The sequence below is a fragment of the Grampus griseus genome (assembly GCF_964374135.1).
Source record: "Grampus griseus genome assembly, chromosome: 3".
In the NCBI taxonomy this organism is placed as follows: domain Eukaryota; kingdom Metazoa; phylum Chordata; class Mammalia; order Artiodactyla; family Delphinidae; genus Grampus; species Grampus griseus.
In genome coordinates this window covers 99,827,424-99,899,512 of record NC_139019.1, presented here as the reverse complement: position 1 = coordinate 99,899,512, position 72,089 = coordinate 99,827,424, and the positions used below count along the sequence as shown (strand labels likewise).

General features: G+C 35.3%; 1 protein-coding gene across 1 annotated transcript; it reads right to left on the bottom strand.

Annotated features, from left to right (window-relative positions):
• Nucleotides 1-13,302: 13,302 nt before the first annotated feature.
• SRFBP1 (serum response factor binding protein 1) lies at nt 13,303-65,682 on the bottom strand. The gene is made up of 8 exons (XM_082651572.1): nt 65,610-65,682; nt 55,246-55,334; nt 54,093-54,165; nt 29,771-29,842; nt 20,177-20,258; nt 18,455-19,166; nt 17,160-17,197; nt 13,303-14,014 (listed from the first exon to the last, which is right to left on the bottom strand). Exons 1-8 carry the CDS (start codon nt 65,643-65,645, stop codon nt 13,830-13,832), a joined length of 1,287 nt encoding a protein of 428 aa, XP_082507698.1. The 5' UTR covers nt 65,646-65,682; the 3' UTR covers nt 13,303-13,829.
• Nucleotides 65,683-72,089: the final 6,407 nt, after the last annotated feature.

The window sequence follows — 72,089 nt, the reverse complement described above, 5'->3', positions numbered from 1 at the left end:
CTAGAAAAAATGTATAAAACATAAATACACAAAATAAAACAAAAGACTGAACTCGCCCAAATTTGTAGAGGTAATTTTAAAAATCAAGAGATTACACTGTTTAGCTCTGCAAATAAAATATATATCATGGATGAAATGGTTACTTTTTTTTTTTTTGGGCCACACTGTGTGGTTTGCAGATCTTAGTTCCCCAGACAGAGATCAAAGCCGGGGCCCTGCAGTGACAGCATCGAGTCGTAACCACTGGACCGCCAGGTAATTCCTGAAAAAGTTACTTTTTAAGAAAAATACAAAATTGAGTTCAGGTGAAAATCTAAATAGATAAATTAATATAGAAAAAATAGAGAAATACACTAGGCAGAAATTTTTTTTTAGAATTATTCCACTAAATCTTTAAAGAACAAAAGAGAAAAATCACACAGCAATTTTCAAAAATGCTTAAAAGTTATGTGTTAAAACTCAATATCCATTCTTGATTTTAAAAAAGTATGTTTTAATAAGAGGAAAAGATCATAACTTCATAAAACATATCTTTCTAAATCTAAAAGTCAACTTCATGCTTAAGTGAAAGCACTAAACGCATTTCCATTAATGTCAGGAATAGACAAAGAGGTCCACTTTCAGTGTTATTATTTTATGTTGTATTGGAGGTACTAGCCATTCTACTTAGGTAAGAGAAATAGAGTTACAAAAATTAGGAGCAAGTAAAATGATCATTATCTGAAGAAGGTATAATTCTGAACCTGGTAAGATGGAGGAAAAACAGTGGAGTAACTATTAAAAAAACAGTGAGAGTTTTGTAAGGTAGCTGAGAAAGTTTTAGCCTTATATATACCAACAATAACCAGTCAGGAGGTTAAAAATTAGATATCATTTAAAACATGAACAAAATCAAATACCTTATTTGGAAAAAAAAATCAAAGTCAAAAGACAAATGACAAAATGGAAATTCTTTGCAAATCATGGTAGGCACAGGGCTTATTTCAGTAAAATATGAAGAACTCCTACAAACCAGTAGCAAAAAGACTAAGAACCCCAAATAAATATGGTCAAAAAATAGGTCATAGAAAATGAAAATACAAATGGCTGTGTTAATTGTTCTCATTTTAAATTAATTACAGTAAACTTCAAATGAGCTTCTAATGCTGCCTAGTAATCATACTGTTTCTTATTTCAGTTATTCTCATACTTTTTCTCCAGCATTAATTCCTACTTTCTCCTCTATAATCAAACATTACCTTCTCTCCCATTCTCATTGTCCACTGCTACCATTCAAGTCCAAGCCATTCTATCTCTTACCTGGATTATTCTAATAGCCTCCTAACTGGCAGCTTCAGGTATTCAACTATATGAGTCATTGGTATGCTGAAAAAACTTGTATATATCCATGATTAGTTATTCAATAATAATATTTATTCAAATATTTATAGAATATGTATTTTAAAAGCAAATATTTAACTGAGCACTACCATGCACTTCTATGAATGTCAGAGAAGAAAAACCAAGCAAAGAGGAAGGAATAATCAGTAGGTTTCTAAGGGAAATCAGAGAAGCTCTCCCTAATAAGCTGACATTTGAGAAGAATCCTGCAAAACTGAGGGAGGGAGACTTGCAGATATCAAAGTGGAGATGATAAATTCAAGCACTAAAGTAAGAAAATTCTAAGCATTAGTAATGCAATTATAGAACTCACTAAAGTAAGAAAATTCTAAGCATTGATAAGGCAATTATAGCATTACAGGCCTTAAAAATTTGATAGGGCTTGCAAACCTCTCCTTTATCACAGGTGGTACCTATGATTTAAAAACAAAACAAAAACAAAATCAGAACTAATTCACACCTATTTTAGACCTGAGTTAAATTGGTTGTTGTTGGTATATGTGAAGACTATGAACTCCCATCCATAATAGAGAGAGCTAAGCTAAACACTGAATATTCATACCATGTTTAGTTTAAAAATAAACACAAATAATCCTCCTCCATTCATTGACCCTCTAAGTTTTGGCTGTCTTTACTGAAAAACATCCTTTCAATTATACCCTGAAAACAGCATGGAGAATGACTTTCTTTCAAAACAAGTTTCCCCTTGAGGAGAAACACATGTTCAAAGTACAAACAACATTCCAGTATTCAACTTAAGGCTACTTAATTTCTGCACGATGATGTCATACTTAGACTACTGAACTTGCTCCTGTTTATATCATTTCTTCTACAGTTCTATATTTTAGGCCCATCCATGGAAGCAGACACATCATTTTATACAACTAGAGAACAACAATAAGAACATGTTTGAAACACAAATACCTCCCAGGTTACAAAAATATTCTAAGAGTAATCAAAATTAATATCCCAAGACAATTTTTTAAAATAAAACTTAGACGCTGATCTTAAAATTTGTTTCTAAAGAAAAGACAAAAGACTTGCCAAGAAAATTCTGAGAAGAACAATTATGAGTAAACAGGGCTACTGGGTATCTAAGGAAAATACAAAGCTATAATAATTTAAAATGTAATATCTGATCAGAGAAACAGATAAGCAGAAAAGAAAGAGAGCCTAGGAACAATGCTGTGCTTATATGGTGACATTTCAAATCAGTAGAGAAGGGACGACCCAACTACTCAAAAATAGCATTAAAACCATATTCATTTCAGAAAAATTAGAAGAGTTAGATCCCAACAACATATCATACACTTATTAGAATAATTCTTAGCTGCAGTAACAGATAACACCCTAAATCTCAGTGACATAACCAAATACTTATTTCTTACTCATGTGAAGTTCAACAGGTGGCTTGGTAGGGTTGTGGGGATCTGTTCCATGCCACCACGCAGGAACCCTGGCTGACAGAAATTTCACCATCTTCAAAATCTGTCTTGCAAGGTTGCCCAAGATGTTAACATCTAGCTGGAAAACATCTAGCCGGAAAACAAAGAAAAGAAATGTGGAGATTGCCTGGAAAGTTCTGTGCGGCATGTGAAAATCATGTAATCACTTTTACCCATATTCGGTTACCAAAGTAAAAGAAGAAATAGATTAAGTCTTTTTAGCCAATTTCTAACATAGTATGTCCTTCTGGTTACCAGGTGCCCTATCACATAGAGCACATTCCCTCCTTCCCTAAGTGAGACAAGCCAAAATTCCATCCAGTTATTACAAACAGCTCAATGTCCAGGATCTCTGAATAATGCACGGTTCTTTCCACCAGTTCTGGATATGGACACTTGAGGTTCCAGTGACACTTGCACCAGCAACAGATGTTATAGAAATCTCTCCACTGCCAGCAGACCCAATTTATCGTGGTGAAGCATGGACAGGACATTTGTAATAAAAACTGCCATCTGGTAAGGGAACATGGGAGACACACGGAAGGCGATGGTCTACAGCAGTTATGACTTCCTTCTGGCAGGTGTTTTGAGGTCCCTCTTATCTGGCAGTGGGACATTTTCCTGATTTCAGTTTTTCTGTCTGGAAGGAACTACTTATTCAATATTCTTAAAAGCTCTGGATCTACCTTTTTGGTCCATTATTGTATTTGATACAAATGATGGGGATCTTGCCCTCACTGGGGGCCTTCACAGGTTTTGCAACCCATCTCTTTCCTGAGCAAGTTTGGGAGCCCTAAAATACTAGTAATAGAACATTTGAAGGCTATTGAAATCCAGTCTGCAATTTCTTCAGCATTACAAAAAAGCAGACTACTGTTTTTGAGGGAAAGGTATCTATTCAGTCACATATGCTGACAGCACCCCCAAAGTTCTTTCCTAAATATAATTCTCACGCCTGCCTTATTTTTTCCCTCACTTGCCAACATAGCTTAAAGTCATCATGTTTAGGAGGAAATGCCACATCCTTAGAACTGTGTGGAGCCAAAAGTCTTAGTGGGCATTTGTCCATAATCTCTTATTATTTGGGGCTAGAAGCCATGGCTTTTCCATCCTTTTACTTTTTTTTTTCCTGCTTTCAAACTAACAAGTTTTTGCTACATCCATTTCTTGTTTTTTGTATCACCTTGATAAATGCAGATAGTAACAATCAACATTCACTACCAACATTCTTCAGCCTCTCCGTACTATGTCAGTAAGCATGTGGTCCACCTTCCAAGTAATTGTAAATGACCATTTAAAAAATTGTTTTGTTACTGCATGCAGAAATCTCCAGTTTTATAGCCCTGGATATCAGTTTCCATCTTGACTGTAAGGTGGACCAATGCCAAGAATTTTGGATTTTTGTTACAGTAGCATCCTTCTTCTAGCAACAATTTCTGCATCAGAGTAATACCTTGTACTATCAACAAACAAAAAGCCCAAATTCTCAGTGGTTTTACACAATAGATGCTTGTTTGATAACTTAAGTCCAGTCGGCTTAAGTGGAGGAAAAGGTGGATAACTATGGTTTTCACAGTTATTGACGTTCCCACATTGATGGTTCTTTCTTCATCTTGAAAACAGGGTCCTCTACTGTCTCCCTGGGAATTGACACCCAGCTGAGGGACAAAAGAATGGTGGAGGAGAGAAGAGGATTTCATGGGCCAGACCTGGAAGTGGTTTACATAATTTTCACCCATATTCCAATAAGTAATTCTTGTCACATGATCCCGACCTAACTTCAGGAGAGGCTGAGAAATGCAGATTCATTGTAACTAACTGGTTTGATTAAGCAGTTTGCCAACTGGGGTAAATTCCAGAAAGATTAAGGCCTAAAGGTAAACATAAACCTATACAAGTACTAGAGGAAAATATAGTAGAATTATTTAGGGATGTCAAGTACTCAAAAGGGTATGGGAGTTCCATGGGCCTACACTGGGCACTCAGGTGAAAGATGGCGGACAGAACAAAGATAAGAGAAAACTTTCCTTGATGGTGCAGGCCTGAAAGAGGAGGTTACTGTTACAGGAAGGACACAAATACCCACTGGGATCCTTCTTCCCTACTAAGAAAAAAGCCTTAAGCCAGGGTAAGGTCATCAAACAATTAGCCAGGACACAGGTATAAAGACTCACTGTGGCTTGGAAGTGTAAAAGGGAAAACAAAAAACAAAAACAACTCTGTATCCCTGGGAAAGGTCAAGAAGCTATCCTTCACCTAGATCTCCTAACTTGGGAAGGAGCAAGAAACTCTCTCAAACAAGATTCACCACGGATGCAATGAAAGTTTAGCTGCCACAAGGAAGAGGGGCAGGATCTCTGTTCAGAAAGCCACAATACCAAGATCCAGTCATAATGTTTAAGTATGAAAACCACAGAAAAAATTTTAAAGTATGAAAACTACAGAAAAAATATTTAAATATCAAGAGCTCAAATAATTCCTTCCATGAGTCCTTTTTTGAGGAATGTACTAGAAAATGAACTTCATCCAAACAAAACATAACTGAGAAAACTTCAGCAATTTAGCTTTAATATACTTAACTGCAAATCTAAGGCTAAAACTAAGGTGGGGATAAGGGTAGAATAATGTTATATAATAATGTTCAATGTTACATGTTGTACGTTCCAATGAAGTTAAATTAATGCAATTAAAAATTGGAAGGGAATGCAGATGGAAAAAAAATCTGGCAATTTTTAACTACATATATTTACCTTCTGACATAACAGTGTTACCTCTAGGAACTGACCCCAAAGGCATACCTCCAACAATATGAAAATACATACCGCTGGTTCATATTTTGTTTGAAACACTGTTTGTAGCTGTAAAATATGAAGAATAATCTATAGGCTCCTACATAGATGAGTGGTTGAATAAATTGATAGACCTACGCAATGAGGTACAATGTCATTTTTTATTTATTTATATTCTGTAATGGCTTAAACAACAAAAATTTATTATCTAATAGTTTAGACCCATGTAGTTCTGACACGGGTCTCACTGGGCTAAAATCGGGGTGTCAGCAGGGCTGTGCTCCTCTCTAGAGGCTCTCTGGGAGGATCCTTTTTGTGGGTTGTTCAGGTTGTTGGCAGAATTCAGTTTCTTGAAGGGGTAGGCTTGAGATACCTATTTTCTTACTGGATGTAAACTGAAGGCTTCTAGAGGCCACCTGCATTCCTTGGCTTGTGATCCTTTTTCTCTATCTTCGAAGCCAGCAATAGCGGGTGCAGTCCCTCTCACACATTTTTTTTTGTTTTTAATTGAAGCACAGTTGACTTACAACATTAGTTTCAGGTGTACAACATAGTGAATTGATATTTTTATAGATTATACTCCATATAAAGTTATAAAATTGGCTATATTCCTTATGCTGTATATTACATCCTATAACTTTTTTATACCTAGTAGTTTGTACCTCTTAATTCCCTCCCCTCAAGCCTCTCCCTTCTGGTAAGTACTAGTTTGTTCTCTTTATCTGTATCTATTTCTGTTTTGTTATATTCATTCGTTTTAAACAAGAAAGATCTCTCTTGACAGATTTGTAGTGATTTTCAGAATACATTTTTAAATGAAGAAAGCAAAGATCATAAAAGTATCTAGGAAATGTCAATTTTTATGTAAGAAAGAAGGGGAAATAAGAATATATACATGTTTGTTAATCTGTGCAAAGAGCAACACAGGAAGAATACACCAAGGACAAATGAGATTGACTATCTACATGGGGTGGGTGGGATTGGGGTGGAAAGGAAAGAAACAATTGGAAGGGCAGAGTTGCCACTTCTCTGAGTATACTGTTTTGTGCTGCTCTATCATATGGAACAATGTTAACGTTTCACATACATAAAGAAAAAATAAATCAAATTACCAAGGATGGAGAAAAAAATGCTTCAAATTAAATATCATCATAAACATATGAATTAAAATGCATTTCAGGGCTTCCCTGGTGGCGCAGTGGTTGAGAGTCCGCCTGCCGATGCAGGGGAAACGGGTTCGTGCCCCGGTCTGGGAGGATCCCACATGCCGCGGAGCGGCTGGGCCCGTGAGCCATGGCCGCTGGGCCTGCGCGTCCGGAGCCTGTGCTCCGCAACGGGAGAGGCCACAGCGGTGAGAGGCCCGCGTACCGCAAAAAAAAAAAAAAAAAATGCATTTCAAATGAAGTACTATATGGAAGGAGAGGGGAAAAAAAAAGAAACACTAATCCAGGTAACTTTTTATTATTATTTAAAAAACTGAGATACAATTCACATACAATAATGTGCATCCTTATGAAGTGCACAATTCAGTGGATTTTTATATTCACAAAGTTGTGCAACCAAACTACAATCCAATTCCAGAACACATTCAATCCTAAAAGAAATGCCACAGCCATTAGCAGTCATTCACTATTCCTCCTTCCCCCAGCCCTCAGCAATCATTAACCTGCTTTTGATCTCAATGGATTTACATATTCTAGACATTTCATATAAATGGAACCCTGTTTTGTGTTTGGCTTCTTTCTTAGCATGATGTTTTCAAAGTTCATCCATATCACAATATGTATCAATACTTCATTCCTTTTTATGGCTGAATAATATTCCATTGCATGTACATACCACTTTTATTTATCTAGTCATCAGTTGATGGATATTTGGGTTCTTTCTTCTTTTTACCTATTATGAATAATGCTCCTATGAAATTCATATTCAGGTTTTTTTTTAACAAGTTTTCAATTGTCTTGCAGGTATACAGCTATGATTGGAAATATGGGGTCATATGAGACTCCCATTATGCCTATGTTGGTACATTTGATGGTATCCCCACAAGTCTTTGAAATTTTCGTTATTTTTTTTCCCTCTAACTGGATAATCTCAATTGATCAATTGTTAGGTTTACCCAATCTTTCTTCTGTCTGCTCAAATGTACTGTTGAACCCATCTGTTGAAAGTTTTGTTTCACAGTAATGTACTTTTCAACTCCTAAACTTCTTTTTCTTTCTTCTTTATAATTTTTATCTCATTACTGATATTCTCGATTTGATGAGACACTGTTCTCAAACTTTCTCTTAGTTTTTTAGATATGGCTTCCTTTTGTTCTTTGAACACATTTAAAATAGCTTATTTAAAGTTTTTGTCAAATATATCCAAACTTTGGACCTGCTTGGGACAGTTTCTATTGATTGCTTCCCCACCCTGTATATGAGCCACAATTTATTTCTGTGTATGTCTTACAACATTCTGTTGAAAACTAGACATTTTAAATAATATAATGTTGCAACTCCAAAATCAGATATTCTCTTCTCCTCAGGGCTTGTTGTTGTTGCTATTTTTTGTTGTTGTCTAGTGACTTTTTTGAACTATTTTTGTGAAGTCTGTATTCTTTGCTGTATATGGCTACTAAAGTCTCTGCTTCATTAGCTTAGTGGTACACTAATAACTGGACAAAGATTTCCTTAATGCTTGCAATTGATACTTCTCTCATTTTGCTGAGAGTCTGTATGTGTGTTGGGGTACAGCTTCAACTCTTGGCCAGGAAGTTGACAATTCCACATCAGCCTTCACTTCCTGCTTATGCAGAGCCCCCAAAGTCAACCAGAAGTGAGAGTTTAGGGCCTTCTCGGCACTTTCCTGAACATGCACATAGCCCTGTCATTCATGTGACTTTTCCTTAATTCCAGGAAATTTGTCAAAACTTATCAAATTCCCTAAAGATACTGAATTTTCCAGATTTCCTTTTAATTTGATTAACTTCTTGTTTTCCCCAACTGTTATTCACTGCCTCAGGCAGCTGTGATGTTAACAATTGCCTCTAATTGATTTCCAAAAGTGATCTGAGGAAAAATGCTTTTCACACTGGGCAAGCTCTTAGTCAAGTTAGATAAAGACAGAATTGCCATGGGGTCTTCCAGTGAACTACCATACTGGCCAAATAGTGATAATTCTCGGGGAATGTGTCTTTGAATAAGCTCCAACCCTGTTCTGGCCCCTCCAGTGTCTGCCAGGCTGCAGGTTTTCATCATTACTGTGGGTTGTTGATTTTCAAGACACCATGGATTTGGGGAGTGGGGGATGAAAATAGGACAAGTTAGCATGTCACAAAGATACTGTTCTTACCAAGATTCAGCCATTTTTAATAAATAACATTCCCTGGATTGCTGTAAACTTTTGGTTAATTCCACAGTTCTGAAAACACTGATTCTGACAATATGGACAGTTTTCTCATTGTTTTTAATGGAGAAAAAGAATTTCTGGATGTTCTTACTCAGCCATTTTTGCTGACATTATCCCAGGTAACTTGCAAACTTAGTTTTGAGACCATATGCCCTCAGGCTAAAGAAAAAAGAACTCTAAACATAAATTAAAGTTTGGTTAGTAGACTTGTATTTTGCAAAGGCATCAGTCAGCAACTCTGAAGTTAACTTCTGCGTACTCTGGGGTTGAGAAAATAAGTAAATATATTGTGGAAAGTAAGAAACCACCTTCCTCACTATTACAGAAAGGATTTACATGCCAAAAGGACAGAGGAGACAGCTTGAGGGGGCTTCCACTAACCAAATTAAGGATAATTTGAGCATGAAAATAAAGAACTTGTATTTCCCATCACTATAAGATAACAGGGATTAGATTTGTTCTTCTATATTAAACAACTAGAAAACTGGACAAAGTGGATGAAACAAAGGTTTCAGACAATGGACAAAAAGCAGTACAGGATATTAATACCTGAGAGAAAGAACTCAAATGAGTTGAGTGCTATAAGTACACCAGTTCACTGTTTGAGGAGTTTCCAAATTACAGTGCAGGGGGAAGGAAATCCAAAATAGCCCAATGGCCTTTCTGAAGAGACAGTTCAAAGTTTAGATAGGTTAATGTGACTAGAATTTGTGAGGTAAAATAATAGAGGGGAGGGCTTCCATGGTGGCGCAGTGGTTGAGAGTCCGCCTGCCAACGCAGGGGACGCGGGTTCGTGCCCTGGTCCGGGAAGATCCCACATGCCGCAGAGCAGCTGGGCCTGTGAGCCATGGCCGCTGAGGCTGCGCGTCCGGAGCCTGTGTTCTGCAACGGGAGAGGCCACGGCAGTGAGAGGCCCATGTACCACAAAAAAAAAAAAAAAAATAGAGAAGGAGATGCACAGAAGAGGTAAAAGTGCTCTGTACAATGGTCCCCTCAAGTTAACTGTATTATACTGATCTGTGCAATGTATATAAAGAATCTAACAAGGCCAGGGGGAAAAAGTCACTAGAAAAGAGTTAGTGGAAACATCCTAGGAGCTAACACAGGTCCAGGTACAGTTTGTGTTCTCACCAGACACAACAGAAAAATTTCCTAACAAAGAATTAGGCAGAGTTCTTAGAATTGTAATGCCTCAGTAGTGGCGCCAAATGAGTCCTAGACCAAGATTTCACAACCTTAGTACTACTGAAATTCTGGGCACAAGAATTCTTTGTTGTATATATTGTAGAATATTGAGCAGCATCTCTGGCCTATATCCACTAGATGCAACATCCTTCTCCCCAGCTGTGACACTGAAAATATCTCTAGACATTGCCAAATATACTTTGTGGGTAAAAACTGTCCCAAGTTGGGAACTGCTCCAGACAAGATCATTAAAACAGCTATGAATGTTCTGTATGTTCCAGGAAGCAGAGAAAAACATGGACATGATACAAAGACAAGTGGAATATTACAGCAAAATCAATAACAATGTACTATACGGTTAAATGTAGAAGCAAAAAGTATATAAACAATAGCACAAAAGCTGGGGGGAAAAACTGAAGTGTACTGTAGTAAGGTACTTGGACCATATGTAAAGTGGTATAAATACTACCCGAGGTCACACTGTGATAAATTAAACATGTACACTACAGTAAACTTCATAAGCCAATAATAGATAAAATGAAGTAATAAAAAATACCTTATTAATAAAAAATAAATAGAAAAGTAGAAAAAAGAGGTCTCCATGAGATAATACTGAAATACATTTAAAAACTCAATAAACAGGAGAAAATGGAAGACTCTTCCTTATTCTAAAAAGCCATCTAAAAAGTGTAGAAAAAAGATGAAATAAAAAAAAATCATCATTTACAGTTACTATAGCAATAGTTGTTTCAGGTGAGAATTATGAATGAATGTTAAAACTAGTGCATGAAAGTTTCAGGACAGAATTAAACATAGTCTCAAAGTATCTCCTCACAAGATAATTATTAATTATAAACAGAAAAACAGTAACTTTGCAGTGGAGAAACCTTATAGATACCACTTGAAACAAGTAAGCAAAGTTAATACTACCACTAGTGGGCCAGCCATATCAACATCGTCACCTAACTCCAGATATGATGCACTAGGACAAATACAACATTCCTTCTCTAACACTCCTGCCAAAAGTGCAGAGCTTGAATTTGATAATGGAAATATTAGACAAACCCAAATAAAGGGACACTGCAAAATAGATCTGTACTTTTGAAAAATGTCAATGTCATGAAATCCTCTGACTGAGGTACTGTTCTCAACCAAAGAGAGATGACAAGTGAATGTAATGTGACAACTGTATGTAAGGCATGATGTTGCACTTTCTGTTGCTGTAAAAAGACCCTGGGAAATTGGCAAAATCTGAATATTTGATAATTGGAGTGTGGTAATACAAAAGAATAGAGAATGACTTTGTTTTTAAAGAGAATATAAAGGGGAGAGAGAACAAAGATGGAAATGATAAAAGGGTGAGAGGTAGAGAGTTGTTTTTAAAGAGAGAATATAAAGGGGAGAGAGAAAAAGATGGAAATGATAAAAGGGTGAGAGGTAGAGAGTAGGTAGAGAGGGAGAGAGGGATGAAGTGAAGAAAAGAGACAAGAGAGAAAGGAAGAAAGATAAAAGGAAGAAGAGAAAGGGGAAAAGGAAGGAAAAAAGGAGAGGAGAGAAAGGAGGATGACAGGCAAGGATAAAGTAAATACAGGAAAATGTTAATATTTGGGAAATTTGGGTGAAGGATATTGTGTAGTAAAGGACCTGGCCTTGCCCAAAGAGAGAAAGTGCCTTTGGCTTCAGCTTCGTGGATACACTCTATGTCATACCTGATAGAAGTGTCTTTGTTTAGGGCAGGAGCTGGCTGCACTAAAAAAGACCTACCATGTAATTTAGGATGGGGACTTCGGTATTCTTAATCCATCTGCAACAATCACGCTGGCAGTCAACTGATCACGTCTTCATATCGAAGCCACAATAAAAATTCAGGACACTAAAGCTCAAGTGAGTTTCTCTGATTGCCAATACTCTGTGCATATTGATGCCACGATGGTAATGCAACCTGAGGACAATAGAAACTTTGCTTTTAGAACCCTCACAGACTTTGCCCTAAGCATCCTCTTCCTTTGGCTGGTTATAATCTGTACCCTTTCCCTGTAATAAACTATAACTGGGAATATAATAGGTTTCAGTGAGTTCTGCAAGCAAATTTTTGAACCTGAGTGTATTTGGCGAACCCTCCCCTGCAATCTCCAAACCTGCAGCAGGTGTCAGAAGTTGAGAGTGGTCTTGTATGGGTTCTTTCTTCTAACTTTGTAGGCAAACCGTAATTCCTTGAAGTTGGGGTTAGATGTCTTGGGCTGACAGACAGTGCTCTCAACCTCACAGTTTGGATAAATCTAGGTAGGGATAGAGACATTATTTTTTAACTTTTCCTGTAGTAATTCTTTATAATTAAAATTTCAATTGAAATTAATTTCAATTTGACATAATTGGAATTATGTAAAAATAAAAATTTAAAAAAGGAGAAAAAAACAAATTTTGCATTTAATACAGCAAAAATAATTTTCTTTCTCTATGATCTCTTGAATTCTATTGCTCTAGTTATCTAAATTCTTAAGCTCTTGAAAAAGATAAAAATGACTTTCCAGAGCTTCTGAATTCCTGTTAACCAGAAGGTTTTTTTCTGTCATTAACAGCACTAATGCATAGAAAACAGAATTTAGTTAGTGTTACTTAGTTAACCAAGAACCTTAATTTCTCAGAGCAGCAAAAAGTGAAATATTTGAAGGGATTTTTAAAATCCTGTTTTCCTTTTAAATAACAGTACTATGAAGTATAAAACAGTCCCTTCTTCAGTGAGTTATCTCATAACCTCTGCTCAGCTATCAATACAAATCCTCCTTCAATCACATCTCCTTCAGAATTTGTTCTTACAAATTCCAATCTATGATTCCTCAAAAACTGTTTCTATAAGAACACATGGGAGAGAGCAAGCAAGGGAACCTGTTGTTGGTTCTCACTGCCCCCTCCTGCTGCAGGGACCCCAATAAAGCCCTGCCTGAAAAAAAAATAAGAACACATGGTCAAGATATTACACATTCTTGATTTGACAGAAATTTTATATGCAGTAAAATACAAAATGCATTTTTGGTTGTGTTGCTACATTTAAACATGAATGTTGTTCAACTAAGTGAAGCATAATTCAGAAATCCAAAATTTTCCTGGGAACCTGTTTTAAAACACTTAAAAACTAAAAAATTACAAATAATTAAAACTATAACAAAAGTTAATATTTACTTATATAACTTATTATCTGTATACCCATAATAAAAGTTACCACCTTAGTTTTGCTAAGAGCAATTTTCAGCAAAAATCATCTATTTTAGATAGCTACAATTTCCTCATATTTTTCCATTATTATTTTAAAAGTAAAGAAACAGAGCTAAACTAGTGAAATATACTTCATGATTAGCACAAATGAGAAAATCTGGGACAGCCAATATCTCAATATTCTTTTATAGAGGGAATAGTCTTGACATATTTAAAATTAATTTAAGTATGCACTTTATTTGTGGAAGCTTAAACATAACTTGAACACACTTAAAAAAAAAAAGACAAAACCAAACTCATTTCTATAACCCATTCAAAGAGACTTATTCAAATACATATTTAAATAATGGGCTGGTTAAAAAAAAAAGGTTAAAAAAAGAAAAACAAATTTTCGATAGAGAAGTTCACAAAAAAATAGTACTAATCAATCCTCAAAGGTAATTTTTTTCCCCTGAAACACAGCAATTTTGGATTGCTGTTCTTTTCGCCTCCGGCTTGCTTCCCATGAAGGATGAAGAGGCAGCTGTGATTTCTGTTTTGTATTTTCAGGTCCTCTTCGTGCACTCTTATTAAACTGATTATTGATCTGAGGTTCAATTTGCTGAAAATCTGGAGGAGAAAGCAAAATTAATGAAAACTAAGTCTATACATAAATAGCATAGAAAACAAATACATTTTATCTTCTCAAATCAGTGTTTAAGGAAGAAATTTAATTTTACTTAAATGGAATACCTCAGTCCAGACAACATATAAGGCAAAAAAATTTAAAAAGGAAGGACATTTTGTATTTTTAAAGGAATATGATTCATTATCATATGACACCTGTGTGTGGAGCAATGTAGCCAGAAAATTCACATGTTTTAACTAAAATATTGAATCCAACAGTGTTGATGGGTGAGCTTTTTAAAGGGCTGTTAACTGATTCCACTCCCTTGTTATTGAACAAAAAGTTATGATTGCAAGGTAAACTGCCGTATCTGCTCAAATTTAAGACTAAGTTCTTTTTTAACCATAAAGTTATCCACCAGATATGAGGGTGGCAACTTGTATTCTAGTCCTTACAACCTCTTTTATTATGAGAAACTTCAATTATATTATTTTGAACAAAGTACTAGGAGACTTGCTAGCCTGAAAAGACTGAATCAATGCATATTTATAGAATCAGAAAGAAAAAGAGAGGCAAAAAATTTAATACAGATTTATTAATCAGTCCTAGGGGTGTATAATTTCTCCACTGCAAGTTAGCCATCATTGTCAGAAGCCTTTTAAAGATCTTAAAAAAGCAAATGTCATAATGTTATACAAGCAAGTGTACAGTTGGGATAACATTTCCAAAACATCACTGCACACAGATTCAAAATGTCCCATACTTGTACAAATCACATGTGCTCTAGAAATCTATAATACTCAAAGAATGCCTCTAGTGATAAAGAGTGATGAATTTAAATGTTAAATGAAACTGTTTCATGTAAACTAACATTTGAATAAGGCACTATTTATAAACTGATATATATTTTACATAATTATGTAAAGCATATTTGCATGAGCAAACAAATGAATAAATTAAGTATTATAAATTTATAAACTAAAAACAAAAACATGTTTTACTTGGGTTTCCTCATCGGGAAAATGTGGGAGTGTCTTAAATTTCTAGTTATTCTGTATTTGTGAATATAAGGCCATGTATTTGTCAAACCTAGTATTTTAATACAGCCATTAAAATAACATAAAAATTTGGCATGGGCTTTGCAGTTCAGTGGAGGGTAGTAAGGAAACGGATACCTGAGGCTGAAAAGTGAGCATCCTATGTATATGTTAAGGAAAAGATAAAACTGTTGCCAGTGAAAACTTGGGAAGTAGGCTACATGCCTATGGAATTGCAGCACAAGGGTAAGTGGCTGGAAAGAATAAAAAGATTAGTGTACCGATGGCTCTTTGGCAAAGTATTACACAAAAAAAGAGAAAAGTTCAGGAAAGAACCGGCCAGCTCACAAGCAGAATCAAAAGGGAAGAGAGGGTTCAGATATCTGGGACCTTAAGGTTTAGAAAAGCCTTTGGACTCCTAACAGTAAGAGATAACACTGAGAAAGATTTTAAGCAGTAAAGGTCCAAAGAGATTTAGCTCTGGAGCAGAGATAAGAGTAAAGGTATGGCCGTCTCAACCAAACCTGAGAATCTGAATGCAACAGACACTGAATGATTGGGACAGTGATTGGCGGAGGGAGGGGGTGGGGAACGACCCACTAACATAAATAAGGCAAGTTTGAAAAATAGCTCTAGGAAAGAATTTTTGGTGTGGTGGCTAGCTCATTGATGGACTGACTGGAAATAAAGAGGTCAGAAATCCAGGAAGTTTTGGAGGGAATTTTTATTGTGAAAGAAATCACAAACCTAGGCTGGAAAAAACCTGACTGTTAAGACTTTAAACCATCTTCACGATCATATATTTTTACTAATCACTTGGGGCAACTCCCAAGAAGATCATACTAACTGTCTACTTCAGCTGTGGCCACGGAACAAAGACCCTCCCAAGAACACAGTCAGAGACCATGGAGAACAGTAGATAAGAAAATTCCTCATAGATTCTTCACAATCTTTGCTCAGGTAGTAGACATGTTGCACACCTCCCATGTTTCCCTAAACTGAGAGTTTTTATTGTGGTTACCTTGTTCCTGCTCTGCCACTAAATATCCGGTCTGAGTTGTGGGCAGGCAGTCTGTCTTTTTAGTGCACAGGTCACCAAATTTTGAGCAGTCACATCATGAGATCTGATGGAAAGCACTGCATCATTACTCAGGGATTCTAGGCTTTCAATTGGATACAATGACTGGATGGGACTTTGGGTTGGCTTTCTCAGGAAGGAAGCACATAGTGTGCTCTGTGTGTTGAGAAATTACCAGAGAAAATTACCAGTGAAATTACCATCTGATGATCAAAAGGATGGTCAGCAGCAGACAGTTATGTGTTCAAGAAATTCCACTTTCTTTTTCCACCTAGCCGCATAGTTAGACTGCATTTCTTAGCTCCCTTTTGCCTAGGATGGGGTCATGTAACTAAATTCTGGCTAATGAAATGTGAGCAGAACTGATCCTTAACACTTTCAGGCCTGGCCCATGAAAACTTCTTACAAAATTCTCCATGTACTCTATTCCCTTTTGTTGGTCAAATGGAGAATACCTGGGAACAGGAGTAGAAAGGAGGCAAAAGATGGAAGGAGCCTGATCCTTGAATGACTATGTGAAACACAGCCCCTGTGCTGATTCATAGTAGACTGTAATGTAAGAAATAAATTTTTATTATTTTAAATCAGTTTGAGAGTTTGGGATTATGTAGAGAAGTCAGACCACCCAAATATATTAAATTGATTTGTTACAAATTAATCTGAAAATCTGGTTTCACTCTTAACCCTGGAAGTAACATACTTATTACTGAATGTTTAATGGCATGGCGTTGACTAAGATGGAACTTACATAGCAATTTACTTAAAGAATATGTTGATTAGTTCAAGATAAATTAAATAGACCCAATATTTCCTGATAACTTTTATCTAACATATTTCCTATTGGCAGGACATAGAGGGTAAAAAAAAAAATTTAAATTTAAAAATTATTCTGATAATTATAAGATGCTCTATTTCCATTTCTGTGGGTACATAATTGATTCAGGCCACTAAGCAACCAGAATTTTTCATCTTTCCTCTTTGGCAAAGCATTGCTCAACTGCATATGGAAGTCAGGCAGTCATTAATACATACCTGGGGTTTTGTTTCTTGGAGCCTGTTCTCTGTAATTTCTAAAAGAAGAAAAACACCATTAGGACATTTAAAAGATAAACAAATCCTCTGACTTTAAGAAGATAACATAATAAAAATGTTGATAAAACTCATTAAATAAAACTATCATACTCCTTTACCCCCCCAGAAATGAATAAAAAAATTATGAAAACCCCATGTTTTAGCTACATCAAAGGTTTGTTAGACCCCAATATTACTATAGAAAAATGTAGGAATTTTCCCCTCACGACCTGTATAGGGATTTCTGGCCATAAAATATCCCGTCTTGGTTACCTTGTACCTTTGAGAACTATCTAGACAAAGAATTTCAAAAACCTTACAGGGGGAATGAGTCACATATAACAATCACATATAACTAAGATTAACATTTTTTTGGGAGAGGGAAGGGATAGTGGTGCTTAATTTTCAAGTGAGGGAAAAACTGTAGCTTTTTTAGGCACAGTTGGGAGATATATGAAATAATGTAATAATTTTCAAGGCTCCAAAGATGGTTTGTGTGTCTTTTCCATACTCTGACTTTTTTGGAAAATTTCAACATCACATTTTTCTATTCTACTAAAAATTATGCCTGACCTATAAATTATAGAAAAAGTTTACTGAAGAAAATAGCTATTCATGATTTTTATTCTATAATGTGAAGATATCCCCTACCAGATTAGAATTACAAATGAAATTAAACTTATTGATTTATAACAAAACAGCTGTGAAAAGTAGTGATTAACAGAAGGGATAAGGATGACAGCATCACCAAATATAAAGCAGTCTGGAGAAACTCAGTGTTAGGGCAAGCAGCCTTATCTACTGAAACAGAAAAACATAAAACAATTGAGTTTTACAATAATGCCCTGGGTCAACAAGAGAAAAAAAAGAAAAAACACATTCTTTTCAGAAAGTTCTGTTTAAAAAGTGAGATATGTAAGAAATTTTCAAAAGTTTTCACCAAAAGCTAACTCAAAGTTTCAAAACTTTGATAATCAAAGGAATAAACTTAAATTAGCTAGACAATTAAATTAGACAAATTTATCTATATTGTCTCATTTTCTGATGAGGTTGGAAAAATGTAGCATTATCATATGTGTATTTGTATATATTATCCAATATAAAGTTGGAGAGGGCCAAGTCTAAACACAGGATGTATTGTACAAACTAGAATTATGTATGTGAGATAGTATCTCAATGTTAGGATGTGTGGTTATTTCATATCTTTCGAAAAATTAAGAACTAATAATTCTTTCAGGATGAAAAAATACCCTTACCTTCCAGAGCTTTTAGATCCAGATAAAGAATGGAAAAACACTGATTCAAACTTCCTTGCTTCTGTACGTGGCTTGTTTTTATCACTTCTCATATCCTGATGGGTTTCAAGTATATCTTCTTCAGGCAACAATTTTTTGGGGGGGTTTTGTTCCTTAACTGAAAAATGACAACTACTTTCCTTCTTCCGTGTCCGTTTGACTTTCCCAATGAAGAAGTCATCACCACTATCACTATCCTCAGACATGGAAGACTGTTGGTAAAACCTTTCTTCTGTGCTATCATCAAAATATTCCTTCTCTTCTTCATGTAATTCTTCTCCATCACTGTTAACACCAAGTGAGCTACTGGACTCTTTCTCTTTTTTGGTTTGACTAAATGTTTTCATTTTGGGGTCAGTAGGTATCTTCTGGGGTTCAGAGGGTACTGCAGAATCTTTTTCAGAAGGCCTTGATAGAGAATTTGGAATGTCCACTGTTTTGGGTCCATGCTCCATCTTGGCTATTTTTTCTTTTGAATTATTTATTGGTTTCTTTGCCAATATTTTGGCTTCTTTCTCTTCTTGCTCACTGATAATAGTTCCTTCATGCTGTAACTTACTGGCATCGTCATTTGAACACATAGTGTCCTTGGAATGATTTTCTTCTGAAGCATTCTTTGATGACTTAACTTCAACAACATTTTGTCTTGCATCTTTAAAGGCTTTGACAGCAGCTGCAAGAGAAACAGGATATGACTTGTTTCAGCATTGAAACAAATAATACAAAACGTTACTGTTTTAGTACAGTATTACAAAACGTTACTGTTTTAGTACAGTATTTCTTAAATTATTTGGAAATACTTAAGAGAATGATTGGAATTTACATTACATATATATAATGGGTATGAATTTACAAAAAAATCTATTGACTTTTACAAAACCAAACATATACAAAATGCTCAGAGGTATCCATTTTAAATATCTAAAATTAAAAGAAAATTTATTCCTTCATGTATGGATGTTAAGAAGAACAGTAAAAACTTCACTAAATACAAATAAAAAGACTAAAATGACAACTTTAATTTCTGTAATAATAATAATGTATTAATACAATTGTAAATACCATAAATTGTGCTTTCAGACATAAAAATAAGTATCTTCTAATCTGTGACAGAAACATTTAATTCTTTTAATACATTTTTTTCATGGTACGCGGGCCTCTCACTGTTGTGGCCTCTCCCGTTGAGGAGCACAGGCTCCAGACGCGCAGGTTCAGCGGCCATGGCCCACGGGCCCGGCCGCTCCGCGGCATGTGGGATCCTCCCGGACCGGGGCACGAACCCGTGTCCCCTGCATCGGCAGGTGGACTCTCAACCACTGCGCCACCAGGGAAGCCCCTTTCAATACATTTTAAAATGTACATACATAAATAGAAATTATGTGACTAAGTGGCAACATCATATGAATTATACCAATATTTAGAAAATCAATTGTATTCAATATTATCATGAATATATATTTTAGAAATTTAGGAAATAGGAATTTAGAAAAAATAAAAAATTTTTTCAGACAGCAGATAACTTCCATATTTTCAGGTAGCTTCCCACATTTGGAAATATTTGAAAGAGACATTTATAATATAAAAGATCCTCAAAAGGAGAAAAGCACCCTAAAAGTAAATAAATGAATGGCTGTTTATTCAAATCATGTACCATAAACGGCTTAAAAGTCATTTAATTCATACCTTTTAGCACATCTATTTTTTTCTTCAGAAGAGGGTGCACTGCTAGTCTGGCAACTGCTCTTTCAGTTGCAGTAGAATCAGGCTGCAAATTGAAATAACAAGCACATGCGAATAAAAACTATGTAACACTACTAAGAAGTGAATAAAATGCAATCCATTGTAATTTTTAAAAGTTAAGAGTTAGGGAACAGGAATCTGTTAATATTCTACTTAGACAACTCACCTGTAATCCATGCTAAAGATAACACAGTGACAAAAATACTACTGTTCTTAACAGTTAAAATTATCATGTAATCAATGAATAAATATTCTTTGGGTACTTAATATCTTCCCAGAATTGTGGTAGGCATCGTGTGTGATATTAAAAAAAAAAGTAATATAGCTCCTGTATTCAAAGAGTTTAAAAGATCTAGTTAAGAAGACTAAAATAATATGAAAGAATCAAGTAACATATCAGTACTAAGCTGGGTGATATAATCCATGACTACTATAATGCTTGAAGTTCCATTTACTAGAGACCTAAAAATTATCAAATGCTATATATTTTTATTTGGAATGACTAGTACATTACTGTATTCTCACAACCTTCCACCAGTGCCTGGCTTATAGCCAACACTTTATAGATGTTTGATGATGACTGAATGGGACTATATACATATATATACATATATATATATATACATATACATATATATATACACATACATACATTAGTATTTATACATTTAGAAAATTCATAATTCAGACTAACTGCTTTAAATATCACCTGTAGGCTGAAAACTTCCAAATTTCTACCTCAAGCTCTAACTTGAGTTCCAGACTCACATATCCAACCACCTACTTGACATGTTAAAAGAGAATGCTGTGACTTTCTTCTTAAACCTACTTCTGCTATAGTCTTTCCCATCTTATTGTAGGTAATTTTAATTTTTCTGGTTGCTCAGGCCTAAAACTCAAATGATTCTTCCATTACATTTCTCCTTTCTTCACAGCTCACAATAAATCCTTCAGCAAATCCTGTGGTTTCATCTGCAAAATCTATCCAGAACCAGTCACTTACACCATTTCTACTTACTACCTTTGACCAAATCACCAATACCTCTCACCTGGACCAATGTAATAAGCTCACACCTGGTCATTCTCCATTGCCTCTTGTTCTCTCACAGTCAATTTCCATATAGCAGTCACAGCAAGCTTTTAAACAAAACCAGATCATGCTATTTCCCTATCTGTTCTTTTTAAAGCTTTACTGCCTTCTGATGCTTAGGCTCTTCCTTTGCAAGCTCTTCTCTACTTGGAATACTCTACTCCCAAATACACACGGGCTGATCATCTCATTGTATTCAGGTCTCTGCTCAAATGTTATCTGAACTAAAACACTTTCCATCACTATTTACTTCACATCACTCAACACAGCACGCCAGTGCAGATATTTTCATATCTGTGAGGCAGGGACTTATGTCTTCCACATTCCTGTAGACCTAGTGCCTAGGACAATAACTGATAATAGTTGGCATTCAATAAATATTCCATGAAGCAAGTAAAAATTTCACTAGTGTGTGAAAGTAGAGTTATCAGCTTTAAACATCTTTACCCTTCATTGTTAACAGCCCAATAAGGCCTTTTCCTTCCCAGTAATAAACACTTATGAGTACCTAAGTAAAAGCAAGATGATAACAGTTTGAAATCTATTGTTTGGAGAACTTATCTAGGTAGAGTCCCTCAGAGAACAACTCCTTTAAATTAGACCTGGTGCAAATCCTGTGCCAGGATGACTTGCTGCCTAATTACCTTCTGTCCTGGGTCACATGGTATCCTCCCCGAATTTTATATCCAACCAGAAACTGAGAATGTGATCCTACTTGGAAACAAGGTCACTGCAGATATAATTAATTAATTAATTATTTGCTAGCTGTATTTAATTAATTCATATCTGTTCTTGATGGTCTGTTACTGACTTGCAAATCTGAGTAGCTCATGATTTGGGGAGTAGAAAAAATATTCTAATGGGGAAAAAACAGTGCAAATGGAAAAACTGTTAATGACATACACATTAGTAATATGCTTTATAAATACTCAGGGTTTAAATTTTCATTCTTTAAGGCGAATAAAAGATGTTATACATGTACATGCATACCTTGTTTTATTGTGCTTTGTTTTATTGCACTTCACAGATATTATGTTTTTTTTACAAAATGAACGTTTGTAGCAACCCTGTGTCTATCAAGTCTATTGGCACCATTCTTCCAATAGCATTTGCTCACTTTGTGTCTCTGTATCACATTTTGGTAATTCCTGCAATATTTCAACTTTTTCATTATTATTATATTTGTTATGGCAATCTGTGACCACTGATCTTTGATGTTACTACTGTAATTGTTTGGGATGCCAAAAACCATGCTAATATAAGAAAACAAACAACTGATGTTCTGACTGCTCCACTGAACACTGAGATGTTCCCCTGTCTCTCTCTCTCTTTGGGCCTTCCTATTCCCTGAGACGAAACAATATTGAAATTAGGCCAGTTAATAACCCTACAATGGCCTGTAAGTATTCATGTGAATGGAAGAGTCACATGTCTCTAACTTTAAATCAAAAGCTAGAAAGGACTAAGCTTAGTGGGGAAGGTATGCTGAAAGCCAAGACAGGCTGAATGCTAGGCCTTTTGCCCCAGACAGTTAGCCAAGATGTAAATGCAAAGGAAAAGTTCTTGAAGGAAACTAAAAGGGCTACTCCAGTGAACACACAAATGATTAGAAAGCAAAACAGCCTCACTGCTGATAACACAGAAAGCTTTAGTGGTCTAGATAGAAGATTAAACCAAGCCACAACATTTCCTTAAACCAAAACCTAATCCAGAGCAAGACCCTAACTCTCTTCAGCTCTTTGAAGGCTGAAACAGGTGAGGAAGCTGCAGAAGGAAAGCTAGCAGAGTTTGGTTCATGAGGTTTAAGGACAGAAGCTGTCTCCACAACATCAAAGTGCAAGGTAAAGAAGCAAGTGCTGATGTAGAAGCTGTAGCATATTATCCAGAAGATTTGGCTACGATAAACAATGCAGGTGGCCACACTAAACAACAGATTTTCAACGTAGAAACAGCCTTTTTCGGAAGAAGATGCCTTTTATAGCTAGAAAGGAGAAGTTAATGCCTGTTTTCAAAGGACAGGCTGACAACTCTTGTTAGAAGCCAACGCAGCTGGTGACTGAAGCTAAAACCAGTGTTCATTTACCACTCCGAAAATCCTAGGGCCCTTGAGAATTATGCTAAATCTACTCTGCCCAGGCTCTCTAAATGGAACAGTAAAGTCTGGAGACAGCCCATCTGTTTATTACAGGGCTTAATGAATTGAATATTTTAAGCTCATTGTTGAGACTTACTGCTCAGAGAAAAAGATTCCTTTCAAAATATTACTGCTCATTGACAATGCACCTGGTCATCAGGGCTCTGATGGAGGGGTATGACGAGATTCATGTTGTTCTCATGCCTCCTATCACAACACACATTCTGCAGCCCCATGGATCGAAGAGTCGTTTCACCTTTCAAGTCTTCTTTAAGAAATACACTTCATAAGGCTATAGTTGCCATAGCTAGCGATTCCTCCTATGGAACTAGGCAAAGTAAGTTGAAAACCTTCTGGAAAGGATTCACCATTCTACATGCCATTAAAAACATTCATGATTCATGGGAAAAGGTCAAAATAGCAGCAGTAACAGGAGTTTGGAAGAAGTTGATTCTAACCCTCATGAATGACTTTGAGAGGTTCAAGACTTCAGTGAAGGAAGTAACTGCAGATGTGGTGAAACCACCAAGAGAACTAGAATTGGAAGTGAAGATGTGACTGAATTGTTGCAATCTCATGATAAAAGTTGAATATATGGGGATTGCTTCTTATGGATGAGCAAAGAAAGTGGTTCCTGAGATGGAATCTACTCCTGGTGCAGATGCTGTGAAGACTGCTGAAATGACCACAAAGGACTTAGAATATTATATAAACTTAGTTGATAAAACAGCAGCAGTGTTTGAGAGGACTGACACCAATTTTGAAAGAAGTTCTATTGTGGGTAAAATGCTATCAAACAGCACTGCCTGCTACAGAGAAATTGTTTCTGAAAGGAAGAGGCAATCGATGCAGCACACTTCACTGTTGTCTTATTTTAAGAAATCACCACAGCCACCCAAACTTCAGCAACCACCACCCTGATCAGTCAGCAGCCATCAACTTCAAGGCAAAACCCTCCAGCAGCAAAAAGAATACAACTTGCTGAAGACTCATGATGGTTAGCACTTCTTGGCAATGAAGTATTTTTAAATTAAGGTACGTATATTTTTTTAGACATAATGCTATTGCACACTTAATAGTCTACAGTACAGTGTAAACATAACTTTTATATGCACTGAGAAACCAAAAATTTGTCACTTGCTTTATTGCGGTTATTTGATTTACTGAGGTGGTCTGAAATTGAGCCCCCGTTATCTCTGAGGTATGCCTGTAGTTCTTAAAATGTTTGATTTGGAAAAAGTTTTAGTTAAAAATACCAAATTTTATAAATTACAGCAATCATTTAAATAAATGTTTAAATTTCTCTAATAAAAATTTGTCAAATTTAACACTTTAAACCTTTCTTTAATTTTATTAAGAAAGCAATTAGAAATCATTCATTTAATTTTTTAAGTTCAAATTTTAACAAGAGGTTAGAGGTAAAGGGAATATAGACCAAAGATTTTATCTAACAATTAGACTAACAGTATTGACTTGATTTCAAGACCACTTAGCCAGTTAGGAACAAGCTAGAATTCAAAGTCAGGTTTCTGAATTCAGTCTAGTATTCTCAACAAGTTTTCTTCTAAACTATTCAAGATAACTTTCCCTCATTTTGTGACCCAACTCCAAGCCTCCCTCAAATCTTTTTGTAAAGAAATTAAATATAAACATAAGAAAAGAGGCTTGTTAATCAAGAGGGCTCAGGTTTTTACCGTTGGCAGTGTTTTGGGTCTCTGCTGCAATGCGAGATGTCTACATTTTGCTTAAGCCACTGAGCTTAAGTGTAGGAACTCACAAGAGTCAGTACAACAGTCCCTATCATGAGGGACTTCAAATTCTTTATCCTTGGGCTTCCCTGGTGGCACAGTGGTTGAGAGTCCACCTGCCGATGCAGGGGACACGGGTTCGTGCCCCGGTCCAGGAAGATCCCACATGCCACGGAGCGGCTGGGCCCGTGAGCCATGGCCGCTGAGCCTGCACGTCCGGAGCCTGTGCTCCGCAACGGGAGAGGCCACAGCAATGAGAGGCCAGCGTAAAAAAATTCTTTATCCTTCCTTACTTCTTTCCTGTCCATCTTCCTTCCTCACTTAGTTTCTCCCTCTTTATATTTACAGATATTTATATTTACATAAATATGCATTATGTGAAGGCACAGTCTTACACATAAGGACACAAACACCATCTTTTGAGGTTCATGATCTTGCACTAATTTAAAAGGTTACAACAAATGCACAAATAACTAACCCAAGGTAGAATGTGATAAACTTCATAGGAGAGACTGAAAATGTGGAGGTTTATAAAAGAATTCAAATACAGCCATACTTCTTAAATTTAAATAAAATTATTTTGAAGCTTAAAAGGCTAAGTAATCGCTATTAACAAATAGTTTTTACACATGCATGAAACAATCTTCACAATACTGGGGGATATGAAGGAAACCACAGCTTTCATTACTTGAAGTTGACACAGTGTTTGCCTTGGAAAATTCTCAGGAAACTGTGGTTTTCATACACCTCCAGTTTCTTCCATTTCAAATAAATTAAATTAAAAAAGGAAAACACCTCACTTTTTAATGGACACATTTTGGCATATGGGTATTTACTGTGAACACAAAGTATTTGGTGTTCAATTTTGAAAAGAATTTTGAGAATGTACATGTAAATATAAATAAGGGTCTAAAAATGAAAAAGCTCTCTTACACACCATGTTCATTCCTTTGAAATGTTGCCTTAAAACAAACTGACGCTAAATGAACTAGTACAGGTAGAATGCTAGTAAGATACTTTTATCATTAACTGGACTTAAATTCAATTCCAGGTTTTACCTAATGATATAAACCAACACATTCATATTTGTATTTATTAAAAACATTTAGAGATATAATAAGAAACAGTCTATTCAGCTGGATCAGAAGAACTGTGGCAAACAAAGCAAAATATGGCTTAGAGTCCACATTTATAAGAGAATGGGAGACTTTTCTGTATTCAATGAACTCTTAAAATCCCTACAACACCATGATTTCCAAAATGCAGTCTTACACATATGGAACTTATTCCATCCTTTTGTCCTAAACTTTCATTTTGTAGGCAGAGACCTGGGTTTAGAACTTGGATCTGACATTTCCTACTGACTACCTATGACCATCGGTATATTTTACCTTTCTGGGCCCGTTGTCTCATCTGTTAAATGAGATTATCATCATCCTCCCTGAGAAAGCTAACGTGTATAAAGCATCTAACAAGTCAGGCAACTGGTAGATGTTAACAAATATTAATTTGCTTCCTCTCATCCTGTAGCTGTTTAATATAACTGTGTTCTATTTCCTTCCTTTTTTCCATAGTGCTTAGCTGATTGCTCTGCATATAACAGATGTTTTGAATTGAGAAGCCCTTGAAATTCTGGCAATAATTGTCTGGAAATGTCACAGTTCTAGTCCCCAAACTCTCTAGCTTTAAAACTCTCGTACAAATATTAACTGGCTACTTAATCTTTCTAACCCCTTTCTAAATTTGGAAAATGAAGACACTACTAGTATTACTACACACACATGTACACACATGCATGTGCACACATGAATATTTTCCATATGAGATCATTGTTGTAAGATCAATTGAGGTAATAATGTATATGGAAGAACTGTGCAAGCTCTAAGAAGTTACACAAATTAGTTTGTTCTGCTCTATTCTGATGGTCAGACAGCTTCAAATGTACAGAGCTCTATATAATAGCCTTATTTCCTCTTTGGTCATCTTTCACTAACCACCCTTCCTATGGCAAACTAATCAGTCTTCTCTCCATGACACTGCTACTTGCCTCATTTTTATTCCAGAGGTTTAATTTATTAACATATTTTGATACAGAACATGAATCCAATCAAAGAATACCACAAATGACATAAAACAGTAGCAAAGTAGTTGAAATCAAATAGCTTGGGAGGAATCTGAAATCATTTTAAGCAAGGCAATTTCCCTTGGCTCTAAATCCTCAAGGGTTCCATCAAGAACTCTGATGAAACAGAACTGTTTTCCTTTTCTCCTTCTCCACCTCCCTTTCCTTCCTTCTGTTTGGAGGAAGATACCAAAAGGGCAGAAATGCAATCAGGTTTTGCTTGACAATATTTCAGTTAGATCCTAAACTTTCTATGTGAATATTATAAATCTCATGACTACAAATATAGTAATAAGCAAATGAATTTACTATTACAAAATAAAAACGGATAAGCGAATATAGACACATTTCCCCATTTTTAGGATGACATTTTACACAATGGAAGGTTTAACAAAGGGTTGTAAATGAAAGAAGATACCCTAAAAAAACCTGATGCTACAAATATTACACACACATCAACTAATAGTAACCTTCCAAAGTGAAAAAAATCTGACTGAAAAGTTAAAAAAAAAAAAAAAGACAAAGGATATTTTATTTTGGATATTTGAAGTAAAAATTAAATAATATTGTCAAGTTTTAGTGTTGAAATTTAAATGGAAATATAGTATTAGCCAACTAAAAATAAACTGCTTTTTATTCTCATCACAAATTAAATATTATTGAAATACTTTTAGAATGCAGCAACCAGAAAATTCAAAAAATTTTTTCTGGTAAAAACCTTAAATTATTATTTTTTTAAACTCTCAAGAGAAAACAAATATGCTCTACCATATTTTTATACAACTACCACTATTGTATTTAACATCATTATTTTGTCAGAAATATAGACAGACCAAGACACAAGTTAAAAACTATACCAGAACTAAAATTTTTTCCTCTCTATGAATGAATGCTATAAAATAAGAATATTTACTGTAAAATCATGTTAGTATAAAATAAGGAAGCTGTTTGTAAAATTATGCTCATGACTTTGGTGTTGCCTTCCTGACAAGGACTGTGACAACAAATCTTCCCTCCCCTGAAACATACAAAAACTTTCATGTTCTGGCCTTCTTACAATAAAATGCTTTAAAATTTAACATGGCTAAAATCAGTGAATTGCAGAGAGGTGAGTGCTAGTGTACATAAATGTAGAATCAGAGTATTTTTTTCCTTAAGGCTGGAATAGGAAAATTGACATTTACAGTTGGAGATTCCAACACACGTCTCTTAGTCAACAATAAAACAAGTAGGTAGAAAGTCAGTAAAGATGTAAATCACCTGAACAACACCATCAATCAGTTGGACCTAAATAACATTTATAGGACACTGATCCCAAAATAATAATATTGTTTTCAGGTGCACATGAAATATTCACCAAGATAAGCCATACTCTAGACAAATAATAAAGTTAAAAGAATAAAAATCATAAAGAGTATGCATATGGATCATAAAGAAAACTAATGAAAAGATACCTGGAAACCCCCAATTGTTCAGAAATTAAACAACGTACTTCTAATTAAACCATAGGTTAAAGGTGAAATTTCAAGGGAAATTTAAAACATTTTAAACTCAAAGAAAATAAAATATATCATATTTATAAGATGTAGCTAAAGCAGTGCTTAGAGGGATATTTATAGCATTAAATGCTTATATTAGGAAAAAAGAAAGGTCTAAATCAGTAATTTAAGCTTCCACGTTAAGAAACTAGAGAAAGAGCAAAGTAAGCACAAATTCAAGAGGAAGAAATAATACAGATTAGAGCAAATGTGAATAAAAGTGAAAAAAGAAATGTAATAGAGTTATAAAAATTAATTAATCCAAAAATCTGTTCTCTGGTGGAACTGTCACATAGCCTTTAGCAAAGTGGGTAGAAATAAAAAAGAGGAAATACTAAGGATGAAGCAAGTGACGCAAATGCAAGGAGCAGAAGATCTGGGTAAAAGTCCTAACTGTGCACCCTAAGAGTGGCATACCCTTAATTAGCTCACTTTATTCTTTCTGAGCTTCAGTTTCCTTACTTACAAAAAGGGGGTAAAAATAATTTTCATAGGGTAAATGCAGGGATTAAATAAAATATTCATAAAAACTATTTAGAAAGAATAAAAATAAAGAGTCTTTATTCTAATTTGTAAGATTAACAGACTAACTGCTATCTAACACACAAATGCCACATTAACTTCAACATACCTTTAAGGTCCTTGAGGGTGTGGTATCACAGCAAAGCAAAATTCATAAATTACCATAAAAATAATTTTTGGTGGCAGTAGTAGAGCTCAAATGGGGAAAAATCATTGTACACTAATAGTAACTGGCAGGTGACTGATTGACTGATTGATTGATTTTTTAGTAACTGGCTTTTGGTAAGTTTTCTCTTCAAGGAAAAAAGTGAAAGGAAAAAAGTAGGTCAACAATACAAATAAGGAACTTTTCCTAAAAGAAATACAACCCCTGGCAGAAGTACCTTTTTGCAGATTTTTTCAAAGTTGATATCATCACCAAGAGCAGATTTAGTTACTATATCAGGTTTCAACTCCTGTAAAAGAATAAAACAAACTAATTTTAGTTATGAGCCTTATTTTAAACTGTCATTATTATATGAGAAATTCCTTCCCATGTTGTGCTTTTAAGAAATCCATTATTTAAAGAAACTACTACTTATTTTAATGACATTTCAGGACATTGGCAATTCTATCAATTTAAAAAGAAATGTAGAGATTTACAGAGAAACACTTATATATATATATTTTTTTTTCGGTACGCGGGCCTCTCAGCGTTGTGGCCTCTCCCGGTGCGGAGCAGAGGCTCCAGACGCGCAGGCTCAGCGGCCATGGCTCACGGGCCCAGCTGCTCCACGGCAAATCTGGGCTTCCCTGGTGGCGCGGTGGTTGAGAGTCCGCCTGCCGATGCAGGGGACACGGGTTCGTGTCCCGGTCCGGGAAGATCCCACATGCCGTGGAGTGGTTTGTGTAACTCCTTCTGAAAAATTACCACAGATTCTATATTAAAGAGCTATATTGGAGTTTTGGAAGAAGAGTAGAATGGGAAAAAAATATCAAATATTGATAATGATGATCCAATGTCAAAAAGATCAGAAAGCACTGTTTCTGAGAGTAAAAACTCAATTTCATTTTGTGTACACTAATATAAATGTGAAAAATGTGTACGTAAAACAAATCCATATAAAAAGTACATAAATGATGGACTCATTTTAAAATTGTATATGTGTGTATATATAAAAAAATTCATTATGTGACATATTTTGGCTGAAAATGTCTTTAAGTTTGATGAGCTAATTTAGGAGATGGCCTCCCTTAAGCAGTTTCAAGTTAATAAAGCTATTTAAATTATAGTTAAAAATCCAGATTTTAAGACTTGCCCCACGTTTGTCAATGACTAGCTATAAGCACCTTTCTTTACTCTGTAAGACAAAAATCAGCCTAAAGAGTGAATTGGTTAAATTTTATTGCTAAAATGAACTTAAGTAAGTGCAGATGGTAATGATACTACCTAAATCTCAACCCACCCACATATTCCCTCCAAAACAATAAATTCAACAAGGAGTACAAATAAAACCAAACATGAACCGTGCCCTCAGCATTATTAGTAGATAAATACCTATAAGCAGAGAAACTAACACCAAATTCAACAGCTCTCACTGCTGCTATAAGCTTATGAATTTACAGAGCCAGAGAATGAAAGACTAAGAGACTAGGAGGAAAAGAAGAGAGTGGAGTGAAGGACATGCATTAATGACAGACAAAAAGCTCCACAAGAAAGCAAAAAGTACTACAAAAGGTCAAAGTGTTGAACACAAGTCTCAGACTTGGTAATTCACAGCACTACAGAGAAGGGCGGGCTTGAAAGTGAGTGATTTTGAAGGCGACAGCCTCAAGAAGCACTGCTTTGAGGAGAATTAGATAAATAGGGGTCGTGCACTTCCCTTTAGGGATAACAGTGTAGGTAAAGGAAAGAAAGAGAAATTAAGGACCCTACAGAGACAAAAGAAAATACATGTAAACCAAGTCCTCCTTCTCTTTATCCGCTAAAAAAATGTCACTTTGCCATACTGACATAAGGTGGGCCCTGTATAAGAAACGTCTACAGTTCAGAAAAGAAAAAAAAGTCAAATTCATATAAAATTAATTTAAGAAGAAAAAAGAAAACGTAAATCAAAATATTTTATCTGATTCTCTCCTAAAAACTAAACATCAAAAAGACAACTGTAACATAACCCTGCAAACTTCATTAGGGAGCCTCAAACAAGTAGTTGGGGCCTATAACAAAAAAACTTGCAAAATGAGAAATTAAAACACTGTAGAAGAGAAACAGGTAAAACACAGAAGTGCATCAACAGTTGATAAAGCTTAGGAAATAAAATGCAAGAAAAGAAAACCTATCTCAGAAAGAGAGAACAGATTTAAAGAAAAATTCAATAAGGAACACTGAAGAAAGGCAAGAAAACATTGAAGAAAGACAAGAAAATGAAAAAAAGATAAAGAAAAAGGACAGAAAGAAAATGGCAAAGGATAATCCCACATACATGTAATTGGAGTCTCTGAAGGAGAAAAACAATAGACAAAAGCCAGTACTTAAAACTATAGTCCTAAAACAACTTTCTGGAAAAAAACAACCAAAGAATTTAACAAAAGGGTTTACTATGTACCTAGCTTAAAGAGACCTGGAACAATCAATAATGAAACCCTATTCTGGTAAAACTATTAGACTTTAAAGACAAAGGAAAAAAATCTTCAGCGCTCGTGGCCAAAAAGATCAATTTAGTTATAAGGGTGAAAAAACTGAGCTGGTGTCAGATATCAAGAACAAAATAAAAATAAGTATGGAGCAGCATTTTCAGTATAAGCAAGTGTAAGCCAAGAATTTTACAGTCAAATAGCTCTAAAGAATCAGGTCTAGAAAAATTAGTTTTGAACTTGCAAAAATTCAGGAAATACAGTACACGTGTTTGTCCAGAGGAATCTTCTAGAGGAGGAGTTCAGCCAGCAAGAGATAATTTTGGTAAAAGAACTGATGGTGAGTATGTATCTGCAGAGCTAGAATTAAAAGAAATGTGGGGGCACAGGAGAAAGAATAACACATAAACTTTGTCCTCATGCTCAGAGCCTGTGAATAAGTTACCTTACATGGCCAAAGAGACTTTATTATGTATTTAAGTTAAGGATCCTAAAATGGGGATCCTGGATTACCCAGAGTGGGCCTAACGTAACCACAAGGCTCCTCCTAAGAGGGAAGCAGAAGGGTATGGGTTAGAGAAAGAGGAGAAAAAGGGAGAGATACTGAGGTACTGAGAACTAAAGATGCTGTGCTGTTGGCCTTGAAGACGGAGGAAGGGGCCATGAGTCAACGAACACAGGTGACCTCTAAAACCTGAAAGAGTCTCCACAAGGGATACAATTCTGTCGACATCTTGGTTTAAAACTTCTGACTCCCAGAACTGTAAGATAATAAATCTGTGTTGTTTTTAGCTGCCAAATTTGTGTTAACTTGTTACAACAGCACTAGAAAACTAATATACATACGTTTTATCTCCCACCAATCTTCATATTATAAAATAATTCATTACACCATATTATTTGAACAAGCACCATATACCATAAATAATGCCCAGAATTAGATACTTACCTTAAAACCATAAAAGTAAAATCTAGATGCATTTGGATGGCTTAAACTTTCCTTATCATCCCACTCATACTACAGTATTTTGGGTCAATTCATTTTTACCTTAATTTTAAATATAAACATATGTGTCATTAAAAGGGAATGCTATCTCCTATGACATAGTTCATATAAAATTTTTAAATGGTGCTTAAATAACAAAACTGTATGGACAGGAATGCTGTGCCATAACTAGAACTTTGGTTCAGAACTATCCTAATTAGACACTGAGGAATTTAATAAATCAAGCAGTTTATCAGACAATGCAAAAATTGCAATAAAATATATATTATGAAGTTATTCTTCCCTCCCTACACTTTTATTCAGAAGAGATCAGGAACTGCCTTTCAGAATAAGACTCTTTGATGTGTTATTCCAAATGGATAGACAGCACCTCAAATGTTAGTATTCCCTTCAGCATGTAAGACGAAATTTAACCCACAGCCTTTCTCAATCCTTCTAAGAGTCTGCTATGCAGTCTACTTGACAAGTTCATGGTAAACTGCCAGGACTTTCAAATCATCTCTTAATTGCTCCAAATTCTAAATTTATATACATTCTGACTCAGAATATCTAATACACATTTAAAGGAAGAAGTCTTAAACAACTATTCTCATTATTCTTGGATTGGACTTAGTAGTTCTCATGATAGGTTATAATTTAGCCACAAAATTTCATTTACTCATATTTTAAGAATAAATTACCCTTCAAACTGATTATGAAAGCCGGTTGCTACAGCAAAATTCACTAGGGTCTAATAGATCAGTAATATAAACTGCAGGGGATAGTGGGAATTTATTTTTTTTTAAAGATCTGAAGTAATTCACAGTTTTCAAAGAATGCCTTGGATGATGGATGTTTTACTGGATTTGCGGCTGTGGTACCTTACCTGACAATACATCTACTCTCTTCGTTATAAATGAATGGCTTCCCACAAGAGTTTGAAAAGCACATAAGATTGCAAGCTTTGTGGATAAAACTCCAAAAAGCCCTCATTTAGGTAAAACGTAGAGAACCCTAAAAGACAAATGGTATTTAGAGGCTTGGACATGAAAGAGTTGCAACAATGCCAGGTTTCTGGCTAACTACTCAGAAGAGGAAGTAGTTGGAACCAGCTTGTTGGGAACACTTCTGCTTAAGCTAGCTTGAACATGGTTAGGTAGTAAGCCATCTGGTCAAAAGGTCTGAGGAACTACATAAAACAGTCAGAGAATAATTTATGCTTATACTAAGCTTAATCTTTCACTTTCTTTATGGGAAAATGGAATGAAGAGCCCAGAGTGTAAGTTCTTCAAGGGTGAGAATGGTCTCTTATCCACCTTTGACTATTTGATCCTAGTATAATGATATCAATACATCTGTTCAACAGAAATGGACCAGAGTGAAAAAATTTTAAATGCCTATTTCTTAGTGAGAGGTCAGTAAAGTCTCTTACCAATAGACAAGTCAAATTCAGAATTTCCAAAGAATTTTTAGTTGCCAATGTGGGTTTTTTCTTTAGAAAAGCAAAGATGAAGAGATAAAATACTAGAAAAAATAGCTAGGACTACTAGAGTGTTGCAAAACAGAAGACTTACTGCTCAAAAGTATTCTACATTACCATAATTTTTATTCATAGTGGGAGACGGCCAAATACTACTTAAGAACTCACTGAAACGTAGATATTATATTGTGAATGGCTGGGAAACTGCATTAGCTAACAAGCCAGGCAGGTGCCATAAAAGACAAGACTGCTCTTTCTGAGAAAAGATTTCATTACGAACTGGAAAACTAAGATCCATTTCTAGACCCAGCAAAAGACATTTTTACACAGCAGCTCTGTTCCTATTCCAAAGACATTAAACATACTCAATGCAGAAAGGTAGACTTAAACATGGTTAAGAAAATACCAATAAAAATGTGAAAGAAAAGATACCAGTTCAGTGATTATATGATAATTTTACACTATGCCATTCCTAGTATATAGGGTTAAGACAGGAACACTTGGCTTTCTTTTATACGAAACTAATTCCAGTGCCTTTTTTCAGATAAAATGTTTCTGTTAAATTTTAGCGTTTTCTGTACTTTAAATTGAATTTAACCATTTCAAATAATTCTGCAATTTCAAATGCAGAATAAGATGCATTATTCCATATGGTAATTTGCAAATTTTATACCAAAGTCATACGTTATGGACTTTGGAAAAAAATACCTACCTAGATTTCAACTTAAAAAAGAAAATTTTAAACACTTTTAAAGTTTGACAGAAAGTAAAATGACAAAAGTAAAAACACAAAACCATTCTCAATTAGAAAACCATGGATCAAGAAAAAACAATGGGAAAATGAAGATACCTGAGTTATGTAACAAATGGTAAATATGGAATACTGCACTAAACAACTTTAAAATGAGTGTAAGGGAGACACATTAAACTGGACAAGTAAAACTTGAGCTACTTTACAAAAATGCTGCAAAGATTTTTCATAAAAATAGATGTTTAAATTTATCATCAAAGGGGAATTAAAAATAACTAATTTGCCACCAATCAAATGCTAATGCTAACAAATGCTCTGAAACTGAGCTTAAGTAGTTTTTTTCCCTTAGATTTCCTTAAAATAACTCAAGTCTGAAAATCTTCATCTTCCCACTTGCAAGCTTATTCATCAGTGAGGCAGGGCTCCGTGTTGACTTGCATAAGACATACATTCTTTTATTTTAGACATTCAATCCAGCTTTATTTCTAGCATCAGTATAACTCGTTTCTTTTATTTAAGGTTTCAAATTTATAACTATCCAATCCATCTCAAAGATGAAATAAAGCATTAACTTCTTTACAATATATACGCTATGAGTTACTAATCCATTCATAAAGATCAGAATTATAGGGGACTTCAGCTCTCACATAATTCTATACCTGTGTAGGAAAGGGTTAACTCAGCAGGCCTGGGCTGCTCAAACTCTGCACAGTCCTGAGAAGGCCTATCTTCAGCACTGGCCTTTGGCCAGGAAATAAGTTCTGAGCCCTTGGGCCACAGGCTTACCAAGTTGATGAGGCAGTTTACCCTAACAATGTGATTTATGGTGATCATGTCTCTACTCTGGGGAGCTGGAGTCTAAGTAGTTATGGTGAGTCACGCAGGTGATTCATGGCTATGTGACTGGCTCCCGAAAAAAACCCTGACACCAAAGCTCAACTGAGCTTCCCTGGTAGGCAACACTCTGCAAGTATTGTCACACATCACTGCTAGGAGTGTGTCCATGCGACTATACTGGGAGAGGGCATCTACAAGCTTATGCTTGATTTCTCCTGGACTTCCCCCCATGTGCCTTTTCCTTTTGCCGATTTTAATCTGTATCCTTGAATAGAAATAAACTGTTGCTCTGAGTATAAAAGTTTTTTTTTTTTCCTTGAGCCCTGTGAATCCTTCTAGTTAATCACTTAACCTTGGGGACCCTCAACCACTCAACTTTAAAGAAGAGAAAATGATAACCTAATAAAGTTTAAGAGACTCATTCAAGGTATTACAATAGGGCTCAAACTAGAATCCCCACAGTTTGCTTTTTGCCATAACCTGCTGTCAGTGGTGATAAAGTAGAAATTCCTTCTTCTTCACGTTAAACTAACATTGCTCAAGTTTCCTGCATTAAAGATAGCCATTCACTAATAACCAGATCCATCAGAATATATCTCAGTTCCTTTATTTCACACTGTGCCAGATGCTATTGCTTTGCTTATATTCAAGAGCAAATTTAATTGAAATTAGTTAATCCCAATTTTGAATATTTGGCTGTCTCCTTCTCTCCAAAGGCTTTCGTTTGAACAAATGAATATACTGACTCATAACTATATAACCAGTGTAATGTTGTCTCTGGCTGAGTGGGGAAAGTATGTTTGCAACCAAACTATTCTATATCAGGCAGTGGGGAGGGACACTGGGTAAAGACAAAAAGTAACTTGGAGGCACTAATCGAGCTGACATTAATTCCAACTGGCTCTAAGATTGGGCTTTTAACGCAGTAAAATATAAAACACGTTTGTAGTTTCCAAAATGTGATTAAAATTGGAACATGATATTTAGATTATGAGGGGTTAATCCCAATACCAGGGAATTACAAGGTGCCAAGAAAAGTCTGGATTCTTGGAGGTTTTTCTTGTCTATTTGGAAATGAGGCACGAAATGCACTTCTCTGAAATAAAGAAACTGAAATAACTCATGAGAGACCTATTGACATCCAAATTCATGCTTTTCCACAGATGGGAATCTCATTATGGTTACCCTTCAGTGACAACAAAAACCTTATTTCCTAAATATTGTTCTACTGTCTCCTAAATACAGTACCAGATGTAACTTCAATAAGGTTATACTCTGTCATCATATTGCCAAGGGATTTTTCCAAATAAAATATCTTTGTCTTCCTCCTTCACCTATTCCTGTGTTATGTATGGTAATTAATGGCATCTCCAGCCTCTGCTACTCAGGTTAGACAGCTCAGAGTCATCTGACACTGTGGGCCTCTTCGGCATGCTTCTGTTATGCTCCCATCCCCCTTTCCACTTTCTCTGCTGTAGTGTCTGTTGAATTTAGTTCCCTCCTTTGGATTACCGTTATCCTACCCACAGGCTCAGAACTTCATTATCGATTGTGTGGATTATAATAGCATAACTGGGTTTCCTGCTTCCAGAACCAGTTAACTCCAAGGCCCATTTTGTCACTGTCTTGAATACAGAATGAAGCCAAAGAACTTAAGTCTGGTCTTTCATTACCTGGTCTCAATGCCTCTTTCTAATATTACATAATACACTTTTTCTAGGAGTCTCATATGCCATTCATTCAGTTTTACACAGAATTCCCTGAATAAATTTCCTATTCTCCCACCTCAGTATCTTTGGTTGGCCATCTGCTTTTAAAAATTTTATCGTGAAATGCCTTTCTCTAACTGGTCACCTACCTTTCTCACTCCCTTTCTCCCCAATCAAGATCTATTCAATTCTTGGTTTCTGAATGTCACTAAAATGAAACAAGGCTTCTTAGAGAAATGGCTGATTATGGATCTGAGGCAGAAAAAGTATAATCCCTGCAAAATTTTGCTATGCCAGAAAAGGAAGAACTAATTGAGTTCTCTCAAAAAGTCATAAAAGCTGGCTTAGAAAGGATACTACTGGTCAAATTTGGGTGTCCAACAGAGTAATGACAGCAAATTATAACCACACTGACCATATCATTTGTTGTTCAAACCAGGACCCATTTGAGAGTGAAATGAGGCTCTTTTAAAAATAATGCTGGGGGCTTCCCTGGTGGCGCAGTGGTTGAGAGTCCGCCTGCCGATGCAGGGGACACGGGTTCGTGCCCCGGTCTGGGAGGATCCCACATGCCGCGGAGCGGCTGGGCCCGTGAGCCATGGCTGCTGAGCCTGTGCGTCCGGAGCCTGTGCTCCGCAACGGGAGAGGCCACAGCAGTGAGAGGCCCGCATACCGCAAAAAAAAAAAAAAAAAAAAATAATGCTGGGACAAGTGATGATTACCAGAACACCAAGGAAATCTAGTCATATGGTCACCCTAATTATAACACTTGACAATTCTTGCTACCTCCAGATTCTCTTTATTTTCTCTTAAAGCCACTTCAAGCAGGCTTTTACCCCACCAATGCTATTCTTGTTAAACTGACCAATCTTCACGTTGCTAAATCTAATGAGCAGACCTCAGTGCTCCTCTTACTCGACATATCCACAGCATCTGACTCTTACCTTCCTTGGCCTATTACCAACTTTCAGTAAGTTAACTGCTCCTTTTTCCTTGATATACTTTCTTTATTTGACTTACAGGACCCATGCTATTGGTTGTTCTTTCTTAGCTTTCTTTGCTAGCTCTTCCTCTAACTAAATACCTTAACAGTAGACCAAGATTCTGTCCTTGGTATTCTTCTCTTCACTATTATCTAAGATTTAGTGATTTCATCCAGTTTCATGACTTTAAAGATCACATACATGTCAACAACTCCCAGAAGTCTCTTTCCAGCCGAAACCTCTCTTCTGCACTCCAGACTTATATATCAAACTACTTCATATCATCTCTCCTAACCCTTCGTACCCTGCTCTATTTTTTCCACAGTATATCATCCACTAACATAATACATAAGTAGCTTATTTATTATGTCATCTTCCCTAATCCCCCAGAAAAATTACAAAAGACCAGGAAATTCTATTTTTCCCCCCTCAGGTGTATCATAAGTGCCTAAAAAGAACATGTCATTTGGTAAATGTTCAAAAATACTTGTTAACAGAATAGATACTTAAGTTATTTTTACTTGTTAGACATTATAATTTGTTAAACTGAGTATCTCAGTTATCTCAGTATTGGGTATAGCATAAATCAGACCTGCCAGTAAACACTGCTCCTGTTCAGGAGCTGAATGAACTACAAGAGAGTACATTTAATAACTATGTCTTTCATCCAAGTTTATTATTTGACCAGGTTGATATGTGAATCTAAATTGCTATCACACCTAACACATAACTTCATTTAGGTAAACTAGTAAAATAATCTAAAAACTTTGTATCTCTTGATCCTGCAAGTATTTCCTTTACAAAACAAACACGATAAAGCGATATAAATTTAAGTCTCCATTCTTACCTTGTTACAGTCAGTCACTTTTTAAGACTCAGCTTCATGCTACAGGAAGCTTTCCTTGAATCCTCAAAGCAGTACTAAGTGGTGCTCCTCCAATACATCTATCAGTGTTCTGTACACTGTAGTGAAACTATTTACATGTCCATGTCTCTCATTAGACTATAAGCTTCTCAAGGGCAAACACCATATTAATTTCTATATATCTATAAACTAGCACAGTATTTGGCATACGAAGTACAGACCTAGTATATTTTTGCTGAGCTGAAATAAAGTACTTTGGACATGAGGATGGTTCTGAAATGACATTATAAAAATGTGCAAACTTTTCCGGCAAAGTACAGAACTAAACAATATCAGGTAAAACTTTCATTTTTTGTATCCTACAGTACAAACTAAAATAATAAGAATGATTTCAACACTGGTCTAAATTCACAATGCAACACGGACAATGATGATGGACTGTGTGGTATAGTATATCTCCAAAAGATCTCTGTTCAAGAACTCTGTCATTGAATAGTTTTGGCCTACCTTAAAAAAAATGGTATTGAAGGCAATGGCTATCTTGAATAATATTTCATCTATGCTATTTATATGGAGTGAAAGACTACAGAGATTCAAAATCTTAAAAAGTTTATTAAAAGAGTACTATACTAGGAACACTGATATTGCATATTTTATTTAATCCCCACAGCAAAGAAGTCAGACATGAATTATTTCCAGTTTTAAAATGAAGAAACAGACTCAATGACACACAATTAGTTAATGGTACAAAAACAATATCAACCCAACTTGTTAAAAATTTCAGGAAATAACACAAATGGCTTTATTCTTCTTTGCTGTTGTAATTATACCCTTCCTCATCTTAAAAGTTATCAACATACTGTTGATTTTAGTTCAAAAAACTCACTATTTGAAACTCAAATTCTTAAACCTGAAATTAAAAATGAACTAATAGGGCTTCCCTGGTGGCACAGTGGTTGAGAATCCGCCTGCAGATGCAGGGGACACGGGTTCGTGCCCCGGTCCGGGAAGATCCCACATGCCGCGGAGAGGCTGGGCCCATGAGCCATGGCCGCTGAGCCTGCGCATCCGGAGCCTGTGCTCCGCAACGGGAGAGGCCATGACAGTGAGAGGCCCGGGTACCACAAAAAAAAAAAAAAAAAAAAAAAAAAGAACTAATAATAAAGTCTCTAGCATTAGTATTAGATGGAGTATAAGAAAAAGAAACAAAAAAATTACCAAACAACTTTGATAGAGATTTATCTTCATTTTGATTAGAAAAATTTAATGGTACTTTGCTATAACCTCTTTAAATATCTATTTATAATAGATGTGCACATTAATATTTGAAATATGTTACTGAGAGTCTTCTATTGTGCAGAATATCAGGCATTGTTTAAAAATACAAATAACCAGAAAGAGTAGAGTTTAATTTTCAAAATAACATGCAAATGACCTGACATAACACAAAGGAGCAAGCACTGCAACAGACTGTTAAAAACTGATCACCCAAGTACTATACATATGAAGATGAAGTAGCAAGGCAATTTCTCCTCAGTGCTGTCACTCTCAATGGCGGGAAAAATAAAACGATACCCAGAATCACTGCGGGACCTTTCTCAAATCCCACAAACATCCCATTCATTATGATGTATGTCCCCAGGCATGTATCTTCGACCATTTATCCTCTGCCTCCCCCAACAAAATCACTGTTTCAGAGGATGGTGAAGGCTGTGAAAATGATTCGCTCTGGTTTTGTTAAGAGCATGTACGAGGCAGTGAATTCTGCCTTGTTATCAGATAAAGCTACAGAAACTTAACAACAGGAATGCACAAAGTATGTGGAGGGGATATAATATTGATTGAAACATGTAGACAGAAATGTTCAGGAAGAGAGAGGCCAACTGATAAAAAAGCTTTTAATACCCACAAGGAATCAGAACTGGTCTGGTAGACAACAGGAAAAGCTAACTTAGGTTGCTGATTATGAGGATGATATAATAGGAAATTTTACCAGTGTCAGGTTTTTGCTGGCAGCCAGTTAAAAGAATTACTAAATATCAACAAATAGTACAGTAGTCTCCCCTTATCTGCAGTTTTGCTTTCTGTGGTTTCAGTTACCCATGGTAAACAGCAGATCGAAAATAAAAAATTCCAGAAATAAACAATTCATAAGTTTTAAATTGTGCACCACCATTCTGGGTAGTGCGATGAAATCTTGTGCCATTTTGACCTGTCCTGCCTGGTACATCAATCATCCCTTTGTCCAGGTTTCTTGCCCGTTAGTCACTCAGAAGCCATCTCCTACCAAACTGACTGTTGAGGTATCACAGAGCCTCGTAGTAGTGACACTGGCTATTCGATTATGCCAAAAAGAAGCGATAAAGTGCTTTCTTTAAGTGAAAAGGTGGAAGTTCTCGACTTAGTAAGAAAAAAATCCTAAGCTGAGGGTGTAAGATTCACAGTAAGAACAAATCTTCAATCCATGAAATGGTGAAGAAGAAAAAGAAATTCAGGCTAGTTTTGCTGCTGCACCTCAAACTGCAAAAATCACGGATAAGTGCTCAGTTAAAAAAGGCATTAAATCTGTGGATGGAAGACATGAACACAAAACATGTTCCAACTGACGGCCATGTGCTGCACCAGAAAGCACTGAGCCTATAGGAAGACTGCAGCCAGGGATCCACTGAAACAAGTGACATTAGCTTTACTGCAAGTAAGGGATGACTACACAGATTCAGTAACAGGTTTGGACTGAAAGATATAAAAATTACTGGAAAAGCTGCATTTGCCAATGACGAAACCTCTGCCACATATTTGGCAGAGTTAAAGGGGTTGATTAAACAGAGAGACCACATTCACGTAACTTTTATTACAGTATATTGTTAAAATTGTTCCATTTTATTATTAATCTCTTATTGTGCCTAATTTATAAATTAAACTTTATCAGAGGTATTTACTTTTAGGATAAAACATAGTACTTATAGAATTGAGTACTATCTGCCATTTTATGCACCCACTGAGGGTCTTGGCATGCCTACAGACAAGGGACTACTATACAGTCTCATTTTACTTCCAACTTGACTTTCATGTTTAAAGTTAAATCTTCATATTCTAAAAACTAAACGGAATTCCTCTTTTAACTATAAATTATTTTCATCAAGATATGAAAATAATTACTGACACAAAAATAATTACCATTTCAGTGTGCTAAAAACAACTTGCATAATTCAATAGTCCAAAGATTTGCATTTCACTTAAAAATAGATATTAAGTAAGCATAAATGTCGTCAAATAATTTGGTCAAATGAAGCTCCAAAGCCACCTTGTCATGATATACTCCTATCTCTCACAACAGAAATACTTTTAGAAAACAGAAAATTTTTTTTTTTTTTTTGCGGTGCGCCACCAGGGAAGCCCGAACAAAACATTTTTATCTTCCCCTCCCCTGATCTAAACTGTTCTTGGCACATAAAATGACCCACTTCTGTCATGTTCAAAGAGGCAGGCAGAGAAAATGAGACAGAGCAATTATATCAGCCCAAAGATTCTACATAGAACACTTCTGCACTCTAAGGAATAAGTCAGAGTGGACAGATTCTTTCATCATTCTAGAGATTCTCTTCTAACAAAATGGCTGGCTTTGGGGATAAAAGTTAACCATTTTGAAGTGGAATCCAAACATTTGTTTAAAAGGGCATTATTTCGTGGCAAATTTATAAGGAGTAAATAAAATACTTAAAACCACTTTATTTAGAATAAAATGTTAAGAATAAGAATAATTAGAAAAGGTGAGATATATATAGGTATTATTTTTTATTATTTAGTATATCAAAAAAAAATGACAAAATTACAACTTGGTATGAATATATTATATTCACCTTTTTACTCCTGAATTTTTTAAATCTACATACCCATGCAAGTTTAGGTTTCCTTACCGAACCACAAAGAGTTAAGGAAACAAAAAAAAAAGAAACAAAATCTCAAATTTAATGAACAATTACATAAACTCACAGCACATTTTCCCCCCAAGAGTGTAGCACCTACGAAATGCATCAAAAGGCCTTAGGAAAATTGTATTAGGTGACTGAGGCAGATTTTCCCTTTAATTTTAGAATTATGACTAAGATATAGGGAGGTACTCTAAAGGGTATAGGTATGTGTTAAAAGAGAGCAGTCTTTAACTGAAAGAATAAGGAACAATCATTCAAAGTCTCAAGAAAGTCAAACTATTTGTTATTATAAGTTCTAATTCCTTCAAAGTATTTTCTCTAGAACCTTCAAGTTTTCAGTAATCTTTTTCAAGGGCATATATGATAATAAAATACATACTTATTTCTTAAATATATTTCTATGTGTTAATAATTTAAAGAACCTGCATCAAGTAATTCTAGAATGTTACATTCAAATGTTTTTAAAATATAGTGCCAAATTGAGTAAGGAAAAAAAATGTTTTGAAATATAATCAGTTACCAATGCACAGTCCCAAGGGAATTGATTATTTTGGTATTTAGCTTCCAGATGTTATTTCTAAATGTTAAATGCACACACAAAATCCTTTATGGATAACAAGACACTGTATCTTTAGGGAGGCCCAACTATTCTAATTATATCAAATTAATAATAAATCCTATTTTTTTCCAAAAGGGGCAATGATGATATATTATTTCACTATTGTTTTCACTTTTCAATTAATAGTGATCATTAAAAGCACAATGCAAAAGCACACTGATCACACCTAATTATTCTTGATAAAATTATGCACTTAATTCTTAAGAGAGGTTAGGTTAGTAGAGTGTTAAGAACATGGGTTATTGATTCAGATAGATTTGGACTGAATCCTGGCTTTGCCATGCTCTAGTAGTGTAACTCTGAGCAAGGCAATTAACGCTTAAATCCCCAGTTTCCACTTCAGTAAAACGGGGCTAATTAGGAACCGTGAAGAGCCACTATGAAGATTAGAGATCATATATGTAGGCTGTAGCAAAGAACATGACATAGAGTAGGTGCTCAATAAAAACTGAAATTATTATTAAGTTATTTATGAGCAGTGTTCTTATATCTGAAATTGAGCTTCCTAGTGCTATAAATAATATTTAAGTCTGGGAAGTAAAGTTGTTACATGACACAGTATCCTTGCTATATAATTGGGATTCAATTAAATACTATCAAGGAAATCATATCAATTTGATAAATCAGTAAAATTTAAATTTTAAAATTTAAATTTTAAAAATTAAAATTTTTTATTAAACTTTTCCAAGAAACCTTCCCTAATTACTAGCTAGAAGCAACCTTTTGCTCTTTTAAGATTTTCAAAGACCCTATCATAACTTACCCAGTTTTTAAAACTGTGCATACCAGCTCCTTTCTCTGATAGTATATGATTTTTGCAGAGCAGGATCAATGAATCACATAGCATATTAGCTTCCATAAAGATAACCTTGATAAATGTCTCCTTAATGAATGAAAAAATTAAGCCAGTAATTGCTTTCTAATCAGGGATCTCACCTCCAATCTTGTTTCCTTTTAATCAATCTTCCACTCTCCTCCAAATTTCTCTTTCTAGAAAACACATATGATTATTCAAAAACCTTTGATTACCCACATTTCCCAAAAGGCTTTCAGTTGTAATCACATCTAGCCACTATCTTCAGCTATTTGTTCTTCCTCTCAATCTATATTCCAGCCACAACATTAATTCATTAATGAAATACTTGCTGAATGTGTTTTATGTCAATTAGTGCACTAAGCACTGGAGACAGAAATATTCTATCCGTAAAAAAGTCATATAAAGAAATAATTACAGTTCAACGTGCTAAATGAATACTATAATAGCCAAAGAGTCCTAAGCAGCCCTTCCAAATCACACAATGTACTTGCAGACCTATATGCTCTGTTCTTGTGCTCTATTTACCTAGACTACCTTTTCTAAAACAGAATCATACTTATTCTTCAAGTTCCAACTCAGTGCCACACATTCTGTAAGATCCTCCCTAAATTCTGTAAGTAATGAAATAAATTGATCCCTTCTCTAGGTTCCTACAAATCTTTGATTGTAACACGGTATGGTATATATCATACAGAGACTCATACACTTGTTTCCCACAGAACAGTATGTTCCCTGACAGCAGAAACCTATTAATCTACATACATAATAGGTTCTAATTTAAAACGTATTTAACTAACCTGAGTATATGATATGATTTATAATAGCTGTACTGTAAATTCTTAATCATCTTTTTATTTGTACATTTTTCATTTTTGGTTGCAAATTTTATGAGTCTTAGAAGATATATGATCATTAATAAACTAGGAGGCTATCTTAGATTGTGATGAACAGAAGAATAACTGTAGTTACTGATTGACTACCACCAAAACTCATAAGTTCTACTTTAACATACTGAGTTTCAACAAAAATCAAGAATTAAAAAAGTGAGAATTTCTCTCCCTACCTCACCCATACATAAAATTAATATGCCTTGTAAAGAGTTTAGTTCTTATAGAAGGGGAGAATAAAAGAACTACACATTTTCAATGTAAATTGCTAAAAAAGCACTTTTAATTGGAGCAATCACTACCCTTGGGATTATTTTTATTTCTTAGAAGACTACATAGTTTATATAATGTAGTGGCAGGTAGAGAAAAAAATAAAATTCTTCACAGCCAAGAAAAAAACAGAACATTTACTGAGTTTTTCTCGTCACAAAATACTGAGTAACAAAACACTAACATGAGTTATTCTAACATATAGAATGTTTATGTTCATAACATAAAACATAAAGAATACAGAGTTTCCATTACAACAGAAATCTAACAACATAAAACATATGTTCAAATTAAGGAGTGTACATGTTTAAAAATAATCTATCTCCATTTAACCCAAAATTCAGGTGATATCGCAGTTGAATAAAAAGAAAATCCCATTTAAAAAAAGTTATTTACTATTCTTATTGCTGCTTTTCTTTGGGGCCCTTTGTCTCCCACTGTGTGTTTCCAACAAAATGTGTTGTAATATTTGCCCCTTTTCTTAATCACCACATTATTCCATATTGGAATTAGGATAGTAGTATTAGTTGTCCAAATTTTTTAAAATTGAAAGTTGAAAAGGGCTTTGGATACTTTCACAGTTAGTAGGAATGTCCTGCCAAGATTGTAAGTTCAAATTTCCAAAATTACAAAACTTAAAAAATCAAATCAAAACAAACAGAAATAAGAAAAAAAAATTTTGGAAAAAAGGCTCATGTGATACTCCTTCCTTCCTACCCCTAAATCCTGTTTACACACTCAGTAGCCTTTGAACTAGGCTTATCTGGACTGAAGCAATTCCAAAGTCAGTTTTTTATTTTAAAATTAAATGTATATAATGACTCAGTAAATGGTAAGAGCACTTCATCACTTTTACCAACAAGGACCTGTACCTTTTCCTTTGTTTTCAAATAGAAGCAATAAGGTTAAAAAGCAGAGAATGGATACCACTTTTATTTGCTACCACTGCTCTTATTTAAAAGACAAAATGTTTTAAGGCCACCATAGACTTGATATAACATCTTTATATCAACACAGCTTACAATGAAAATCGTGACCCCTACACATTAAAAATACAACACTGCTAAGGATTTTAGGATTATGAGCTATTCAAAATACTGGCTTAAAGCTGCAGAAACCACATGCCAGGAAAGCAAACTAGAATTCCAATGTGATGATCTGTTTCTAAACACTGTTGCGTGAGTGTGAAGAGAGCGGTATATACTGACCCCTTGCCCTTTTCAAACACCACTATGACTTCCTGTTTATCATTTCAAATGTCACAAGTTGAGTACAGAAGGATATTAAATCAGGGCATCTTGCTTTGCCTTCAGAGGCAATAAAAGTTCTCCCTTAAAGAAAACTGAATTAGAAGTTAACCGCTCTTAGAGCACCGGCTAAGCTGGCTATAAAATGGAGAGCCTATTCATTCTTCTGTTTCTGATAATTAACATTAAAACCAACAAACAAAACGTACTACCCTAAGTTGAAAATTTTTATTGAGGGTCTTTAAAGTTACCCTAAAGGTTTAAAGAAATTCTTTATTACTTGATTTCTATAATGCATTAGAGAAAAATACTCTAAATTAAAAGTACAGATATATAAAAGAGAATTATAGGTTATATAGTGCTGATCTTGAAGCTATAAAAGACCATAATGTGGGTATGCTCAATGAGTATGGGGAAGCAAACAAGAAAGAGAAACATTATGCCTCTTCCATACTTGGAACAGTGTTTGCAGCTTTTAGGTTTCAGACGAAAGGAAGAAAATATGAATGTGGAAACAATTTCAGACTTTTGAGATTTAAATATACTTTAACAGAAAGAAATAGGACAGGGAAGGGGAAGGAGGAGAGAAGGCATGCTTAGGATCACATGAGCAAGAACAAAACCCTTTCTAATTCTATCAGCACAGTTCTGCAAAGTATTCTAGACCACAGAAGAACAACAACTTGAAAAATTCATCAATAATTAGGATCTAATAAATGAGCTTACACTTTAAAAATAATATTGCTAATTTTGAAAACAAGAACAACAATATCAACATAAACACCTAATTCATCACTCTGTTCTCTTGAAATAGTCTCTTCACTTGGTTTCCTAGATACCATACTCTCTTGGTTCTCTTTGTCTGCCTACACTTTCTCAGTCTCTTTTACTTATTCCATCTCTCTAAGACCTAAATTTACAGTGTCAGTGTCGTGGGTGCTCAGTCCTCTTTTTCAGCTATTTACAATTACTTTTAACTTTCGCTACTTCCATTTCTGGGTATAACAGACTAAGGTACTAACAGATAATATGATTAACCCTTCCTCCAAAAAAACAAAATAAAGCAAAACATGAAACCTGGACACAGTACAAAAAAACCTACCTGAAGGTAAAGCAGAGTAAATGAAAGAAGACAGGCTCTGATGTAGAGTCTAAACAAACTAGGGTAAAGATGGGAAGCTATATAAATAAGACATCATCTCTGCAGAGTGCAACCTAAGACTAACTGCAGTCTGCATGGTTCAGGAGCAGTGGCTGAGGAACACATGGAACAGTGAAGCCTGGGTACATTATCCACTTAGAGAGCAGGGGAAACCCAGCAGGGAAAGAACCACACAAGGAATCCCTAAACTTAAATAACTCATCCAAGGAACAGATTCAAAGCATCTCACTAAAAGGCAAAAGATCTGAACTGAGGCTAGAGGTGGTGTCCAAGAAACACTGAAATTAAAGCCTATTCCAAAAGTTAACTGATAAAGCCACCACTCACTGGAGAAAAATAACCAAACACAGAATCTCTGCTTAATCTTCATAATGTCCAGAGCACAATTCAAAATCACCCAGCATATGGGAATTCCCTGGCAGTCCAGTGGTTAGGATTCAGTGTTTCCAGTGCAGGGGGCACAGGTTTGATCTCTAGTTGAGGAATAATTAAGATCCCGCATGCTGCGCGGCATGGCCCCAAACAAAAAAACAAACAAAATTACCCAGCAGATGAAGAACCAAGAAAAAGAAATATCTTTTCTTCTCCACAAGCACAAATGGCTATTATCACTATCCTCCATGATATTAAAAAAAAAAATTCCTCTCAATGGATTAAAATCTTATCAGAGAAATAAAAAATCCCAGCAGAGAAACAGAAACAATAAAAAACTGTTAACTGATTGAGGCAAAGAACATCAGTCACTGGGTGAAAAGACCACAGGATATTCACATAGTCTCAAAGTTATCATCTCACAGATTACTTAACAAATGCAAACAGAAAAAGGTAACTTTAAAAGGGAGGAATCGGGCAGACAACATCTAAACCAAGTAACTGGAACTCACCATTACCAGTAAAGGGACAAACATGTATGTGATACAATGTATTATTACTGTACTGTAACATTACAATTTTTCTATAGGTTTGAAATATATTCCAAAAAGTTAGAGGGAAATACAAACAAAAGGAAAAAATGTCAAAAGGCATACTATTATAAATCAGAGAGGGGAAGAATTAAAACAGCTGTCTTGGGATCTATTCATGTCCCTTACCAGGAAGAAACTGAGGGAAAAGTAGGTGATGGAGTTTAATCTACTTGTTAATATGCTGATAACTGGTTCTCCTGGTAATTATGCTAATGATTTTTGTTAGGAGGAAAGTCTTTATCTAATGAATGCTCTCAGTGGGATGTCCTGTTGTTAAGGATGCTTACAGTAAACTAACCCGGAATCTATGAATTTATGAGGGATAGCACATTGGAGAATATCATGAAAGCTACACAACCTTGGGGTACAGAATGCATAAGTTTCAAAATCTAAATGCTCGCTGCTATTAGGTAATACCTAAACTTCCTCATTTAAAGATCTCATCTACTCTGTGCCAGAAAGTACATGTCTGATGCAGAAAGGAAGGACCTATGGAATCATGGAGAGTCCTAAATCTCTCCTATGTTCACCTATGCCTTCTGATTGCATCTATCTTTGAAACTATTAGTAAAGCTGGATTCTAGGTAAGATCTCTAATATATGAGTCTGAGTTGATGATATGATTCTTTGGATTGGCTTACAAATAAAAGATGAAACTATCAAAAATAATTACAATCTTAGAATAACAATAGTATTAACACTATTACTTTAGTAGAATAAGTGAATTAAATGTTAATTTGACATAAATAATTAACACAGTATACTTTCAGGACAAATAAGGCATCTTTTACCCTGTGGCAAATTTCTTTTTAAGCATTCATAATGGAAAAAACTTAACAAAATCATAGTATGTGAAATTACAGAGAAAAATCTCAGTAAATTTTTGAAAAGCATATATAACCTGAAATACCATAAAATTCTAATTAATATATGACTATATATGACAAACATGCAACCAAGGGGTGTGTGCAGTCTAGAACACGTCTAAATATGTCCTTTAAGTTAAGACTTTGCCTACTTTAGAGTTGTGAAGTTCAAATGATATGATATAGAGTCGACCCTTGAACAAAATGGGTTTGAACTGCATGAGTCCACATACACGAGGATTTTTTTCAAGAGTAAATACAATAGTACTACACAATCCAAGGTTGGTTGAATCTGCAGATGCAGAACCACAGATACTGAGGTCGCACACTAATTTATACCCAACTATTACCCAGATTTTCAACTGTACAGAGGGTCAGAGCCCCAAACCCCATGTGTTCAAGGGTCAACTGTAGTTATATTATTTTGATAATGTATTACTTTACTTTATTTTATATAATGCTTCTAAAGATCATAATCTACACCATTTTCCTATCTGTGATCCACTAATGACAACCATTTAGAAACAGGCCATGATGGAGCATGAGATAAGGCAATCCTAACAGCTGATAAAGCTCAAAGGATGCTTTTAATAATAGAGAGTAGAAGATGTAAAAATAGAAAAAAAAATGCAACAAAAGGTGAAAGAGGTTTAAAATAGAGAAGTAAAAGGTAGCAGGCAGAGCAAGATCTCACATGATATACAACTTATCACTGCATAGGAATATTCAGCATAAGGAAAATTAATGGCCTCAGAGAGGACAAAGTAAAAAAAAAACAAAAAAGAGGTAACTGGGTATATTTAGCTGTAAGGAATTAAAGAATCTGAAAACTTGTTACACATCTTTGGGCCTTTTTTTCCTAGTGGGCAAGTTTCACGCTTATTATATTACTTAATCCAATCTTTAAGAAAGTAGAGACTAGATATATTTCAGAAGTTCTCATCTTAATGAAGCAGCACCGTGAAATAGCTAACAGTATCAGCTTTATAATTAGTTACAGTTAGTTCACCACCTAACAACCATTTGACTTTGAACAAGCTGCTGAACTTCTCTAAGCCTCAGTTTCCTATTCTGTAAGATAGGGATAATAATATCTATTTCATGAGATAGTGAATATAAAACATACAATATAGTGCCTGGCACGTAGTAAATAATAAAAGCTAGTTATATTACCTTTATTGTTGAGAAAAAGATTTCTTGGACATTTTGATTAATTTCACTGTATGCTTTAATTTTACCATCTCTTTCTCTAGCTAAATAACTTAGGGATCTGTAAAAGTCAATAAGCTACTTTAATATCCAAAGAAAAAGGAACTGTTTCAAAAGGCAGGGTATATACTAGTATCAAAGTTAAAAGTGTGAATACTATTAGAAAAGGTAGCAAAGATTTCTTTCGTATTTATACATTACAGTCTATAAAACTGGAATCTTTCATTTTATAGTATCATAAAGATCGGGCCATTTTTTTTCCCTTGGCCAGAAAAAACAAACTCCCATTTCTAAAAATATATCAGGTTTTCTTCTTAAGGAAGTCTTCTTGCAACAAAATACCCTATTATCATATAAAGCAAGTATAGGACAGTATGTCATGAACAAGACTAAAAATGTAATGGTATATAAGCCAAGGAAAAAATTCATTTGGAAAAATGAGTAAGAAGAGGTTTTTCTCCAAATTTAATTGAGACTGTGAGCTTTCTGTTTTGTGACTATTTCTTTGATACTCCCATGTACACAATAAACACTCCCTTAAGAAATTACAAATGACCTTTCAATTTAAAAAAGTGCTTTATGTACTTGCTTCTTTTAGAAAAGTAGACCAATTTTGTAAAAGAACCACGGATGAAGAATGAAATTTGACATGTAAGGAAAGCAAACATATAGACTTACTCTTTTTCTGGTTTTTATACTTAGATTTAATCCAGTTTTTAAATACCATTACAAAAGGAGTTGAAGGCAGAGTATCCAAATAAACCACGCTAACCACTGACAATAACTCAAGGAATATATATACTATTAATTTTATGAATTCAAGGACTATACCAGGCTAGGAATTTTAGCTTTATATGAGGCAACAGTTCCATAGTGGTCTTTTATAAACACAAGGAAAAACAGAAACAAAACAAACAAAAACAATGATCATGACATAGTAATCTTGTAAACCTATGAACTTTAATTATCACTGAGTCTGATTTTCTACTGCTGATGAGGTTTAAGAATTACAGAAAATAAGTTTCACATATAGATAAAATAGGACAACTTTTCTTTCTAATTAACTAAATTAAATTCCTTATTGAGAGTTATGGAAGGGAAGTATTTTAAAGATTAATGAATACCTTTTCTTCCCAAACTCCTGATATACTGTACATAGGCTTATTATATTATAAGCCATCCTTTCCATGGTAAAATAAAATCAGCAATTATATGGTAGCTCAAAGCCTCTGAATAATTTAGGACTACAAAAATGACTATTCAGAAGAAATTACAGGGAAAAATTTAGGTAAGGAATGTAATTTAGTAAGGAGCTTGGTTAAGAGAAAGTGAAAAACAACGGCATAAACCATAACTTCCTACCTTAGTGTTATCCTCAAAAACAAAAATCTCTAAATATTTTATTTCTCACAGGAATTTTATGGAAAAAAAAGAAAAAGTCTAAATGATGTGTAATACAAAGTGATACAAATAATAATTAAGAGTCAAATACAGAGTATTTTGAATGAATGACTGGACAACAAGGGTATTAAAACTTATGAGATATCAAATGGATTCCATGAATTTTACAGTCCTGTGAAAATAAACTTTAAAACCCCCCACAAAAACCATACCTCACACCAAAGAATCATGTCCTACATCGGTTTCTATTCAGATTAACTATGATAACTCTGTCTTATAGGACACTTTATCATCCTTCAAAAGGAAAAAATTGTGAGAAGCTTTGATAATCTAACTCAATTAAAATATTGTTAGAGATTTCTCTTGCTCTTTTATCTATCTCAAAACTCAGAAGTTCTACCAAAATGTAATAGTCAAACATACATGCAAAATGACCCTGCAATTAAGGTAATTGCTGGTACCAAATGTTGTTTTTCAGTACTGCAATAAAACAGTCTCCCAGACATTTAATAGTATGTCATTTGGTAAATGAAAGTTTCCACAAAGTAAGAAGAGAGAGAAGACCTAAAAATTATGCTAGTGAAGAGTTTGGCTGAAATAAAACAAAAATATGGATCATTTTGGTCCAATACTAATTTTATTTCAAGTTACTACAGAGCTGAATAAAATGCTGACACCACCACACAAAAATTTATTGAGTTGGCAATAGGCAAATCATGATGTCAGCCACCAATATCACCATCCACATTACCAAACAGCATGAACTTAACTTAGATTTGATCTTAACTCAGACTTCATGCCTAAAGTTACAGTAAAAATAAAAATCTTAGGTATGAAGCATTATTAAACATAGATGAGTTTAGTTTGGCATAGTTTTGACTCAAATTAGTCTAGTACTTTAAGAACTTCAGTAAAAAACATAGAATAATGCAAACAAACATATTACAATTTTCTAAACATGCTACATTCTTCACCAAACAGACCCACACAAATAAGTCTTGGTCAACTCACAATTATATTCAAATAAGTAACACCAAACACACACAGAATGCAGGCTGACAGGAGACATGGAAACACACATACATACACATCCACACAATTTCTTACCTTCATGGCATGAATTTCTTCGAGCAATCGTTGTGCTCGTCTTTGGTTTTTCAACAGTGCATCTTCGGTACCCCTGCAAAAGACACATTATAATATGTGGCCAGAAAAACCATTTATTTTAGACTAGTATCATAATGAAAAGTCTCTCCATTTCTTTTAGAAGAGCTTAATAACTCTCTAAGTAACAAACATTCTGTTATCCTGCACTGCCCTCTCCCGCATCCGACACATACCCCAATTCCATCAACAAACCCAAGCTTTTGGCAAAAATAAGCACTGTCCAGGTATTATATTATGACTATTACCACTGATAGACAGTTTGCCTTCTAATTCCTTAATGGGAAAGCCAAATAATACTTTCTAATCAATTGATTAATAGCACATTGTATTTCATGTAAGTTTTATAAGCTACAGTTAAGTTTCATAAGCTACAAGGTTGGATATAATTTTATTAAATGAAAACTGTTCTCTGGAATTAAATAAATACATAAAGATGTTAAATACACGATTATATCAGAGAGAACGGCTATCTTATGAAACATTTACAAAAGAAAAAACAAGAAATTAATCAGAAACAAAACACATTTGAAGACTTTGTAAGTACTCATGCTTAAAGCATAAGAACTATAAATAACATACTTTTTCTCTAATACTAGTGATACCAAAAATACAAAACATTATTTTTTCAAAAAAATTAAATGGAACACAATGTTTTGATAAACACTTCCAAAAGGTCCTAAAGATTTCAAATTAATTATCAATTCAAGGAATAAGGTGATATGAAATCTTTATAACTGATTAAAGGTATCACTTGATTTGTTAAACTATATCAACATCTTAAAAAAATAACTACTAATAACATAAAATACATGAATAACCCCAAAGGATTTTCACTTTGAAAAAGCCACAAGAAGAGTTTTGAGAAAACAGAATTTATCATATATTTTAATCGAATATGGTCCAAACTATGTAAGGACATGCTGACAGAGCACATTTTCTCTCACTCAGATCCCATCTACATATAAAACAAAGTGCTGTATGAGTAAGACATTTAATTACTCCTCTAGGTCCTACCCTCAAAGTTTGTAAATACTGAATAAAGACAACTTTTGACATTTTATTAGTCATAGGACCATGACTTTAAATGACTAACTTTTTTGACTTCAGTCTGCCAACACTCCTGACAAGTTTTCGGATAACCAAAACTCGGATTCTCTTCACTTCTTTTCTCATCTTCACAACCTTCAAGGAATAAAGCCAAAATTAGAGAGATTCTTAATTCAAGAAGAAACATACCTTATTTTGAGTATCAATATTATAGAATAAGTCTACCACTTTAATCAAAGCTTTATTTAACTATATTCATAGTTTGATGAAATCAAACTTCTTCCATAAACAGTGAAGGAATAAGAAATCAACATTCTAAATATGCGTCTGAGGATTTAGGAGAAACAACTTATTAAAAAAAAAAAAATCACAGCATTCCCAGTGGCTAGTATTTTAAATTACACTTATATCTTGTTGGGCTTGGAACATAATAAATTGTGAGCTCCCTGACATCAGAGACCACCACATTTATCTTTGAATCCTTGTGGTTTAAAACAAAGCTTCACCCGTAATTGTAGGAATTTAATTTACTGAATGGGCATTTGTATTAACAAAAGCAAATGCATGAAAGTGACTTTATTTTACTTGTTTTTAGCACACCCCTTTTATTTATATTCAGTAACAAATTATTTCAAGCATAACTCAAAAAACACAAGGGCACACACGCAGGTGCGCGCGTGCACACGCACGCACGCACACACACACACACACACACTTTAAATCGCCCCATTACAGAACAATGCTGAGGTCTAAGAACAAAAAAACAGAATTATTGGCCAAGAGATACAAATATTCCAATGATAAAGAACCACATGTTATAATAGTACTTAGTGCAATGGGATGCTATTGAGTTTACCTTTTATCTATCACTGTCACGAGGCATACATCTTATAATTCCTCCTGTAATATCCTTCACCCCTCCTCCACTTCAGGAACTACATGAAATTCAGTTCAGAGATAATCGCTCCGGTGAAACCTTCAATGACTTCTTCAGTTAGATAACCATTCCATCCTTGGAGTTCCCACTACACCTGTAGGTAGCACCTACCACTGTACTGTCACTAACTGCTCATGAGGCTGTCTTTTTCTACTGTCTAAAATCTCCTGAAGGGTAGGGGCCTTGCAATATTTACATGTTTTCTGTGCCTGGCAAGAGTGCTTAGCACACATAATCCTCAAATTCCTCTTGCCAAAATAACAGTATCACCATCATTCTGTTTTTACAAGGCTCTTGTATTTAGCTGTTACCTCTTACCCTTCATTAATATCTTTCACCCCCTTATCATTGACAATATTGGCAACCAACTTACAATTTCTCTCCACCCTAAGTTTTGCCATTATTCTGGGTGATGTAGGTGTCTACTTGAATAACCCACCCCAATATTATATCCTCACTTCTTGACTTCCTCCTTTCTAATGACCTAATCTATTCTATCATAGCCACCCACTTCCATGGTCACATGTAGTTCTAGTCATTGCTCATAACTATTCCATTTCTAAAACCATCAATTCAAATACTCTGCACTGAGATCACAACTTCTTTCAGCTTGCTTGTTCAACCCCACCCACCATAATGGTCTTCGAGTTTACTGGAACCACTAGTTCACTGACCCCTATACATTCTCTCAAATGATTAGTCCTTTTCTTTTTAATTTTCCTTCTCTTATCCAGTTTAGGTACATAATCAACACCTGCCAATACCTTAAACTCATCCCTCTGGTTAGCAATCCCTCTAGTGAACCCTGGATAAAAACAACATTCTGAGTTCTTTTATCACAGTACCCCAAGAGCCAGGAAATATCTGAGGCATTCTATCTACTAGATATTCATCATAACTAACCTCAAATGGGTCCTTACACTTCCTAGCAATCCTATTATACATATATATTTTGGTCAATTCACTTTATAATGACTATTTTAAATCTGTGTCTGCTTTCCTAAAACATCTAACCTTTCTCTTCTCTCTTTTTCAATTTCATGGAGAAAATAAACGTCAGATGGGAAACATCGTCTTTCTACTACTATGAATGTAAATTTACTTGCATCACCCATCCTCCTCTATTAATAAAGTTACAATATAAGAAATATCCCTGAACTTTTCTGAGGTTAATCTTTTAACTGTATTTTGGATCCCATCCTCTTCTGCCTTCCTATAACCCTTACTACAAACTATCCATTTACTCTAGCATTGTCAATCTCTTAAATGGATGTTTTCCACTAATCTTTAATCATGTTTGAGTCATTTTCATTAAAGAAAAGACAAACAAAACATCTCAGTACAAAGTTCACTAGAAGCACCCTCTCTCAACTGCCCCAGAGTCAAGCTTTTGGAGATGTTCAAACTCACCATCTCCTTATCTGCATGCCACATAAAAATTCCCATCAGTCTACTAAAAGCTGTCAAAATGATTTCTAGAAGTCACCAATGATGTCTACAAGTCCCTGAATCCAACAAGAATTTTTCAGACTTCATTTTGCTTGAAGTCTCAGCAGCATTTGATACTGTTGAACACTTTCTCCTTCTTGAAATACTCTCCTTTTGGTTTCCATAACAGAATACTATCCTGGTTTTCCTGCTTTTTCTCTAGCTACTTCACTTTGGTCTTCTATGAAGGCACATCCACCTCTAATCAGTCTTGAACTGATTAGGCCAGCTCTTCTTTTCAAGATATACTTTTTAGCCCTAAGTGATCTTATGTGTGTATACAGTTTTAATTTGCCACCTAAACAAAGATGACTTGAAAATTCCTACCTTTACATGAGATCTCCACTTTAGCTCCAGACCTAAATGTGTAACTACCTACTTGACATTTCAAGTATGCTTAAAAAATCACCTCCAACTCACACCTGAACCCACGTTCTTCACTCCCAACTGGATCTCTTTTTTGGTGTTTCATATTTAAGGGAATAGAACAATCCTTTCAGTTATAAACCTAGGCTCATTATAGGTAGCTTTCTTTTCTAAATCCCTCACAATGAATCTATTATCAAGTCCTGATAATTTTATTTCCTAATTACCTCTCAAATTGTACCATTTTTCTTCTATCTTGACTTCTTGGCTCTCTTGGCTGAGTTACTGGCAACTGTTTTCTCAATATCCATTCCTGCCCTTCTCCAATCAGTTACCCACAACTCAATCAGAATACATTTTTTAACACTTAGATCCAATTGCTCTTAGAATGGCCACATGGGCCATCTTTTACTCCATCCTCACCATGCTTATAACTACCACCAAATCTTTACACCTGCTGTTTTCTCTGATAGGACTGCTTTCTCTCCATGTTAGCTTAACATCTTATCTTTCTGATTTTGGCCCAACTGTCATTTCTCAATAAAGTGTCTCCTGGCCTCCCTCAGGGGTCAAAAAGTGCTTCTAGAATTATCATGACACTTATTTTAAGTTTAATATTTTACTTTTAATCTGATTATGCTTAATGTGTCTTTCTCCCACTAGGTTATAAACTCCACGAAGGTCAAATATCTGGTTTTATTCAACATTGCATCTTAACACCCAGCATAGTAGATGGCATACAATAAGTGTGTTCAATAAATATTTGTTAAGCAAATGACCAGAAAGGGAGCAATACTCACTTGTTCATTCACTGTTTCAAAAGAGTAATATAATAACAGAATGTAGAGTAATCAGATTTCCACTAGATATGTTAACCTCTTTGAAATTTGTTTCAAAGTTAGATCTACTTAGGAAAAAAATCATACTTGCATAAACAAAAGCCATTTAGACAAGGTTTAAGTGGAAAAATGAATTGCTACATTTCATAAGCGGCATAATAGGGGGTTATGATACATTTTTTGAAAGTTAAGTCATTCATAAAATAAATAGCAAGTAATAAATTATGCATTAAAATATAGTAACAAATATTTCTAATTGCTGTAACCTGTAGGTGCATGACATGATTATATACTATTTGCTAACTGCTCTTAACCAAACTTGATTAATAAATTGCAGTGGGCAGAACTGGTCCTCAGTTACATTTCAATCTTGGGAAAGCTAGACTCCAATTTTAAAATTCCAATTTAAGAAGTACTATGTTTGTCATTACTGCATAAGGGAATTCTGAAAAGCAAAGGGAATGCTTCATGTATTTAGTTTCATGCCAATGCCAAAAAATGCTTTTCTAGTTTATTAACTTTTCCAGTATTTGTTAAGCTTAATATACTAAAAAAATAAGTATATTCACTTCATGTAAAAATGAAACTATTACTTTTATTTTCCTCACACTGCCTGCCCCAAACACCTAGCTTTCTCCAAGCATTTAAATTTATTTTTGTAAAACTGACAACAGCTACCAGTAGCCTTTTAGTTAGGATTTAAAAGGTTGCCAATTCATTTGTTACCCAGGAATTATGAAGCTGGTTGACAGATAACCCAGATGTCAACAAATAGGCCTAAAACACTCAGTATTGCCAGAAGGCCAATGTACTGCTTAAGGGCAACATGCTTTGGTGAATTCTTCAACCAAAAGCAAATAGAACTGTCATTGTTAGAAATGTGAAAAGAGTATAATATTGTTCAGGAGGAAAAGAAGGAAAGAGAAATAAAGTAAGCAAGGACAAAACAGGCAGAATAATGAAATGTGCTGAAAGAGAAGAGACAAAATGAAAAAGAAGTGGAAGGGAAGAGTTTGAAGTCAAAAATAGAAGGACAAAACTCTGTAGGTCATCATTAGCAAGACTGATAAGCCCAAGCTGAGTGCTTCCAAGCTGCAAAAGAATGCATTTAATAATCTATAAGAGGACAAGAAAAAGAGGTAAGACACACACATCCACACCCACACAAAATACATGCACTGAAAATGAGGTGTTGCCTAAAACCTAGGCATAGAGATACCCTCAGTTAACCTGGCGAAATCTGAACACAGTAATGCAACCTGGATCAACTCTTAGGTAGACAGTACAAAAATACAATCATAAATAAATAAAAAGCTAATATACCTGACTGGGAAAAGAACATGTGAACATATGGGCAAGAGTCAACTTAAAACACAGGAAAGGGAACCACAAAGAGCAAAAGCTGGCAGTGTCTGAATCAAGAAGATTCCAAAGAAAGGTTCCCCAGCTCAAAGACCTGGGAACTCCAATTTGTACTGGAATAACTCAATTATGGGGGCAGATGTATCACAGCCCAACACTGAATCATGCACCTGAAACCCTTTTTGTGGCTCTGTACTTCAAGTAGCTCCTGTGGATCAGTAGACAGGAAAAGAATGTGTCTTACAATGTGAGCATTAGTAGCCACATTAGATATATTTCTCAATAAACTAGTTTTGTTATGTATATGGTCTCTTAAAAGTTTATGGTTGATATGAATTTGCTTTTGAGAGAATACTTTTTTGAGAATACTTTTGGGGTGACAACAATAGCAAGTTTCTGATCTACAAAGCTGAGAGCAAACTTTGGTTCACAGACAAAAGTAAACGTAAATGTTACCTTGAAATGAGTCGTAGTTGGCTATCTGCTAGCCAGTCAATTAGCCAACCTCTTTTGGTAATGTACTAACTTTGCTACACGTATGAATTAACTTATAACAAAAACCCATGGTTATTAGAAAACAATTATTCTAAGAGCTAGTTGCTCTAGAGAAGCCTGCAGTGCTAAGAAAAATCTGAGTGTATCTCTGTTTCTTAGAATATATTAAAACTTCTGCTTATTCATTACCCACCTGTCAGACTGGCAAATACAAAACAATATGACAACACATTCTGTTTGTGAGACTGTGAGGAAACAGGCACTCTCATACATTGCTGGTAGGAATGCAAATTGGTATACTCCTTCTGGAGGAAACTCTGGCAACACCTAACAAAAATTCTACTTCTAGAAATCTGTCCAGAAGACATACCTCCAGCTATAGCAAAAGGCTATGCACAAGACTATTCAATGCAGCATTTTTACAAAATGTTGCATAAGAGATAAAATATTGCATATAAATAAAGCATAAGCAATATACCATTTTAGATCAATGCAGGAAATCTGCATGTATTATGGATAAACACTGTTGGGTGAAAAAAATAACTTTTTGAATTATACATATGATACTGCATTTATCCAGTATGATACCACACATGCAAAGTGTAAAAATATACAACACAATACTATACACTGGGTATGAATATGAAAATTATAAAAAATACATATGAGAAAACACACTGAATGAGTAATACTTCTAAGGTGTAAAAGAAGCTGGGTGGAATTAAGCATTACAATATGGCAAAATATTGACACTTGCTAAATACAGAAAACAGATTATAAGGACATTTGTTTTATCATTTTCCATATGTTTGAACTATTTCATAGTTAACAATATTAATTACAGGTTTATACAGAGGACTTCTAATTTGGCCATTTGGATGATAATTTACTACTGAATTATACTTTTTATTTCTGATGAGCAACAATTTTAAAATTCTAGAGTGCTTGGTGATTATCTACAACTTGAGCATATGCTGCCACCTAGCAAAACTTCCCAGAATTGTTTAACAACCAAACAGAAAATGGTTCTCTTCTGAAGGATGGACCCTAGTTTACTACTTCAGTAAAGAATTATTAAAAAGTATCACATATTTAATTATGAAACTGGAGCTTTGCAACTTCAGAAGCACGTACAAACACAATTCTTATCTTTTACAAATAAGTAAAGGCAAATCATTTTGTTCTCTGGCATTTTAGTTTCTACCTTTACTATCTTGCAGGACATGGAAAGCAATTTTCTAATGAGCTTCTTAATAATTTGCTATCAAGAATAAAATAATGTCAGTTTCATACAGAAGCCTTTGGCCCTACTGTGGAATTAGAGTACCAGATTAGAATGTTTCACCTCCTAATTCTGATTTTATATATCACTGCTGCCTAAAGAAACAAATGACTGAAGGAAACCCAGCTCTAGTTTTCCAAATTCTTTACTCATTAAATGCTTACTGTTGTTTTCAATTGTGCATCCCTTCTCTGGTTCTAATGGAAAGGGAGAAAAAAGTCTTCATTTAGCAGATTTCTCCCCCTCATCTTAACATTAGGTGATTCAAGTTGAGTTAGCCATACTTTTCCTGCCCAGCAAGTATATGGTACTTATTATACACAAGGTACTATGTTAAACATTAGGGAAGCTGCTATAATAAATCAATTAAATATTCTCTCTTCAAAGTCCACATGAGTGCTTGTGAAGATAAAATATGCAATAAATAATCATAAGATAAAGTAAAAAGTAATACTTTATTTTTAAAAAAAAGTAAAGGTAGAATTTTACATTATTTCAGAAGAATACATGTATTTTAAGAAACTAGAGCCAGGAAGTGTGTTATAAATGTCAGCCTTTAGCCCTGGAAAATTATTTAAAAAAACAGAATTAGAGCTGAAGACACTGAAAGTTAGCATAATATAATAGTTGTGTCTGCAAGCTGGCTTTTATCTTCACAAAAGACATTTTGGGAAATTAAATATACTGTAAATTAGCTGGCCACATAACTTTTTAAAAGAAAAGACTATAATTAAAAATTATGGAAAAAGGATTCCAATCAAATTAATCACAGATATGAGTACCAATATTCCAAAGATAATACCAGAGATTTACAAATTTTTGCAAATGTGATAAAACCTATGAAATATTTCGCCCTCCCCCAGAGACAGGCTAAATACAACAAATTACACATAATTTCAGGCAGTTATACGATCCCTGAAATTCATTCCTGAATCTCAGTTAAGGAGACCTAATTTAAGTTATTAAGGATCATAAAAATGATGCCTCAAGTTTCTCATTTAACAGACAGGCACTGAGGATATGATGGTGAGCGAAAATTTAGTCAGGTTGAGGGCATAAGAAATCTCTCTCACATTCACATGCCCCACACATTAAGCAATTCTTACACATGCTAAAAAGAAGTAAATAGTGCTACAAAAGCTTACAAAAGGAGTAAATGAAAGTCAAGAAGCATTTCCCTGAGAAAGTGACTAAGTAGAAGTATAAAATGTACTGAGAGGAAAAGGAGCTGTGGGTAAAAGGAACAGCAAGTGCAAAAGATCTGGAGAAGGCTATGCTAGATAGTGGAGGAAAGCCAGTGTGGCTGAAGTACACAGCCTGAGGGCAGTGAGGGTAGTGGTATAACAGTGGAGACTGGCTTTGTGTAGATTGGTCTTGACCAAAAGCAACAGGAAGCCACCAAATCAGTTCTAAGCAAGGAAACACATGATTAGATTTGTTTTGAAGAGAGCACTCCAGCTATACTAGAGAGATGAGATGAGAAAACAAGTCAAAGTAGCTGGGAGGCTAGGATAGTAGTTCTGCTGGGAGATATAACTTGGACTAAGATGGGGTGATGATGGAAAAGTAATGGAAAGATAGAAAGATAACAGTGAATTTAAACTCTTTTTCATATATATTTCTTCCATGAAGAAGTTTTAATTCATTTCTTTTACCAATTTTCTATGAGATGACTTTTCTTAAGTTCCATGAGCTATTTTACAGTAATACATTAGCCATTTATCTGTCATATTTGCTGGATTTTTTTTCTAATTGGTTGTCCCGTTTTTCCCCCTTTGTTTTTCAATTTTTATGTAAACAACTGTTTTTCCCTTAGTAGTGTTTCTCCCATTAATTTTAAATTATAACACTTTTCTTCCACCATCTCCACTTTCTTCTATCCTTTTTTTTCTACCTTCATATTAGAACATGTAAGGTTTACTTCAGTGTGGGATGTACAAACTTCCTAATTGGATAAGTTCATTCAATCATCCAGCGAACAGTTACAGACCACATATGTTGCAGGTGACAGACATACACACCAAAAAAGAGAAACAGGTAAACAAGTGTTTTCAGAGTAGAAAGCATCCTGGTTGCATAGACACCTAGCCCAGACTGCGGTGAATTAGTGAAGACTTCCTAAAGGCCAAATTTTAACTGTTTTGAAGAGGCCTGGAAATTAAGTGGAAAAAGAAAGAGCCTTAAGTGAAGAGTGGGGTAAATGACTGTCACCACTCCTTTCACAGTAATTTCGAAATTGAACAGGAAGTTCACTAGTATTTCCAGTGAATTTCCAAGGACATCACTCCGATTAAGATCTTTTATACCTCCTAGGGAATCTAATGGAAAAATAAACCACCAAACGCTTTCTGTAACTAGCACAAGCTTAACATATGTTTATCAATATAAACACCTTCAAGAGTTCTCCTCTTCGGTATACCCTGTTCTCCACTGTCAAGTGAAACCCAGACTTACTAACCTGGTAATAAGGCAATAATACATTTCAGCTTTATTTCCTACTTTATCCCACAAGTTCTCATCAGTAGAGAGTTATCTACTACTATACAATCCAAGGGGATTCCCACTCCCATTCTTTCCTCACTTATACTGGTCCCTCTGGTTAGAACACCTTCTTTCTCCATCATTGAATTCCTGAATGCAATCCTGTGTAGGACCCTTAAAGACCAAGAACAAGTATACTCATTTCATCTTGCCCTCTTTGGAAACTTTTCTGCACTACGTAACTTTTTTCTGTGAGCATTATCCTGTATCATTGATGAACGGTGCTTAACCTTTCCTACCTCAGAACAGGTTGCTTACAGAACTGTGTAATATGAACAGTGGCTTGCTCACAGCAAACTCATATATCCACTGAATAAAAATGGCGAATAATTTCCTTTGCTGTAGTTGTGAGGTCCTCATTTGATTCCCGCTTTTCCAGCTTACTTTAAGTCTTTGATGACTATGACTTCCTTGAATACAAGCAGAAACCAGAAAGGAGAAAATGACAGAAATGTAACCTGGTGACATGTAATGGTGGAGATGATGAGGGCAAACGTCTGATGAGACTGGATTTAAAAGGAGAGATGAAAACTTGTGGACAGCAAGTATTAAAGTTTTGCTGTAAATGGAAGCACAGAAATAGGACAGTAGCGGAAAGAAGAAATGAGGTACTGAGCGAGCGTACATCCTTATAAATGATACGGTCTCATTCAAGATGAACAATTTCTTAGGAGAAGCTACAGCTCTCAATCTCTCCCTTTCATTTTCTGCAGTCAACAAAAGGCAGGAAATATATACTGAGAGTTTACTGTCAGGCACTGTGCAAACACTACATACTCCAGTTAATTTAATTCTCACTCCAGCCTTGTTGGGAAAGGTACTATCATGAGCTTCGTTTTACAGATGGACACTGAATAAAGAGATTAAATGATCTTCCCAAAGTACCACAAATAAAAACTCATGAGGACTGAAGGCAAGAGACACTTCACCTAGAAACCAGGGGGTAGGAGGGTGGGGGTGGGGAGTTACGGTTGTCAGTCTCTGAGTTCCGGAAAACTCACCTGACTCCCGCCTCGCCCAGGCCCCTCAAAATGACGCAGCAAAGCTGTTCTGAGGGCCCTAAAGGTCAGTCCCACAGGTTTCTAGACCCCGGTGCTCACCTCGTTATTGAGGTTCAAAGTCCCCGGCTGGTCCATGGTAGCTCTAAGAAGTTCCCCGGCTGCCCGCACGTGAACTGCATCGGCCGGAACGCTGGTGCGTTGCCACGCCCCTCCAACGGCGGCCTCGTTGGCCCAAAATTCATCCGCCGACTGCTTCAGCCGAAGCGCGAGTAAAAGGTACACCGACTCTGAGGTGAAGGACGGAAGTGACGAATAACAACTTCCTGCGTGGGGTGCTCCCCGTCTGATTTGCGCGTTCCTATGGAAACTAGGTAGGGGCCGGTGGCAAAGAGGGCGCTCCAGAAGCCGTTACCTTGTTTAGAAGTTTTTCAAGATGCTAATTTTCTTATATTCGTTCGCAGAGTGGGTCCAGCTGTGTAAGGACCTTGTTTTTCGTGTCTCAATGGGAGTGAAAGCCTTTATGAAATGATCACTTGAGCGACCAATTTTGCTCCGAATTTTTATCTAGCGTTTGTGAAGATTTTTGCGCTTCTAACAAACACATCTGTTAGATTCAGCTTTTTTACCAGCCTCACTTTATAGCTCAAGCATGGACATATTTTTCTGCACACTGTAAGAAGGTCTAATGAGCTTATAAAACAGAACCAGGATGCACATTTCATGCTGCCTGTGAGATTGGCTGTTTTGAAGTATTAGGCTGCGTGTAGAGGACACATGAGGGACTGAGTCGAGTTAAATAACATATTAATAGTTAACACCTGGTAGTATAGAGCTTTAAAATGGGTCAAGTGCTGGGACAAACACTTTGCGTGAATTATCTCCAAAATAGTCAAATCCAATGAGATAGGAAATATTATTCTTATTTTACAGGTTTGGAAACTAACTTTCGAGGGGCCAAGTGTCTTGTCAAGAGTTGCGCAGCTGGAGCCGACCACTGCTACAGGATTCCAGGGCTGGTTACATAATCTAAGGGGCCCAGTGCAAAATGAAAATGCAGGACCCCCCCCCCCATTCAAAAAGTAGGAAAAAGTTTCTTCTTTTCTTCCGTGGTGTCTTTTGACCTGTCATGTGCTTTCTATTTGGTATTTAGTGTGATGCTCCCTCAAGCACAGGGATGCCATGGGGCTAGTGCACATCTTCACAGGTGCCTGGGACCCATGCTTGAGGACTCAGGGAGGAGTGCCTGTACTGGACCAAGATGGCAGTAGTTGCTGGGCAGAGACAGGGAAGTAGGAAGCCAGAGAACCCAAATGGAAGTATGTAGCAGGTAAGACCACACTTGACCTGAGACTAAGCCGTTGACATATGTTTCATTGTCCCACTGGATTTCACTTACAAAACTCAAATTCACAGATAAACTTATTAAGTATTTCAAGACTGTGTGGAAAGTAAATTTAAGCCAGGCCCACTTCTGAGCTTCTGTCCAGGAAGACAGTCCTGTGCAGGGCCAATGCTCTTGACTCCTGATTCTGTACTCAATTTACAATAACTCAGTCTTGTGTTTGGATTGGTATTCTTCAGTGTGTGATTTGGGCAGAATTGGATTAATGCGTGACTTCCTGTTTGACTAGCGTTGCATAAAGGTAGTTTTTGCATTCATAAATCATACGCTGAATTTTAATTGTCTCCTTATTCAGCTACTTCTCCTCATTAAAACTGATCTCCTGGAGTGCAGGGGTTTTTCACCCCAGGTGGCTAGTAGGCACTTCATACATAAATACTCAGGAAAGATTGTTTTAAAGATAAATGTAGAGCTTTATGGAAAATGTGTCTTCTAATTTAGGAGAAAGGTGTTAGTATGATTCCATAATGCTTCAAAAAATGTATTAATATGAAGTTTGTCTATAGCTCTTAAAGACTCTGTAATGTTTTCTCTTCACCACTCCTCTTGTTCTCCAACATCTCATTTCTCTAGCCAGCACGGTCTCTTCAGGCTCAGCATTTGTTTTCTACCTTTTCTTAGCAGAAGCTCTCTCCTTTGCTTATGATGCTCCCTTTGCCAGATCGGCTTTCTCAAGTGCTACTTTTCAAGACAGGTTCACATTCTATACATCCTTTTTTAAGAATGGTCTTCATAGCCCCCAACAGAAGTTAATTTTTCTCATCAGCAGTTCATTCTTATATTATTTACAATATTCTGCTTTAATTTGAAATTTCTTATGTACTGTCTACTCTTTTACATGATAAGCTCTCAGCAACTTTAGATATTCATTTTTAAAGTGACTCGTAGTTTTTCATTGTACCTGATATATCACTTAAATATCAATCCATCTCTGTCTTTTGATGTTACAACCTCAAAAATCATTTTGATTCTTTACAGGGGTGATTCTACTAACTAATCTGCTTTCATTAAGCTATACACATGTCCTCTAGGAATAATAATGCATTTGTGTTCATCAGGCTACAAGTTTCTCTAGAAAGCAACACCTGCCCCTTTTATTCCTGAAGGGCTGGTCCTGGATCATTTAAATGCTGTCAGAGATATGAAACAACAAAACTACTATCATTAAAAGCAACTGGTATAAGATCTTTTTCCTCTTTATTGCAGTGTTACATTTAGTGGAAGTAAGGATTCGCAAGCATATACAATAGGGACTCAAGTTTTCCAAATTCAAACTTCTTAAGACTTTCTCAAATCCCACTGTACTTGTCTACTCAGGCTACAACAAAATACCACAGGATGGGTGGCTTAAACAACAGAAATTTATTTTCATACAGTTCTGGAGGCCAGAAGTCCAAGATCAAGGTGCTATCATGGTTGTTTCTCCTGAGAGTTCTCTTCCTGGCTTGCAGAAACAGCCTTCTTGCTGTGTCCTCACATGGCCTTTCCAATGTGCATAGCCGGAAGAGCCTTCTCTGATGTCTTCCCCTCTTCTTATAAGGATGCCAATCCTATTGTATTAGGGCTCCACCCTTATGACCTTGTTTCACCTTAATTGACTCCGTAAAGACTTTATCTCCAAACCTCATTATATTGGGGATTAGAGTTTCAATATATGGAGACACAATTCAGTCTATAACACCCACGTTCTTTGAAAAAAGGAAATTACCTCAAAAGTAATATTCTCCTTATCTAACATGCCTGATGACTGACATTTCTATCATTTTGCACTTTCAAAAATTATAATCATACATTTCTAGATTACAACTAAACTCATGGATGTTTAGCATTCAGAATAGAATTGAGGAATAGACCCATGCATATATGGACAACTGATTTTCAACAAAGTTGTAAAGATAAGTCAGTGGAGGAAAGGTAGCCTTTTCAAAAATTGTGCTGAAACAATTGGATACTCATATAAAAAATTAACTTTGACCCACATCTCACACCAAATACAAAACAAAAAGCCTAAAATGTATTATACACCTAAATGTAAAGCACAAAACTGTAAAACTTCTAGAATAAAAGATAGGACAAAGACGTTGTGACCTAGGGTTAGGCAAAGATTTCTTGGATATCAGAACAAATGCAGAATCCATATAAAAATGCACTGATAAACTGGACTGAATCAACATTAAAACTTCTCTTCAAAATGCACTGTTAAGATAGTAAAAAGATAAGCTCTACATGTAGAAGAAAATTTTGCAACTAACATATTTTATAAAGGACTTTTATCTAGAATATGTAAAGAACTCTCCAAACTCAATAAGGATAAAAAGAACCCAATAAAATAAGTGGCCAAAAGATCCAGACAGAAAATACACTTAAAAAGATATGTGGGACTTCCCTGGTGGTGCAATGGTTAAGAATCTGCCTGCCAATGCAGGGGACAAGGGTTCGAGCTCTGGTCCAGGAAGATCCCACATACCGCGGAGCAACTAAGTCCGTGCACCACAACTACTGAGCCTGCACTCTAGAGCCTGTGAGCCACAACTACGGAGCCTGCATGCCACAACTACTGAAGCCCGCACACCTAGAGCCTGTGCTCCACAACAAGAGGAGCCACTGCAATGAGAAGCCCGTGTACCACAACAAAGTGTAGCCCCTGCTCACCGCAACTAGAGATAGCCTGCATGCAGCAATGAAGACCCAATGCAGCCAAATATAAATAAATAAATAAATAGTTTAAAATGGCTAAAATGGTATATTAAAAAAAAGATATGTAGATAGCAAATAAGCACATGAAAGTATGTTCAACATCATCAGGGAAAAGCAAGTTAAAACTACAATATGATACAGTTACACACCTAATAGAAGAGTTAAAAAGTGATCATAACAAGTGCTAGTGAGGATGTGGAACAACTGGAACTCTCAAGCATCATTTGTGGGAATATAGAATGGTAGGATCACCTGGTAACTGAGCCCACTGCAGCAGCATTCACAGTATCCAAGACATGGAAGCAATCTAAATGTTCATCTGTGGATGACTGGATAAAGAAAATGTGTTATACACAAACAATAGATTGTTATTCAACTTTTAAAAAGAAGGAAATTCTGCCATTTGTAACTACATGAATGAACCTGAAGGACATTATGTTAAGTGAAATAAGCCAGACACAGACAGACAAATACTACATGATACCACTTACATCAGGAATCAAAAGCTGTCAAACTCATAGAAGCAAAGAATAGAATGGTGGTTGTCAGAGGCCCGAGGGAGGGGAAAATGGGAAAGTTATTAGTCAAAAGGCACAAAGTTTTAGTTATACAAAATAAGTAAGTGCTGTGGATTTACTGTACATAGTTCTCAGGTAACCATGCTTTATTGTATACTTAAAATTTTGCTGAGAGGACAAATCTTAAAAGCATTTAAGTGTTTTTATCATCACACAAATAATGATAGAGGGGGCAGGAAGAAACTTTTGGAGGTGATGGATATGCTAATGCTAATGGCACAGATTGTGGTGATGGTTTCATGGTGTATGCTTATCTCCAAAGTCATCAAGTTGAAAATATTAATTATTTACAGCTTTTTGTATGTCAATTATACCACAATAAAATGTTTTTTTCTTTTTAAAAAAAAGCTATGGGGTTTAAAAACACAAATGTTACACCTTTCTCTTACTTGAATAAGTGGTAAAGAGAAATTATTATTGGCAAACCTGTCATTTTTTCAGCATATCATTTACAATCTTTAGTACTTGAGCTATTATTAGTAATTCACCTCACAACAGATTCCAACACAACTGTTTCAATCCCAGCTTACAACCACTGCATTAAGTTTCTCCGTTATTCTGGCTCTGCATTTTTTTTTAAATTATATATATACTTTTTTGAATTTTATATTTTTATACAGCAGTTTCTTATTAGTTATCCATTTTATACATATTATTGTATATATGTCAGTCCCAATCTCCCAATTCATCACTCCCCGCCTGCCCCCCACCCCCCACCCCACCCCTTTCCCTACTTGGTGTCCGTACATTGGCTCTGCATTTTCAATCCTCTATCCCCTGGATGGCAGTCTTCTCCACATTTCACATTACAGTTGAAACTTGGCATCTTAAAGAAATCAATCTGAATGAATGGCTTATGATAGCGTTTTTGAATTAGAAGGAAAATAGATGGATCTATCAGACTTTATATATATATTTTTTATTCAAACAGAAAGTCATAAAAATTATAATCATCCTCATCAGTTCACTCAGTCCCATGTAATTAATTTTTTTTTTCATCTTGATCTTTTGTTAGCACTTTATGAATTCATCAGTTTTCCATTAGAGTTCTGAAAATGCTTATTCATTCAGTTCAGCAGTATAGTCAGAAACCAGAAACCAGTACTTGTCAGAGTCTTTTCCATGAATTCCTTGAAAATGAAGCCCTTTTATAGGAACATTTTTGCAAAAACATCAGAGTACACCCAGAACTCTCTGTAAATGACAAAAGACTTGAAAATGACCACGGTTAAAGATTTGATGAAAGTTCATAATAATGCAATTGACAAGGAAATTTAGTTATTTCTGAGATATACATTTTAAAGTAATAACTAGAATTATGACTTATTACACCAGAACATATAAGATTTTTAGGAATTTCATGTAATGTCTGAAACATTTATATTAACATATTTCCATACAAATAACCCAAAGAAAGTTTAGTATTAGTTTTTTTTTTGAATTTTATCTTTTTATTTTTTTATACAGCAGGTTCTTATTAGTCATCAATTTTATACACATCAGTGTACAGACTTTATATTTTTAATGTCTAAGATTAACTTCTCAGGTTTCAATTTTTGACTTGAAGTGAATTCCTAAACAATAATAAACCCTCTAATTGAGCTACTAATGGATTTATGTAAGATTCAAAGTTTTATATATATAACGTACCGAAGGGTGTAACTAGTTACTGTATAGGAGACAAGTAGTTGGCAACTTACTAGGCTAATATGTTTCCTAAATCAATCTTCTAACAGATTATTTTTTGCCTAAATTTCATGTCAATGTTTATGGAGTGTTTTGGTTAGATTTGTTACTTTATATCTCTAGGAAATTTAAAGAAAAGTTTCTACTGTAGGAATTTTAGATCTTAAAAACTTTGAAATAGCTAGTTAATATTACATAGTCAAGTTTTATAAAATC

Bases quoted from the DNA above. Each gene is read 5' to 3' on its own strand.
- SRFBP1 (XM_082651572.1), bottom strand. From the start codon at position 65,645: ATGGACCAGCCGGGGACTTTGAACCTCAATAACGAG. The intron at 54,166-55,245 runs GTTAGTCATTTA...TGTCTTTTGCAG, and splicing joins GGCAGACTGAAGTCAAAAAA to GGGTACCGAAGATGCACTGT. The intron at 19,167-20,176 runs GTATGAATTAAA...TTTCTCTTGCAG, and splicing joins AAAAATAGATGTGCTAAAAG to CTGCTGTCAAAGCCTTTAAA.